Source organism: Ovis aries, chromosome 26, assembly GCF_016772045.2.
Source record: "Ovis aries strain OAR_USU_Benz2616 breed Rambouillet chromosome 26, ARS-UI_Ramb_v3.0, whole genome shotgun sequence".
Lineage (NCBI taxonomy): Eukaryota > Metazoa > Chordata > Mammalia > Artiodactyla > Bovidae > Ovis > Ovis aries.
The window spans coordinates 2,091,180-2,163,268 of record NC_056079.1 but is presented as its reverse complement, the minus strand read 5'-3'; positions in this window follow the sequence as shown (position 1 = coordinate 2,163,268).

The following is a 72,089-nucleotide window of genomic DNA, read 5'->3' as shown; positions in this document are numbered from 1 at the left end:
TTTCTCTTTTAAGAGCAAAGGAAATGCATGTTCTGGGCCATTGCCTATAGAACAGGTCTGCTGGTTATGCAGGATTGCTGTTCAGGCAGCTCCCACGGGGTTGCCTGGGGAGTTCCAGACTCTAAATGTGAGGGGACTGACTTTACAATGTTAGTCTGGCTGTTGCTATAATTCCTAAAAGGTTGGCAGAGTGATCTCCATCTTAGAGATGAGGAAAGAATGGCTTCTAGTAAAGAACTGTTCTAATGCTCGCTGGCAGAGAAGAAGTCCACGCTCAGTTCTCATTTGAGAAAGAGTCCACGGAAACACTCTTAGAAACCTGATGTTTCAGCCCTTAGGGATAGGCTGACGCATAATAAAAGCAAAAGAAAAAAGAAAAGAAAACAAAGATACAAGTATGCAGACTTCCTGGTCTTGGGGAGCTGAGAAACCAGCCTGTGGCAGCTGTTTTACTTCCTGTCCCTCTTAGTGACATCATTATCATTATCACTTCATAAGGCCCTGGAACTTCTAAGGTCTTCCTAAAGTCTACATTCTACTTGTAGGCATGGCCTAAAGAATTCTGGAGAAATGACACAAGGTTCCTTTGTAAGGAAAACCATTTTAAGGTTGATGCTTTGAATAGACAAAGCGTTTATTCAATAGTATTTCTAACAGATTTTTACTGTTGTATAGTATTAATTAAGGATGGATAAAATTTTAAAAACTCATCTGAGAACATAGGCATGCTTTTGTGCTAACTACTAATACTAGTATCTTCTTTTTATTTACAGATTATCCCCTATCATGTAACTTAAAACATAAGCTTTGTCTTGTGAAGAGTGCAGGCATAAAGTCTGGGTAGAAATTACACGGAAAAATAAAACTAACATTTTTAAAGAAGCCATTATTTTTCATTTGGAATTGTAAATTTGAAATCTTAGACTGAAAGCACCATTTTATTGAAGTTTCATAGAGAAGGAAAATGCCTATGTCATGTGGTGCTTGATGATTAGAAAGTTATTCAGAGTAAAGTGTTAGTTATGTGTTTACATTACATAACCACAATTTGTCAGAAAAGCATTTTCAATGAACAATACAATTATACTGTGGATGCAGGAATTTATATTTTTTTCTTCCTCAAAAGGTCTTTATTACTCAGGAAAAAAACGTCATTTCATAATGGACCACCAGGAAATAATGAAAATTTTGTAGGCTCATTTCATACATTTAGTACATTTTTAGTTTTATTAAAGATTGTCAAAACAACAGGTTGATTATGCCCAAAAGCATTTTTAAAAGAGTATTTACTATAATAAATACTATAATAGTTTATTTAGTATAGGGTATTTCAAATTTAAATTTGATATATGCAGTCTTGATAATTTGAATTGATTCATATGGTTTATTATACAGTATGTTTTATAAAGTCATATGGATAAAATCCAGAGTAAAATATTAACAGAAAAAAATTAAAAAAAACGTTTTTCCTTGCAAGGAAGAATTCTCAAAAAGCCTTCTTTCTGCTTCAAGATCACATGAAGAATACAAATGTGGTCTTGGATACAGAGCTGGTCATCACTAGCAGAGGTAACTATTCGCTTGGATCAGGACCAGTGTCAGACTCAGGCATACACAGTGTGACTCCAAACATTCTGTGGAATAAATACTGAACCACCTTCCTGACAAGATACAAATCACTGGGAGATGGGAATGAATTGATTGGTTTCAGGGAATGAGTTGGTTTAGCTCTAATGCTCTATTCTGGTACAGGTTTAAGCTCATCATGCCACTAATGACCTTGGCAACATTCTGAGGGCTTTGTTGTTTCACACAGAAATTCCAGAACTGAATCAAGACTTTGTGATGTTTGCTAAGGCTAATTTTGTCAAACACTAACTATTGACATATGTGGGGAAACAGAAAATTAAGTAAGTCTGCTGTTATAATGAACGATAGTATTTATGGAACCATCTCGTTACATACAGAGGATGTGTATTTAAAATGTCAATGCAAAGCAGAATGAATTAATTTTAATACTGAACCAAAATCAACTTGTCTTCTCAGGCATGTTTAACACTTAGGTACTTTGAAAAGAAGCTAAATTTATGATGGTAAAAAATGGAAATGGTCTTTGTATATCATTAATTTTTAATAATGGTCATTTTTGCTAGTACAATTTGTAATAAATGCTATTTCATTTTTAAAGTTTTTCAAAATTTTCTTAGAAATAAATGTTGTTAGCCAGTTTATGTTAACTATAACCATCCAGAAATAAAGCATAAAAAATTAGCAGGGTAATCTTGCAGTTTTAGACAAAATCTTTTCACCATCTGAAAAACGAGAAAGTAGACTAGGGTGGCCTAGTCAGCTAGGGGCCTGGTGTGGGCCCATAATTCTCATTCTGTTCAAATCACAGGGTATAAGTCTACACACCACTCACAGCTGTGACTATTGATAACTTCTGATTCATTATATATATGACTATTTTCCTAAATAATCTTAGATGACTTTTAGATACACTAAGAAAATGAAGTATTTTAATTACTTACAAGTGTAATTTTTCAGCCATACAAGGAGGATAAGAATCCTAAGCTGAATTCTTAAAATATGAAAATGTAATCAAAGTTTGTAAGGGCCCAAACCATGCTGTGGAATTGTAGATTTATCCTAGGCCATCACAGCTAGGGCTTCCCTGGTGCCTCAGACGGTAAAGCATCTGCCAGCAATGCAGGAGACACAGGTTCCAACCCTGGGTAGGGAAGATCCTCTGGAGGAGGAAATGGCTACTCACCCCAGTGTTCTTGGCTGGCTAGACAGCATGGGGCTTTCTTTTGCGTGTGTGTCTGACAAATGCAGAGTTAGATTTTGTTCTCTGTAATTCATATTGGTTACTATGGGGAAATATATAAAGTGGGAATTCATAAAACATGGGATTAAAAATAATATTTTGAACCAAGAGGGTCTATACAGAGAGTCACTGGCTTGTCGGTTTTTGCTCTGAAAAACAGTTGGTAGCTATTGATTCTGTCTGTCAAAACACAAGAAAATTGATTGTATGTTAAAAACAGTATTCTCTTCAGAAACCACAAGATTCTGAGTGACGACTCAACAGGAATCCTAATGAAGAGCTGTAATCCCACTGCTGTTTATTTCCATACAGTATGTCACATTGTAAAAGTGGTTTTGACTCATTATTTAATATCACAATAACTTTATTACTTGGATAGAACTCTAAAGTGCTTTCCAGACTTTTTTTTAATCAGTAGTACTACGGCTTGAATGTGGTTTCATACAGAAACTGACATCTGAGCTGACACATAAAAAGTGGGTCACTCTGGCACCCGGAGGGCCCGGTCCAGCATCATAACAGGACGAGTCAGCAGGGCGGTTCCCCTTTCAGGCCCCAGCAGGATGCCACCGTCAGAAGCAGAACAGTGCCCAAGCAGACCCCACCCCTGGCTTGAATCCAGAGGGGCACTTGGGCTGTGATCTTTATTTTGGTTTTTCTAGCCAGTGTCTTCTTGAGACCTTTTATTGATTCCTGCCAAAGACGATCACACTGTTCACAGGAGGAAATTTAATAAGAGAACTGTGGGAATAGAAGCCCACAACACATGCACGTGTTTCTGAACGTGCTGATGCCAGACCGCAAAGCCGTGAAATTTGGTATCTTCCAACCACATGACAAATCAGACCAAAGCTGCGCTTATAAAGATATATTTATGTGATGGTAGTATTCCAGAAAATGACAAGAGAATCCAGACTGCAGGTCAGGTCTACAACACAGGTACATCTTTCCTTATCCTATGAAGGAAGGAGCTGGAGAGGTGGTACCCAGGTGCAAATCAGGCTACTGGTGCCACAAGCTGCCTCTTAATTATGGCTGCACATGAGGCCTACCACTTCCAGGCCTCAATTTTAGAGCAGGCACGGGCAGTCCTCAAGGTAATTTAAATCAATTCACTAATATTTAAACCAGCATACCATGCTACCTCCCCACCCCAATGCCAGGGCTGCTGCTTCTTTCCAGCATTTCCTGAGTACGCAACTCCATGGCCGCACCTTTTCCTAAGGGAAGGATCGGTGCCGGTGGTGATGGGGGAGAAAATGAAGAAGGGCCATCTTTCCTCAGGACTTAGTTACCTTCCTCGTGTTTGAAAGAAAACCACCACCAGATGTCATATAACTGAAAAATTATGGACCAAACTGAATTTTCAGAAACACGAGCTTTACGTTTTACAAAATCCATCAGTTAAAATTCTCATATTGATTTCTCCTTTTCCCGTTTTCACAGCAGCTTGAAGAGCACATGGAGAGTGACAGAGGAAACATTTATTTTTTTATTACTTTCAACCTAAAAATAATGTGTATTTTTCTAAAACAAGGAACAGTATCTCATCCTGGGAATCATAGTTTACTGGGGACTCAAGGAAAACACTATTCTTTGGAAACAGAATGTATTCAAGTTAGCTCCTCTGAAATGATATTAGAAGCTATATTTCTCATACAATTGTGTATCTTCCTTGATATTAGCCCTGGGTTTAATAATTTCCTGACCTTAGCTACATATCATTACTAAGTTTACCTGTGGGCTTGTATTTCTGATTTTGCTACTAGTTTTTGCTTATAAAACTTGCAGTGAGAAGAACACTTTTTCTTTCTTTAAAAGAGTCATTTATACTTTTAATGTTTCTCCAGAAACATAGGAAGGAGGAAATAGCCAAACAATAAAATATTATTTTTGGAAGCACGCCTCTCCAGATTTATAGTTATAGTAGTTATATAGTGATAATCATCAAACAGTTTAATCTTGTCCTAAAATGGCTCCAAAAATAATTAAGAGAATATATTCATAGTAGGTCTCAAATCTCTTTTCTCTATTCATTTACTTCTATGAAACACTGGCCTTTTGAAAGAAATTATTGTTGGGGGTTAAAGAGCATATCATGTTGCTAGCATTTAACACAGTAAATATTTGACTTAAATAAAAGTAATTGAACCTAGGGTGATCTCCAATCATTATAAAATAATGTTTCTGGTTCCTCTTAACTTCAGGAGTGTTACTGACTTTCCTAAGGACAAACCATGGATGCAGGTGATACAGATTTGACCTATAAACATGGCCCCACATCAAGGAAAGATAAAGGCAAACAAGCCTCATGCTACTGAAACAACTTTCTAGTTCTGGGATAATATTTTATGAGCTTATATAATCAATTCTTTTTCCATAATTCTATTTTTCTTTTAACTAGATCCCTATTTAGACTACATCTACTTCTGCTTCATTGACTACTCTAAAGCCTTTGGCTATGTGGATCACAACAAACTGTGGAATATTCTTAGAGAGGTGGGAATACCAGATCACCTTACCTCCCTCCTGAGAAACCTGTATGCAAGTCAAGAAGCAACAGTTAGAATTGGACATGGAACAATGGACTGATTCAAAATTGGGAAAGGAATGTATCAAGGCTGTATATTGTCACCCTGCATATTTAACTTTTATGCAGAATACATCATACGAAATGCTGGGCTGGATGAAGCACAAGCTGGCATCAAGATTGCAAGGAGAAATATCAATAACCTCAGATATGCAGATAACACCACCCTTATGGCAGAACGTGAAGAGGAACTAAAGAGCCTCTTGATGAAAGTGAAAGAGGAGAGTTAAAAAGCTGGCTTAAAACTCAACATTCAAAAAATGAAGATCACGGCATCTGGCCACATCACTTCATGGCAAATAGATGGGGAAACAACCAAAACAGTGACAGACTTTATTTTTCTGGGCTCCAGACACGAAATTAAAAGATGCTTGCTCCCTGAAAGAAAAGCTGTGACAAACTTAGACAGCATATTCAAAAACAGAGACATCACTTTGCCCACAAAGGTCCATCTAGTTAAAGCTATGGTTTTCCCAGTGGCCACATACAGATGTGACAGTTGGACCATAAAGAAGGCTGCGCACTGAAGAATCGATGCTTTTGAACTGTGGTGTTGGAGAAGACTCTTGAGAGTCCCTTGGACTGCAAGGAGATCCAACCAGTCAATCTAAAGGAAATCAACCTTGAATATTCACTGGCAGGACGGATATTGAAGCTCCAATATATTGGCCACCTGATGCAAAGAGCCTACTCACTGGAAAAGACCATGATGCTGGGAAAGACTGAAGGCAGGAGGAGAAGGGGACAACAGAGGATAAGATGGTTGGATGGTATCACGCTTCAGCAGACATAAATTTGAGCACACTCCAGGAGATGGTGAAGGATAGGGAAAACTGACGTGATGCAGCCCATGGGGGTCACAAAAATCAAACATGACTGAGCAACTGAACAACTGTTTCAACTTAGACAAAGGGAGCAATCCAATTGCTTAATTATCAGCAATTAAACTAGTTTCTTAAAAAAAATCCTGGAAAAGTTTCATATGTTTTGAAATTATAAAAATATGCTTCTAAATATTCCAGTTATCAAACATACATAGTTGACTACAGAAAATATTTTCAACTGAAAGATGACAAATGGAATCTAACATCTTCCTAGGCTGAGGAGGACCTTCTGAGACTTCGATAGCAAATACCAGTGGCGACCGTCAGAACCAGCTCACCCGAAAGCGGTGATGGTGAGAAGGCCCACTGTCACCAGTTGTCCTCAAAACCAAGCTGCAGTTTCTGGCCAGTGCAGAGATGTGCTGCTGAGAGAGGGAGAAGAAGACCGTCGCCCTCAGGTTACGTGAGTGTGGAAAATGTAAGGAACGGAAACCAAGAGGACTTCATGCGGTGGCACAGTAGGACTCCCACGCATAACACAACAGTATGAAATCATGTGTGTTTAGGGTATAATGCTACAGCAAGCAGGCCGTGTATCAGACACACGGAATCCAGGAGGGCACCTCCAACCACTTCCTGTGTTTTCTGTGAAACACGCAAATGTCCATCCAGACTGGGGTTCAGGTAGACCACAAAGGACCCTGAGTTGATGATTTCAAATTCACCCCCACTTTAGTTACAATACCCATGTTTTCATACTTTCCTTTTAGGTTTCATAACCGAATCTCGAAACCGAAACCGATTCACAAACAGAATCTCTACTTGTATCGTGAGGTTACTGCAATCATATCCTGTGACCCTGCATTTCCCTCCTGGAGAAACTAGTACATGTGTGACTATACATGCGCGTATATGGTATGCATTTGAGGGCACCAGGTTACATGTGCAAGGATGTCTTTACCTGAATCATTTCTGAACACACTGGAAGGAATCAAAACGCCTGTCAACAGAAGAACGGACACGTTAACTGTGACACTGTCCCACAGCAGTGAGCTGAGGGACTGTAACAGTGTGTAACTAAGGAAGCAGCTGGACGTGTGTCACACCTCCTATCCCCTCCATCCACACATGCTCTCTTGGTAACGCCCTCGGACCCACAGTTTTGCACATGATCCGCTGATCACATCCAAAAGCGTATTTCTAGTGCGCACTTTTCAATTTCACATGGTCATGAGCCATTTTCTTAGAAAGAAAATGTAAGATTACACTTAAACTTGGCAGATTACATTGAAGTGACACAGTCACAGACAACCTATATTCAAATCTATTGTAGAAAATGTCTGTTTTCAAGTAGCTAAAACACCAGTAAACCACTTTCAGCTCTCATCTACTTCTCATTTGACAATTCTTTTGTGTGTTTCTATGCTTAAACTTTTATGTTATCTACTCCTTTATGCTGCAAAAAAATTTAAAAATGATAATGATATGTGTGATAATTTTAGTCAAAATAGCATTCTTAAAAAAAAGAGTGGATGTAAAATAACTGACCTTTGATACAGTGTTTTGCGAAAACACAATTTTTCAGCAGATGGGACTGAAGTTACAAATACGAAGAGAACATGAAGGAAACCAGTTGGAAAGGAACATAGACTTAAACCCTATGTAAATAAAGCATGGAATTTCACTGTGATGTAGAGAAAGGGAAAATGGTATCCCCATTGCTTTTGAAATACACACTGTAAACTAAGGAGATAAATACCAGTGGAACTGGAAGCTATGAAACACAGCAACATATACACCCTGCGGAAACGGACAGCACGTCCTGCCACCTACATTATCTCACAGGTAATGCAACACTGCTACAAATAACCATCAGTACACAGATGACTTCACGTACCTGAGAGTGTGGGCTGGGTCTCGTGACACCCTTTGGAAAGGTTTTCTGGGGCCATGCTGAGTTTCTTCTCTTGTCTTTATTTAGAAACATTACAACATTTGCTGAGGTTTTTCTTCCCTGTTATCTTAACATCAAAAACTAGGGTTTTCTATCCTTTTTAATTTATGTTTCTTAAAACTTCTATAGTGTCCTACAACCAGAGAGGTTATCAAGAAAAGCAACTGATACCTCAGAAGCATTTTAGTCGTTAAGGTCATTTAACCACTTCGAGCCTGATAATCCCTATCACCTCATCAGTAAGAGGAGTTAATACAAAACTGGAATACCATATTGGTGATGAATGTGACAATGTGCAAAAATATTTTGTGGGTTCTCAAATATCAGGCTTCCCTGGCAGCTCAGACGGTAAAGAACTTTCACTAAAAAGTGAAAGTGCTGGTCATTCAGTCATGTCCGACTTTTTGTGACCCCACGGACTGCAGCCGCCAGGCTCCTCTGTCCATGGAATTCCCCAAGCAAGAATACTGGCATGGGTTGCCATTCCCTTCTCCAAGAGATCTTGACCCAGAGATTGAATCCAGGTCTCCTGCATTGCAGGCAGGTTCTTTACTGTCTGAGCTGCCAGGGAAGCCTGATATTTGAGAACCCACAAAACATTTTTGCACATTGTCACATTCATCACCAATATGATGTTCCAGTTTTCTATTATTAACTCCTTTTACTGATGAGGTGATAGGGATTATCAGGCTCGAAGTGGTTAAGTGACCTTAACAACTAAAATTACATTAAAAATCAAAGATGATGCAGTCCAGGCCCATTTGCTTAAGGTCACTGAATACGTCCTCAAGTTTTGGTTTGATAAAAGAACGTCACTTCACCACTCTATTCATTTCAAATACACTTTACTGTTTATATTCTTCTAACATGACTTCTGTCTCTTACTTGCAAACTGGCACCTAATATGAGCATCTGACTCATCCTCTCCCACTACCTGTCCACCATCCCATAGTGGAGAGACATTTCACATAACAAATGGAAAAGGTAAATGCTGTTTCATTTGTTAAGAGAACACGGTGTCCTTCCAAGTTCTATTTAGAAGTGTATTCCCTTCAGAACTTTTTTATTGTTGTTCACTTCCATACACAAGTGAAGTAAGACAAGTCTTTCCATGAACCTGAAGAAATACAACTCGGGCAACTTACACTTTTCTCTAGAAGAGAATCCCCTGTCCATGTGGGATCTCCCACAAGCCACAGATCATCTGAAACAGGCACCTGAGGCAGCAGATTCAGGGGAAATGTACCTGGGAATTGATGAGCACTATCTCTCCTTCTGAAAATACTGCTCTGCACGATTCGTCGACAACTCAGGGCCACTAAAGTTATCTGAGCAGGAAGAGGAACTAAGTGTATTTCAGAGACGATGCATGGACCAGCGTCCACCCTGGCACTGAGCAGCATGCTGAGAGAGCCTGCCTCCTCCAGCTCAGCATCTGCCTGCCGGTTCCCCCAGCTTGGTAGGGGCTGCTCCTACTACCAAAACAGGGACACGCTGAGATTTGCCAGGTGTATTCTTCCTTCACACGGAAGAGCCTCACTTAAAACTCACTACCCTGCTCCATCACCAGCGCCCACGAGCCTCTTGTGACCTCTTTTCCAGCCCCATCTTGGGCAGTTGTTAATTCTGTGTTGCTCTCCTCTGGGCATAGACACTGACATCAGGTTCCGTCTTCCTGATGTCTCTAGATTCTTGATGCATCGTGGTAAACTCCATCCCGGCCTTGGCTTCACTTGAACAAAACCCCAGGTTCTCTTTCTGACCCCAGCCATCCATCTCATCTGGCCACATGGCACCACACTGTCCGTCTCAGTACACGCACAGCCCGTCCAAGCAGTCCTGTGCCCTGAGACCTTCTCACTCCCCGCTCTCCTCTGTGCTCTGCCTTCTTTCTGTCGCCTTCTTCAAGGACTGATCCTGGACAACACTGTCTTCTTCATGAAGCCATGTGGTAGAGAGCCACAGCCCCAGCGCGCGTTTGAGAAATGTAGAGCTAGTCTCTCAGTGCCAACAGAGGGGCTTGCGGCCCAGACTCGTGCCAGCGGGCATGCAACCGGCCTCCGGGGTGGGCCTGACCCTCCAGCTGCAGTTCTGAAGGCAGGGTCCCTGGCGGGGTGGGGCTGGGGGGGCGGCTGTTCTCCTGTTATCTCCCCTCCTAGCCTCCCCTCGACCTCCACCTGCCATACTGCCCTCTGCACCTTCAGTGCTATCACACCTGTCTCCATGGCAAACGCTGGCTCATCACAGAGGTCCCGGTGTCAAACAGGAAAACCAAGCCCATCTCCCTCACAGTCACATGGTACTTGGGAATTTCCTTTCTTTATTTTTTCCATTAAAATCCATTTAGCTCTTTCCAGGACTTCTAAACCTTTTGGTTTTTTTTTTTTTGTTTTTTTTTTTTTACAATTTCCATTCAGATTAGGAAGTATAAAATAAATCAGCTCAGAGAAAATAAATTTCAGCTTTTGCTGAGATGGTAGCTGTAGACCATGAAGAAGCTCTAAGCAGGCACAGCTCCCATATGGGTTGATATGAGGGCTTCACATCAACATAATCCCACTGGGGCAAACTAAATGGTTAGATTGAAGGTTTTATGTGAAAAGTCCCAAGTGGCATTTTCAATAGAGGCAACTATTATTTGAGAACACTGTTTTAATTCTTACTTTCAGTTTTTACTCGCTTTTTAAAAACTAGTTCAAATTTTTAGGCACATGGGTGCCTCACTGAGAGTTCTGTGGGGGAAGATGTGTGCACGCCCTAGGCCCACTCCTACCAGGGCAGCTCCTGCTCAAAGTTTGAAGGCACCATGGGAGACAGGAGGGGCCACGGCGTGCACATAGGGCAGGAGTGCTCAGGTTCTCTCTCACTGCCGGAGACCGCAGGACCAGCTCACCAGACCAGGCTCTGGCAGCACAAGCACATGATGATACTGAAATGCCTGCTGCTGAACTCGAGACAGGAGAGCACGTGCCTCCTCCATCCTGATTAGGCAAGACATGCGGTGTCAAGCGACCACCGCGGCCTGTCTATGTAATTATCACCAGTTATGATCAGAGAGGAGTTTTCCTTGATCCCAAGAGGCTTGTGTGAAATGCAAAAAAAAAAAAAAAAAAAATCTTACAAAAAGGTTGCTATATTCACTATTAGGAGGTTTCCTCCCAGTGCTGCTGCTGCTAAGTCGCTTCAGTCGTGTCCAACTCTGTGCGACCCCATAGACGGCAGCCCGCTAGGCTCCCCCGTCCCTGGGATTCTCCAGGCAAGAACACTGGAGTGGGTTGCCATTTCCTTCTCCAATGCATGAAAGTGAAAAGTGGAAGTGAAGTTGCTCAGTCGTGTTCGACCCTCAGCGACCCCATGGACTGCAGTCTTCTAGGCTCCTCCGTGAATGGGATTTTCCAGGCAAGAGTACTGGAGTGGGGTGCCATTGCCTTCTCCCAGTGCAGAACCACTCAAATTGCTAAACTCTCAGATGTAAAGGAGGTATCAAGGCAGGCTTTCAGCATTAAGAGGAAAGGGATTTATAGGCACATAGATAACAAGGTGTTTTTCTGAAAACATGGCCACTTGGAATTCTATCCCACTTCAATTGCTGTGCAACCTGAAAGGATCATTCAGAATTTTAAATTATTTTTCTACATGAAATACATTCAAACTGATGTGGCCCATTTTACTGCCTCAGAGTCATTAAAAAAATTTTTTTTTCATCTCTACTGCTATTTCCCTAAGTTTCTTTTGTAATAAATAGAATCATCTAATGTAATCATGACAAAAGGTTGCATAACTGGATATCAAAACACATTGAAACCAATGCCATTTGGAGCCAAACAGTCAAAATCCTAATAAGAATATTCACATTAGAAGCCACATACCCCAATATTTCACTGGGACATCTGCCCTCGGGATGCCATGCTCCACATTTCCTGAGTCAGAAGACTTTTCTCCTCTCCCCGACAGAGCTGTGAACCATGAAACTGCGCCTTTGACACTGGCTGAGAGGTCACAGCTCCCTTCTCTGTTCACTACTATGAAGTTTTATTCCATTTATGATTATTTGAACACCAGCAGATCAGGTACTGAGGTTAAAGTGAGATGAAATTCCATGTTCTAGATGCTTCCTCACGTCTCATCTGTCCTGTTAAAGGAAATTCTGTTCCATCTGGTGTCCACCATTTTCAAGGAAAATGGGATCACCACAACCCAGAATGGCAGCCCACTTCTGTTTCCACTTCGATTTCATTCCATTTTCTGACCATTTTCTAGTTGTAGAGACAACAGCCTCTGGGCCGAGAGAGAGGCTAATAGAGTAGTTTTACTTGCAGGGCCCTGACATCCATTTGAAAGAGATTGGTGCATGGAACTAAAGTAGACCTGGTTTCAGCCCTTTTCCATGGGGTTTTTGGGGAAAGTTCTATTCTGTATTTATGTTCCTCAATGTTATAGCTAGAACCAGCTCCCACAGAAACTCCTCTCTCTCTCTCTCTCGTGCATTATAAAATGTGGCTGGGAGTGGAATATCCCTAGATGTGGGAGGAATGCATGACAGTGCTGTGTGCGTCTAGAGATGGGACCTCTAGTTTTGCTATGGGTTGGGGGTAGGTTGGATAAAGCCACATGAAATGGTGTCAGGTAAAACAAGCGGTTTTGACTAATTTTATTTGAAGAATCACTGAATCATGTGAATCCTGGCAGAAGAAATCGTACCTTGACAGATCTCCAGGTTCCCTTAACAAGCTCGGCCAGATACAGTCATTCAGCACAAAGAGAAAGAGGAATTTATGTTTGTTGAGCATAAGGCACTTAAAAATTTCATACTCAACATGGATCAGGGTATCTGCATTATACAAACAACTAGGCTAGAGAAAGTCCCAGTCTTTTGCAACACCTTGAAATCCCAACAGTTTCCACACCCCTCCAGCAAGCCCTCTGCACTGTGCCATGCACTCAATTTCAGATTTTTGATGAGAAATAGCAATATAAATCGGAGAAGGCAATGGCACCCCACTCCAGTATTCTTGCCTGGAAAATCCCATGGATGGAGGAGCCTGGTAGACTGCAGTCCATGGGGTCACTATGAGTCGGACACGACTGAGCGACTTCACTTTCACTTTTCAGTTTCATGCATTGGAGAAGGAAATGGCAACCCACTCCAGTGTTGTTGCCTGGAGAATCCCAGGGATGGGGGAGCCTGGCAGGCTGCCGTCTATGGGATCGCATAGAGTCGGACACGACTGAAGTGACTTAGCAGCGGCAGCATCAATATAAATAAAATAAATGTGCCTTATTAATGAAAATATAACCTGCACTTAAAAATATAATCAGGTTTGAATATTAAAGCAGTTGTTTGGATTCTGTTTCATTTGCAAGCTGCTTGGTAAGAACTTGGATGAAAAATCCAGTGGGAAGAAAAATATTTAACTGCAAATATTTTTTTTTCTTTTTTTAATTTTTATTTTTGCTTTATTTTACAATACTGTATTGGTTTTGCCATACATTGACATGAATCCACCACGGGTGTGCATGCGTTCCCAAACATGAACCCCCTCCCACCTCCCTCCCCATAACATCTCTCTGGGTCATCGCCGTGCACCAGCCCCAAGCATGCTGTATCCTGTGTCGGACATAGACTGGCGATTATATTTTTCATTTCAAAATTAAGATAAACATGTTGTGGTTAAAAGGCAAACAGTAGGAATGGTTATAGGATGATAGGGAAGTGTATTCTTTGGGGCCGCTTGTCTCCACACTGAGAGACAGTGTTATCAACACCTGGACGAGTGAGTCACACGGAGCATCTCTAAACATGGGCCGCTTGGAGCCTCCTGCTAATCGCCACCTAAAAAACTGAATTAAGTATTTAAAACGCTGATGTCTTAACTAGGAAATATGATATAAAAAGCAAGTTTAAAATATACAAGCAGGATGTCAACAAATGTTAACAGAATGAGGGATAGTCTAAAAAAAAAAAGGCTGACTTGATGTCTTCAGCAAGTTTAGACATTAAGCACCAGTGCCTGTGTATGGGAGACACAGCCCCAAGCAAAATACGTGATCCTTGTTGGGAGCCTGACTTCAACCAACCAATAATTTTAAACTGTCTTTGCCAGAGACAGAAACAGGAGGGTGCATGCGTGAGTGTTCATCCACTCAGTCGTGTCTGACTCTGCGACACCAGGGACTGTAGCCCACCAGATTCTTCTGTCCATGGGATTCTCCAGGCAAGAATACTAGAGAGGACTGCCATGCCCTCCTCAAGGGCATCTTCCTGACCCAGGGATTGAACCTGAGTCTCCTACATTGCAGGCAGATTCTTTATTGCTGAGCCACTGAGGAAGCCCATTAATTGTAAATAAAATGAAAGAATTATTTTCCATTATCACCTAGAGATTCTGTTAAAATTTCCTCTAATTTAGCTTTTTATTTTAATGTCCTTTCTCATTAAAATTCTCAATAGCAAACTAGGTACAAGATGTAAATAAAAACAAACTCAGGAGAAAGTTTTTTGTGGAATTTTATACTGATTCTAGTAAACGATTTTGAAGGCTAAAAAGCAATTTGCTATAAAAAATGGTTGTGACTAAATGCGGATTTTTTCCTTCATTCAAATTCTGCATCATATAAATGTTTATTCATGAAAATCAGTTATAACAACATTTTGTAAGAAATAGCAATGAAATTTCCCTTTGTTTCATAGGTACAGAGCTCTTCATTACCTTAAAATATAAAACTGGTTAAAAAAAAAAAACCAGAAGTACTTTACATCTGAATGTGAAATTTTTAAGAATTTATTAAAATAAATTAACACTTTAAAATGATAATTTTACAGCTTAACCTAGTATAATGTGCACTTAAGCTTTACTCAATTTAATACGCACGACTCATTTTCATACTTATAGATGTAAAGTACTCCTGTTTAATTAGAAGCATTTTATTCTCCTAACAATTGGTACTTGCCTTATTGTGAAGGAGATTCATTTATTATGAAAGAAAATTCACATAAATTTTAATAGGACTATAGCTTTTGCATTATCTTAAGTCCAAATCTATTATTTAAAAATTTTTAAAAAGATTTTTCCTGTGTGGTATGTAGGAAAGTAACATAGTTCTATGTTTGGAATCCATTTTGCATAATGAAGACTCTGTGGGAATTATTTATCACAGGCAGATTTTTTTAAAATCAATGTATTTTGTTCAAAGTTCTTATTTATTTGTGAACCCAAATGAAATTCTTGCTTCTTTAGTATGAACCTAAATCTTCCATTTAAATTCTGCAGATTTATGTAGGAAAAGGAGTACATCAAGGCTGTATATTGTCACCCTGCTTATTTAACTTATATGCAGAGTACATCATGAGAAACGCTGGGCTAGAAGAAACACAAGCTGGAATCAAGATTGCCGAATAACCTCGGATATGCAGATGACACCACCCTTATGGCAGAACAAAATGAAGAGGAGCTAAAAGGCCTCTTGATGAAAGTGAAAGAAGAGAGCGAAAAAGTTGGCTTAAAGCTCAACATTTAGAAAACGAAGATCATGGCATCTGGTCCCATCACTTCATGGGAAATAGATGGGGAAACAGTGGAAACAGCGTCAGTTTATTTTTGGGGGCTCCAAAATCACTGCAGATGGTGACTGCAGCCATGAAATTAAAAGATGCTTACTCCTTGGAAGAAAAGTTATGAACAACCTAGATAGTATATTCAAAAGCAGAGATATTACTTTGCCGACTAAGGTCTGTCTAGTCAAGGCTATGGTTTTTCCTGTGGGCATGTATGGATGTGACAGTTGGACTGTGAAGAAGGCTGAGCACCGAAGAATTGATGCTTTTGAACTGTGGTGTTGGAGAAGACTCTTGAGAGTCCCTTGGACTGCAAGGAGATCCAACCAATCTATTCTGAAGGAGATCAGCCCTGGGATTTCTTTGGAAGGAATGATGCTAAAGCTGAAACTCAAGTACTTTGGACACCTCATTGAAGAGTTGACTCATTGGAAAAAACTCTGATGCTGGGAGGGATTGGGGGCAGGAGGAGAAGGGGACAACCGAGGATGAGATGGCTGGATGGCATCACGGACTCGATGGATGTGAGTCTGAGTGAAATCCGGGAGATGGTGATAAACAGGGAGGCCTGGCGTGCTGCAATTCATGGGGTCGCAAAGAGTCAGACACGACTGAGCGACTGAACTGAACTGAGGTAGTCAACAGCTACTAAATAGTTAGGGATTGCTGATGATAAAGAACTAAGCCATCTTGATTAACTGTCATATCAATCATTACCCCACTTTTATCAGATATTAAAAAAGTAACTGATTTCAAATTTCGGCATTAAAAAATGTATAGTTCACTTCAAGAAAAGGAAAGGTATGTATTTAACCATCTAGGCATTCATACACTAATTCTATATCTATTATTCACCCGTATTCCTATGATAAGATATACAAAAACAAACAAGCTTCCCTCTTTCCCTTATCTTCGGTCTTTAACTACTTTTTCTAAATTCCAGAGATAAAGTCAGTTCCTGTAGTCTTAGAAAAGTTGCAAACTCTTATATCTGTATTTTTGTTCTCACTGCTTTGGGTTTCTGTGTTTTTCAGTTAATGTTTTGTGAAGGTCTGTCTCTTATCCATCAAAGCTGGTATCTATGTCACTATTTTGAAGACTCACCCAATCTACTTTTTAAAATGGGTGTGTTTTGTCTCAAAATATTTAGAGGAATTTGGTCTGAAACATCCTGCTCACCAATGTATAGCTTGGTGTTAGAACCACTTATGCATGAGTTTCTTACCTTCTTGATAATAAATGACTAACAAGAGACTGTCTTACATATGCATTTGATGTCAAGTACATAGTTGCTTTTTAAAAAAGAGAAAATAGTGAAGAAATATGCTTCTCCATTATAAGTGGAGCCAACAGTATGACCGTCACATACTAAGAGACACTGAGATGTTTTCCAAATTATCAAATAATGATTCATGTGATTCTTCGTAGTTTTAACAAAATGAATGTTGTGGCATTATGCTTAAAAACCCATTAAGTTTTAAACTATTATAAGTAATAGTTTATAGAACTATTACTAAAAGTTAAATTTATTAAATTCCAATTATATTGATATGTCTTGTTAACATAGAAAATTTTTACTAAATGTGGTTAGAGCATTGCTTTTCATGAAAACTGTATTTTAAAGATCAAGTAATCTGTGTGGCAGGCGACTTTCGGGTAACCAGAGTTTACCTCACAAATGCACTCTGCTGTGTGAAAGCTAATGAACAAATACAGTGAGAAATGCTGGAACGCCGACCTGTCCAGATAGCTTGATTCCGTGTGAGAAGTCTGCACCAGTGTCCACTCCAAATCTGAGAAAACAGAGTAAGCGCTGCCTCCACCAGTCAGCCGGATTTCTGTCTCTATGGTAATGTGACACAAGCTTATTTTCTCAGTTGATGTGAAGTGACGGGCAATTAGCTCCCATCATTTATTCTGGGGATGGCAGGCTGTGATTCTAGAAGCAGTGGATGATGACTGAAGGGTTAACTTGTGCTCAACCAGGAACATAGCATTTTCATACTGTTCAGGGGGTTCTCAAGGAAGAACTCCAGGAGATGATGAAGTACAAGGAAGCCTGGCATACTGCGGTTCATGAGGTCACAAAGAGTTGGACGCAACTAAGCGACTGAACAACAACAAAGAACAGAGCATCACGTGGCATTAGGTTCCACAGACAGCAGCTGGCCTCATCAGCACGGGCTCTCATCACGCAGGCACCAGTGGGGCCCAGTGGGGACGGCACAGGCATGCATGGGCGTGCATGTCAGCCATAGCAGGTGCAGAGAATGTGGCATGTCTTGGTCTGGTTTTCAAGAGCAGTAAGTCCTAGAAAGAAACTGGCCTTTCTAAAGGGGACAACATCTCTCTTTTTGTTGAAAAATATAAAATATAAATTATAGTTTCTATAGCTACTCTGAGAATATTGATTAGGAAGCTCTTTTTCAAAAAATTACCTTTCACTATAAAACGGCAACAGTGACATCCAGTGTTTAGCAGAACTAACAGCAGGTTGTCCCCAAGGACAATGACAGATTCTAGCAATTTAACTTATATGAAGGTGCCTGCACTTCCTTTTCTATAGGAAAACGGGCACATGGGAACATGCTAACTGCTCACCATGGCTCCCCGGCCGGGCTGACGGTCACACCGCCCACAGGCAGGCATGCAGGTGGTGCTGGTCCAGTGGTGTTCTACCCTGAGAACGTGGGCTGTCATCCACTGATGATGGCGTCTGCTGAATCCAGGGCACATTCGTTTTCCCTGTTTCCCTTATTTCTGCATCCTATGTTTCATGACTCTGAGAACAAAGGAATCGCAGCAGAGAGAGCAGTCTTGTGGACTCCCATGGGGCTGACTGGCTGTGGTCCATTTCATTCCCTCCAGTTCTTCTTGGCTCCTCAGTGTCAAGATGGGTCACCCAGCACTTAGAGAACTCCTCTGCATGGAGAGGGAACATTAATTCTTATTCTATGTGGATGATTCCAGATCTCACTGCTCCTTGCTGCACCTGCTGAAGCTCTGTCACTCCCAGCCCTGACTCTGGGAGCAGAGGGGTGTCTCCTGACAGGGGTACCTCCTGCCTTGACACAGAACTACCATCACAGATGCACGCCAGCCCAGCTTTGCTTGGTGGAGAGCTCCCAGCTGGTGCATTCTCATCGGGTCGCACCCCAGGGTTTTAGATTGGTATGTTAGGTTTTCTAATATCTAATCCCAATTCATTTCTCCAGTTTTCAAATTTTGCATATGCACATGACTCTCTCCTGTTTCCACCATTTCTCCTAAAGGCCAACAATACGCACGGATGCTCTGAATAAATTATGCTCCAGCAAATCACCAGCATCCTATCCACCCCACTGCCTCCTGGCAGGGTCTCTTCACACTGTTTCCCTATCTCCTTCAATTCTCCATGCTTTAGTTTCACTTTTGTAAACTGGTGTAAGTAACTTATTACCAGACATTTTCCATGAAGTTGATATAAAGGAAAAGCCAGAAAATATCCAAATGAATTAACCATATTGCTGTTACTCAGTCACTAAGTCATTCCTGACTCTTTACAACCCCATGGACCACAGCATGTTAAGCTTCCCTGTCCTTCACTATCTCCCAGAATATGCCAAATACATGTCCATTGAGTCAGTGATGCCATCCAACCATCTCATCCTCTGTTGCCCCCCTCTCCTCCTCCCCTCCATCTTTCCTGGCACCAGAGTCTTTTCCAATGAGTCAGCTCTTTGCATCAGGTGGCCAAAGTACTGGAGCTCCAGCAACAATCCTTTCGTCATACAAGGATACAATCCTTGTATGGTCATACAATCCAATTAGTCATACAAGGGTCAAATTAAATGGATATTTAATAACACATGATTTGTTTTATCAAAGGTGCTACATTTTGGGGGTTGTGTAAAATCAGTTGGATAGCTGAAAGTGTTTTTTTTAAATATATTTTTAAAACAGTCCTTTAACTTTTTGTTTTGTTTTGTTTTTTGTTTTTTTATTTTTAAAATTTTAATATCTTTAATTCTTATATGCGTTCCCAAACATGAACCCCCTCCCACCTCCCTCCCCACAACATCTCTCTGGGTCATCCCCATGCACCAGCCCCAAGCATGCTGCATCCTGCGTCAGACATAGACTGGCGATTCAATTCTTACATGATAGTATACATGTTAGAATGTCATTCTCCCAAGTCATCCCACCCTCTCCCTCTCCCTCTGAGTCCAAAAGTCCGTTATACACATCTGTGTCTCTTTCCCTGTCTTGCATACAGGGTCGTCATTGCCATCTTCCTAAATTCCATATATATGTGTTAGTATACTGTATTGGTGTTTTTCTTTCTGGCTTACTTCACTCTGTATAATCGTCTCCAGTTTCATCCATCTCATCAGAACTGATTCAAATGAATTCTTTTAACGGCTGAGTAATACTCCATTGTGTATATGTACCGCAGCTTTCTTATCCATTCATCTGCTGATGGACATCTAGGTTGGTTCCATGTCCTGGCTATTATAAACAGTGCTGCGATGAACATTGGGGTACATGTGTCTCTTTCAATTCTGGTTTCCTTGGTGTGTATGCCCAGGAGTGGGATTGCTGGGTCATAAGGTAGTTCTATTTGCAATTTTTTAAGGAATCTCCACACTGTTCTCCATAGTGGCTGTACTAGTTTGCATTCCCACCAACAGTGTAGGAGGGTTCCCTTTTCTCCACACCCTCTCCAGCATTTATTGCTTGCAGACTTTTGGATCGCAGCCATTCTGACTGGTGTGAAGTGGTACCTCATTGTGGTTTTGATTTGCATTTCTCTAATAATAAGTGATGTTGAGCATCTTTTCATGTGTTTGTTAGCCATCTGTATGTCTTCTTTGGAGAAATGTCTATTTAGTTCTTTGGCCCATTTTTTGATTGGGTCGTTTATTTTTCTGGAATTGAGCTGCATAAGTTGCTTGTATATTTTTGAGATTAGTTGTTTGTCAGTTGCTTCATTTGCTATTATTTTCTCCCATTCTGAAGGCTGTCTTTTCACCTTGCTTATATTTTCCTTTGTTGTGCAGAAGCTTTTAATTTTAATTAGATCCCATTTGTTTATTTTTGCTTTTATTTCCAGAATGCTGGGAGGTGGATCATAGAGGATCCTGCTGTGATGTATGTCTGAGAGTGTTTTGCCTATGTTCTCCTCTAGGAGTTTTATAGTTTCTGATCTTACATTTAGATCTTTAATCCATTTTGAGTTTATTTTTGTGTGCGGTGTTAGGAAGTGATCTAGTTTCATTCTTTTACAAGTGGTTGACCAGTTTTCCCAGCACCAATTGTTAAAGAGATTGTCTTTACTCCATTGTATATTCTTGCCTCCTTTGTCAAAGATAAGGTGTCCACATATGGACACACATACAGTCCTTTAACTTTTTAACTTAGAAACAATTATAGATTCACAGGGAGTTTACAGACAGTGGAGTGTGGTGCTCTGCACACTCCAGCTGCTGTCCCTCCAGCAGTACATACGTTATCCACACTAGGGAGGCGACTGGGCACAACACATGTGCAGAGTTTCATGATTTCATCACATGTGTGAGCCACCAATGCACTCAATGTACAGAACTATTCCATGTTCACATGATTCCTCTCCTGTTGTCCCTTCAGGCCTTCTTCCTCAGCACCTCCAAATCCTAGAAACCACTCAGTTTTCTCCATCTCCATAATTTTGTTACTTCAAGAATGTGATTTGAATGACAGCATTGAGTGTGCGACCTTTCACTTTACACTAAGCTTAATGCCCTGAGATCCACCCAAATAGCACCTTGTAGCAGTTTGTTTATCGCCAAGTGGCATTCCATGGTGTGAACCTAAGACCGTCTCATTAATCATTCACCTATTTTTGACATTTTGGCTGTTAAAGCTGCTTTGAGATTTTCCTGTAGACAATGGTTTTCATTTCTCTGGGACACATACCAGAGACAGCAATGGCCTGGTCCCATGTGAAAGTGAAACTCACTCAGTCATGCCCAACTCTTTGTGACCCTGTAGACTATACAGGCCATGGAATTCTCCAGGCCAGAATACTGGACTGGGTAGCCTTTCCCTTCTCTAGGGCATCTTCCCGACCCAGGGATCGAACCCAGGTCTCCAGTATTGCAGGCAGATTCTTTACCAACTGAGCTATCAGGGAAGCCCCGCCCCATGGGAAGTGCATATTTATTATTTTTAAGAAACTGGACATGGATCTTCCATGGTGGCCCTACCATTTCACATCCGTGCCTGCGAAGCGGGGCAGATCTCATTTCCTGGCCTCCTCACCACACATGCTCTTGTGCTGGCTTTACCCTTCACGTGCCAGCAGGTGCACACTGACAGTCATCCTTGCCCTGGTCTGTGTGTTTCCGCAACAGCTGTTCACAGTGAGCGTCGTCTCAGGTGCGCATCTGCCGTGCGTCCATCCTCTTCAGTACAATGTGCTTGCTGCCACTTTTCTGTTTGGATTTTGCTTTTTCCCACTGAGCTTTTGAAGCATGTTTATACATTCAAGATGGGAGTCCTTTGTCTTGTATGTGGTTTGCAAATATTTCCTCTTAGTCTCTGCCTTGTCTTTATTCCCATCCTATTCAAAGTGCCTTTTGCAGAGCATTTTTGCATTTTCTTTAAATTTTGACTTCATTATCTCATGGGTTTGTTTTCTCTGTCTTATTTTCTGTTTTCTTATTCTTGCCTGCCTCTGGGTTTCTTGAATACATTTCTAGATTTCCATTTTCATTTGTCTGTGATGTATTTGACTCTATGTCCCTGTATAGCTTTTCAGTAGTCGCTCCAAGTGTTACATTATACACACAAAGCTTATCACAGTCTATCAGGTCACTTTCCACCAGTGTGAATAAAATATAGAGACATTATTTCTCTTTATTCCCTTTTACCTTTCCTCATTTTTAAAATTTAAATTTATTTATTTTAATTGGAGGCTAATTACTTTCCTAGATAGCATTTTGAAAAGCAGAGACATTACTTTGCCAACAAAGGTCCATCTAGTCAAGGCTATGGTTTTCCTGTGGTCATGTATGGATGTGAGAGTTGGACTGTGAAGAAGGCTGAGCGCTGAAGAATTGATGCTTTTGAACTGTGGTGTTGGAGAAGACTCTTGAGAGTCCCTTGGACTGCAAGGAGATCCAGCCAGTCCATTCTGAAGGAGATCAGTCATGGTACTTCTTTGGAAGGAATGATGCTAAAGCTGAAACTCCAGTACTTTGGCCACCTCATTGAAGAGTTGACTCATTGGAAAAAACTCTGATTCTGGGAGGGATTGGGGGCAGGAAGAGAAGGGGACGACAGAGGATGAGATGGCTGGATGGCATCACTGACTCGATGGACGTGAGTCTGAGTGAACTCCGGGATTTGGTGATGCACAGGGAGGCCTGGCGTGCTGCGATTCATGGGGTCGCAAAGAGTTGGACACGACTGAGTGACTGAACTGAACTGAACTGAATTACTTTCCAATATTGTATTGGTTTTGCCATACATGAACATGAATCCGCCACGGGTGTACACATGTTCCCCATCCTGAACCCCCCTCCATTCTCCCTCCCCATACCATCCCTCCAGGTCATCCCAGTGCACCAGCCCTGAGCATCCTGTATCATGCATAGAACCTGGACTGGCGATTTGTTTTCTATATGATATTATACATGTTTCAATGCCATTCTCCCAAATCTTCCCACCCTCTCCCTCTCCCACAGAGTCCAAAAGTCTGTTCTGTACATCTGTGTCTCTTCTGCTGTCTCGCCTACAGGGTTATCATTAACATCTTTCTAAATTCCATATATATGTGTTAGTATACTGTATTGGTGTTTTTCTTTCTGGTTTACTTCACTCTGTATAATTGGCTCCAGTTTCATCCACCTCATTAGAACTGATTCAAATGTATTCTTTTTAATGGCTGAGTAATACTCCATTGTGTATATGTACCACAGCTTTCTTATCCATTCATCTGCTGATGGACATCTAGGCTGCTTCCATGTCCTGGCTATTATATTTCCTCTATATACATTAAGAATCACATAGTCAGTACTATTATTTTTGCTTCAAATATTAAAAATAATTTAGGAAGCTCCAGATGTGAATGGAAGACTCTTATTTATACTTACTTTCTGCTTATTCTTTCAGTTGCTCTCTCTTCTTTTAGGGTAAGTCTGCTGTCGAAAAATGCTGAGTCCTCCTCCATCTGGGAATGTCTTCGTTTCTCTTCATTTCTGAAGAATATTTTCACAGGACAGACTTCTGAATCAGAATCTTTTTTTAAGTATATGAAAAATGTTATGCTGCTTCCTATGGCCTCCGTGGTCCTGACAGAAAATCTGCAGTCATACCCACAGTTTTCCCTGGTGGGTAAGATGCCACTTCTCTCTCATTGTTTTCAAGATCTCTCCTCGGTCTTTATTTTCCATAAGTTTGACCATGATGCGTATTGCTAAGGACATATTAAGTTTTATTGGTTTGGGTTCACTCAGCTTCTTGAATCTGTAGATTTGCTTCTTTTACAAAATTTCAAACATGTTAATCCACTGTTTCTTCAAATCTTTCTTCTTCCCCATGCTCCTCCCTCTCCTGGAATGCCAAAGACATGAATGGTACACATCCTCTGTGATTGCCCACACGTCCTTGAGCCTCTGTTCAATTTATTTTCTATTTTCAATCTATTTTCTGTCTGGCTCAGATTGGGAGGAACACTGCTGACAAGTGCCTTTGTTCTTAGCAGAGTTGTTCAGAAAAGTCATGTCTCTATCTCAGACATAAGAGGAGAAAAAAGGCAGATTTAACCCCCTGAGCCTGGGCCCACCTGCCGTACTAAACACAGGAGGCTGCTCACTGCAGAAGGACTCTGCTCCCCACCCGCCCGCTCCCACCACCACTCTGCAGCTTCGGCTGGAGGGTAACAGTCAGGAGACCTCAGAGAGCAAAAAATCAACCGAGAGATAAAAGGTACCAACAGAAGGCGGGAGTAGAAAAGCAGAGAAGTGGAGAAGGGATGGGACAAACAGAAAGCCTGTGAAGATGAACTTTCAGCATTATCACAGATGCAATCAGCAGAGAAGAGAGAACGGTCCTGTTGAAAGGCAGTGCTGTCAGACTGGATGAAAGAGCCAAACACATGTATGAGTTGTTTATGAGAAACACACTTTGAAGAGATACAGATGTATGGTGTGGCATTAGACTTAACAATACTGGCAGTGCATATAATAACTATTAATAAAAGTTACATTTATATTTATCAGAATGTCAATTATATTGGTGTGTCTTGCTAACATGGACTACTGGCACTAAATCCGGTTAGAAATTCACTTTTCATGAAGACTACATTTTAAGAGACCTCCCTAGTGGCTCAGATGGTAAAGCAGCTGCCTACAATGTGGGAGACCAGGGTTCAATTCCTGGGTTGGGAAGATCTCCTGGAGAAGGAAATGGCAACCTGCTCCAGTAGTCTTGCCTGGAGAATCCCATGAATGGAGGAGCCTGGTGGGCTACAGTCCCCAGGGTGGCAGAGAGTTGGACATTTTCAGAATCAAATAGTCTATCATCTCACAGGTGATTATCAGGTTATCATAGGGTTAAAAGTCCTAAATACATATGCACCTAAAATGGTGCTTCAAATAAATACAAATTTATAAAACTAGAAAGAAAACAGAATAAATTCACAAAAATAGTTGGAGAGTTAAAAAAACTTCTGTTCCAGTAACTGATAGAAGGGGTAAATAAAAAATGACAATATTTTCAACCAACTTGGTCTTTTTGAACTTTACAGAACACTACAAACAACTGTACAATGAATTTTTATTTCAAGGGTTCATGGAATATTAACTTTATAGTAAGTCATTTAACAACTCAATGAATTTTGAAATGTGGAATTCGCAAAGAATAATCTCTTATCATGGTGAATTACTTTAGAAATAAATTACAATGTTTTATTAAGAAATGAAGCAATAAACTTTAGAATAACCCACCAACCAAAGAAGAATTCATAAGGATATATAAAATATTTTGATCCCAACAATAAATACAATCTATGAAAATGCTGGGATGCAGGTAAAGTAGGTTTAGAAGGAAAAAAAAAAAAAACAGAGCTTTAAATGCTTCCTTAAGAAGAGGGATGTAAAATGAACAAACTAAGCTTCCAACTGAAGAACCTAAAAAAATAACCAAATTAAGTCCAAAAGACAGGAGGAGAAGGGGATGACAGGATGATATGGTGGTATGGCATCACCGAATCAACAGACATTAGTTTGAGCAAGTTTCAGGAGTTGATGCTGGACAGAGAAGCCTGGCAAGCTGCAGTTCACAGGGTCGCAAACAGTTGGACACAATTCAGTTCAGTTGAGACTGAACTGAAGTCCAAAAACACAGGAGGAAAAAAGTACCATAAAATCAGAAATCAATACAATGGGAAAAAGAAATTTTTAAAAATAGTTTAGAATACATTAAGTACTGAAAATATGTAAACTTGATTAAGTCCCAGGAAGCCTGATCAAGACAAGTAGAAAATGCAAATTATAAACATCAGAAAATAAAAAAGCAGATTTCCAGAAATCACATAGCTTTAAACAACAACAGGATGACACCATAAAAATTATGACAAAAAATCAGGAAAATTTAGATGAAATGGGTAATGTCCTCAAAAACAATAATTTATCAAAAGTGATTCAAGAAGGAATAGAAAAATATGAATATCTCTACCTATTAAAGAAACTGAAATCATAGTCACAAAACTTGTTCACAATAGTCTAAATTCAAATGGCTTCCTTGGTAGGTTCTATCAAAAATATACATATTAGAAATAATACCAAATGTTGTCAAATGCTTCAGAAAAAAACAGCACTCCCCAACTAGTTGTATGAGACTAGAATAATCCTGATATCAAAACTGACATGGGTATTACAAGAAATAATTCACAAATACATGAGCAATAATTCGTATAAAGCTACTAGCACATTGAATGTAGTTCTGTGTAAAAGGGTAACACATCACCCGCAGGTGAGTTTTGACCAAGAAACAAAGTTTGTACAGCACTGAAAATTATCAACAAAATTCACAGGACAGGATCTGGTCATTAAGTTGGATGCCTTTTACTGTGCTTTTTAAACTCACTATCTTATTGTCAAGTCTTATGCATAGTTAGAACAGCCTTTACAGGAAGAAACTCTTGAGTGCTAATAATTAGTTGGAGAAACACTCCTCAAAGGAGAATTTGCATACAAGTGGGATTAAACTGTTCCCCAAATTCATTATGGAACGTGGATGTATCTTGTAACTTTTTTACTTAATTATTGGAGTTTCCAGGACCACTCTCCCCTTTGGATGGTCCCCAGGCCCCAAATCAGGCCTCCCCATCAGCGTCCTGTCAAGAACGGATCTCATCAACCTGCGGGTGCGATTCCTCATTTGGCCACCAGGTGGCACTGCCTAAATGGGCAACCTTGTTCAGGGTTTTGCCCAATTTCTTGAGTCCAGATTCTTAACTGTGGCTATGAACTGAATCTTCAAGACAGGTGATCCCACTCCCGTAATGGTAAGCTTTGCCGAGCAACCACCCCATCTAGGATCCAAAATGTAAAGATCCTCTAGGATGAGCTCTTTAATTTCACAAGCCAGCGCGGAGGGGATCTGGTCCAGCCTTATCCTTTCTTTCATCTGATGGTCACTCTAGTTCATATGACAACCCGAGGCTGACTGTACCCACTGGGACAGTCAACGACACCCAAGGGGGGGCAGCTCTTCTCATAACCGTCACAATGAGACCCCGTTGACTAAGGTCAGGATCAGGTTGCGCTGCCCCAGGACCTGCACCAGGGATGTGCGTGCTCGGAGGAGGCACCCCCAGCCCACCAGCGTTAAACCAGAAGTCAGCGGCGGCGCCCCAAGGTGAGGCTCCCCCTTCACAGCCAGGAGATGCTCCGCCAGCTGCTTTCCTGACAGGACACACCCGCTGCTGGGTCCTGCCCCTGTGAGGTGCTCATTTACAGCATGGAGTTCCATAGCACTCATGTTTCTATGGAAACAGATCAGGACTTCGTGCCACTGGAGACACCCTTGTGGAGGTGTTGATATAAAGCCAGAAGATGTGAGGTGACCCATCTGTGTTATGGGATTAAAACAAGACCTGACAAAGACAGCAGGCAAAGGCCCTTTACCCAGAGGCTGCGGGGCTGTGGCAACACCACAGCAGAGACGGGTGGGAACATGTTCCCAGTGTGGCAGAGCAGGGCTCCCGGGGTCTGTGGGGCCCCACTGGAGGTGGAGGAAGGTAAGGCTACTGGTATCTGAGGGCCTCAATGGAAGCTGGTAGCAGGCAGAGGCAGTGGGCTGATAGAAGGACCTCCTCAGAACGGAGGTCTGGCTGGTCCTCAGGGGAAGGGGCACAGATTCAGGCCAGCAGTCAGTATGATCCAGTCCTGGCCACTGGGTCCACTGTCATGGGGTTGAAGTTTAGCTTGAAGGATTTTTAGCATTACTTTGCTAGCATGCAAATAGAGTGCAATTGTGTGGTAGTTTGAACACTCTTTGGCACTGCCCTTCTTTGGGATTGGAATGAAAACTGACCTTTTCCAGTTCTGTGGCTGAGTTTTCCAAATTTGCTGGCATATTGAGTGCAGCACTTTCATAGCATCATCTTTTAGGATTTGAGATAACTCAGCTGGAATTCCATTACCTCCACTAGCTTTATTTGTAGTGAGGCTTCCTAAGGCCAACTTGACTTCACATTCCATGATGTCTGACCCTAGGTAAGTGATCACACCATCGTGGTTATCTGGATCATTCTTTTTTGTATAGTTCTTCTGTGTATTCTTGCCACCTCTTCTTTTTTTAAATTTATTTTAATTGGAGGTTAATTACTTTACAATATTGTATTGGTTTTGCCATACATCAACATGTATCCGCCACAGGTATACACGTGTTCCCCATCCTGAACCCCCCTCCCTCCTCCCTCCCCATAGCATCCCTCTTCTTAATTTCTTCTTCTGTTAGGTCCACATTGTTTCTGTCCTTTATTATGCCTATCTTTGCATGCGTGATATGTTCCCTTGGTATCTCTAATTTTCTTGAAGAAATTTCTAGTCTTTCCCATTCTATTGTTTTCCTCTATTTCTTTGCATTGTTCACTTACAAAGGTTTAAAATCACTTAAATAAGGCTTGCAAAAGGAAGCTATTCAGTCAGGTGTCTCTATTAGGAATGTTAGGGCTGAGGTTAACTCTCTTTAAGACCATTAGTCCCCAAAATGCCATTTATTTGATATCTATGCTGTCTCCAGAAGCCACAGGAATTGAGTTCACCACATCTTTCTGTTACATGTACAGGTACCATCAAGATGAAGCCAAATGACATGCGGATATAACAAGGAAGGAGCAGCTGGTGGGACAGTCTTTGCATATCATGGACAGCGCCCACTGACCGCCCCCCATCCCCCAACACAACCACATTTCCTAACGTCCTGACTTTTACTATTGATATTTTTATTCACAGGTGACTTTTGTCGATATTTTTGGCACATATTAGCTATCCTTTCTTTGTTCCTTGATTCATGTGTTTTCATTTTTGGTTATGAGTTTATGGTTTGTGGCTCATAGCTGTGACAGCTTGGTAAGCCTTTTGAGGTCAAACACTAAGTCATGTGCCCCCCAGTTGCCTTTACGGCTCCCCTAGCAGTGATGTCTTCTCTCACAGGAAGTGTTCTGCAAACATCCTCTGCTTGATTAGCACCGAAGACAACAACTCTCTCAGGATCCATATAAAACTCTCTTGATCAGTCAGTAATTTCCACTGTCTTATGCAAGCACTAACTTAGCAATATTGATGCAAAATACCTTCTCCTTCTAAACAAGAGAACACTAAAATGAAAATGTTTCTGCAAAGGAGTTGTGCTTCAAAGACCTGATGGAGATGCTTTTAGGAACGCCTGTAACAGATAAGTAAATGATTTGATCATTGACTTTGGCGACTAGAAGAGAACTGATAATGGAATGTTTGCTTTTCTTGTGATTTTAACACTCAGTTTCAACTCTTATGGCATGAATTTAAAATTAAATATGTGAGTGATCCGTCACATCTTTATGAGAAGCAATTGCAATCTGACTGGAAATGGAAGGGGACAGAGTAAGACAGGCAGGTTGTCAAAGACAGGCTCTTGCATCCGGTCCTGACTGAGCGCCGTGACAGGTGGAGTTCTAAAGTGGCAAGCAGACAAATCTGTTAGGAGATTTTGAAAAAATCCTGTCTAGAGAAAAAAATTGTTCAATGACATGAGACTGCTCTTCAAGGAGCCTCTCAAAGCACAATAGATAGGCCATCAACACTTACTCAAGGTGGGATTTTGGAAACAGTCAGAAAATCACTTGGGAAGATTTGATATTCACATCTCTTCAGAAAATAGTCTCAATGAGGTGTCAACATAGTGAAGTTCCTAACACATGCTTTTTTAGTTGGAGTCTAACTGCTTTACCATGTTGTGTTTCTGCAGTACAATGAAACGACCCAGCTATAGGTGCACATATCCCCCTCCCTCTTGGATCTCTCACCTACCCCTGCATTCCACTCCTTTAGGTCATCACCAACTTGAACTGCCTGTACTCTATAATACGTTCCCGCGAGCCATCTGTTTTACACATGATAGTGTATACATGTCCATCCTAAAACCCCTATCAACAAAGTCAACCAATCCAATAAAAAAATGGGCAGAAGACCTAATCAGACATTCATCCAAAGAAGAAATACAGATGGCCAAGAGACACAGGAAAAGATGCTCAACATCACTAATTACTAGAGAAATGCAAATCAAAACTGCAATAAGGTATCACCTCACACTGATCAGAATGGCCATCATCAAAAAAATATGCAAACAATAAATGCTGGAGGGGGTGTGGAGAGAAGGGAGCCCTCTTACATGTTGGTGGGAATATAAATTGATACAGCCACTGTGAAGAATGGCATGGAGATTCTCTAAAAAACTAAAAATAAAGCTGTCACATGACCCAGTAGCCCCACTCCTGCGCGTACACCCATGACACAGTACCCTAGTGGCCACAGCTGCCCCATTTACAACAGCAAGGACACGGAATCACCCTAAATGCCCAGCAACAGACAGGTGAGTAACTAAGATGCAGCACAGACCCCAAAGCAATATTACAGGGCCATAAAAAGGAAGGAAACTGTCATTTGTAGATATGTGGACGGACCAAGAGTCTGCCATACAGAATGAAGTAAGTCAGAAAGAGAAAAACAGATACCCCACACTAACACATGTATGTGGAATCTACAAGAATGGTATAGATGGCCTATGTGCAGGGGAAGAATAGAGACGCGCACACACACACATACTTGATTCAATCTTTCTCACAACTTCAAATGTGCTCTTTTTTTCCACTTAATTCTGCCCTCAGAATTGTAACTCAGCTGTTTCAGTTGGAACAGACATTATTTTCTATCAAGACTCCTCTTTGTACAAACATAAAAACAGGGTATGGACACGTATCAGTAAAGCCAAGATGGTGTGCGGTGAGGCAGATGATGCACCTACGGGTGGAACCTGAATTGGCCTCTCAGTCTTTCTGAAACTCACAAGCCCGTCCACCTCCCCAGCATCCCATACAGCCTGCCACCCAAGTGGTATTCTGCTGCCAGCACTCCATAAATGCTGAGTTCATTATAAGGGGGGTAGGGAATTTTACACAGGCATACCATACCATGGAAAATTTTATTCAAGATCCTCACAATAAAGCGAGTCAAGTGAATTTTTGGTTTCCCAGTGCATAAAAAGTTATGTTTATACTATAGTCTAGTAAGTGTACAATAACATCATGTCTAACCAATGCATATGCCCTACTTAAAAGTATTTTATTAATAAAAAGGTTAACCATCTTCTTACAACACAGAGTTGCCACAAAACTTAAATTTGTACAAAACATAAATATCTGCAAAGACCATTATAATAAGGTGTACCTGCATTTACCTGCCTGCTCTGTGCGTGCCATTCTGCATTGATACCTAATTTGGTATCAGGAGCAACAAAAAAGTGTACACAACTGAACCTCAGCAGAGGTGAATCCACGTCTCCTTTAGAGACCACAGATCAAGCACAGACAGGCCCTCTGCCAAACCCCAAAACACATGCCCCAGCAGGCTGCACACCCTGGAGGACACCTCAGGACACTTTACTGTAACAGAAGGGCTGCCCACGGGCACACTGTTCCAGAGCCACAGTGCCCACGCATCCTGGTCCCAGGGCCTCTCACAGAAGTAAACATCACTGAGGATCCAAAGATCTTTGTATTATGTGTGTTAAGCCCACTGAGTTTTACCATATTCGGAATTAAAAAGGAGAGCTTTTAGAATACTCCTTAAAAAAATAACTATGATAAATCGATTGTAAACATAAATAATCCATCTTTATGAAAATAGCAGCCTTGCAAAGCACAGACAGACGGTGTGCAATGGCGACCAGAGGGAAGGATCACTCTGTCCCAAAGGTGTCTTCTGTTCCCGCCGTTATGACAGGAGGACGCAGCTGTGCCGCTAGGCCCACCGGGTTCCCTTGCAGAAAGCGACTGAAGCCTGTCTGAACCGTCCTTCCTGCAGCTGCCAGTGCAGCCCGTGGGCTCGGCACCCTCTCCCTGTGTGACCCAACATCAACCTGTGGGCAGTGGCGAAAGCGACAGCAGATACTGAACAACAAACAAAGCTTCACAAGCACTGTCCCAAGGGCTCCCTCATACGTTCACTTCTTTTGCTCCACAAAATTCTGTGACTTATACTGTGATGATCTGAACCCTCACGGGGAGGAGGCAGTGCACGTGGGCTAAACAACTCACCTCTGGTCCCACAGGAAGGCAGTGGTGGATCGTGGGTTTGAACAAGGAAATCTGTCTCCTAATTCTTTGTTCTAAAATCTGCACCGGGAGGAAACATGCAGGAAGCCAATGTCCAGTCTTCATTCGTAACTTGTTCCTCATATTTATTACAAATCAGATCTGGAAATTCATTCCAAGAAGAAAAAGAGTCGTTATTTGTACAAAATAATAACACGCTATAAAATACATTTCACTCCAATAAAGACGATATTGAAAAAGAAACAGTATCTTTTGGTAAACATTAAAACCCCTTCCAATACTTCTTTCAGGAAAAATATACAACAAAAATGACAAAGAAAGAAGATATTACAAAACACTATAATTCTTAGCAAAAACTTGTTTTATTATTTTAGTGATCACAAACAGAAAATCTGCAAGTTATGATATGACCTATTATATCACAATAAAATAGCAAGAACAACATTCCTTGAAGTGGGTTTCTGAGATTTGCTATCAACATAATATTTTATACATGTTTTTATGAGCCAACAACCATAAAACTTTCCTAACATCTTTATCCTCTCTCTTTTCTTAAATTTTTTGTTTGTTAAAATTATGATGAAATAGTTTCAGATATTTTTTTCCTTTACACATTTGAATTGGTTTGAAATGTGGAAACTGAGGAATACATATTTGGGTTTATTTTGATTTCCAAATATGACCAGAAAGAAATGTAATAGGCTTACTCTATCATTTCCTTCAGCAATTCTTTTCTGCTTTAAGCCAACATTTAAATAGTGGAACACATATTCATCTAACTATTAAGGACCTTCACATTAGTGTCCAATCTCTTTTGATAAATATGTATTTAAATTGCATATTTTCGCAGATGAAAAATCTCATCACCATCCCCATGTAAATAGGGTCATCTTTTCCCCAGTGGCCCCCGCAGCAAAACCCATCCTGCACCACAGGCATTCTGCAGTCCAGGGATGCCCCAGGGGGAAGCCAGTCTCGCAGGGGCAGGTGCGCCCGGCAGCCCCGCAGTGCGGGGTTGCACACGCACTGTGACGGGTGTGGCAGGCACCCCGTGGGCTGACTTGCAGACACGTGTGAAGACCAAGCTGTCAGAGTCATGTTTTCTTGGCGTCATCACTATTCCCCGTGTGCATGTGTGCTGAAGTCACTTCAGTCATATCCAACTCTTTGCAACTCCATGGACTGCAGCCCGCCAGGCTCCTCTGTCCATGGGATTTCTCAGGCAAGAATGCTACAGTGGGTTGCCCTACCCTCCTCCATGGGATCTTCCCAACCCAGGGATTGAACCTGCCTCTCCTACATCTCCTGTACTGGCATGCAGGTTCTTTACTGGAATTTCTGCCGAAAAGTCATAACCTTCAGAATATTCAGGCCAAAAGGACCGAATGCTTGATCTTAGGGTACCAACAAAGCATGAAAACCATCTATCATTCCCAATGTACATTTCAGAAAAGCACCCAGTGGTCAACATGGACAAAGTCAGACTCAGGCTGAGCATAGTGAGCACAGATTTAGGTGAAATGGCAAAAACGGAAAGAGCGAGTGGACTGGAACTGAGAAGGGCCATGATATGTTCAGTGCTCACTTCTGTCTTAGTTCAGTCTTATGCAGTGACCAGGGTATTTGGTCATAGTATCGATTTTCCAATAACAGTAACTCACAGATCTTATGGCAAGAATTCAGAGATTGTCACTTTTATCACTTTGGTAATTAACATTTAATTTTGATCCCTTCCCTCATGGAAAGTGGTGTTGTTAGGACATCTACCAAGCACCTGATACGTTATTATTGGAGTCAAACATTAAAGTTGAAGGAAAAATTGACAGCCACAAAACACATCCACTCATTCTGTATCCTCATGCACAATGCCATATTTATGTACTCAGTGATTCACGGTTGCTTTGAGTTTATGGGCTTCTCTCATGGCTGAGAGGGCAAAGCGTCTTCCCAAGTCAGGAAGATTTGCTGGAGAAGGAAATGGCAACCCACTCCAGTACTCTTGCCTGGAAAATTCCATAAATGGAGGAGCCTGGTAGGCTACAGTCCACGGGATCGCAGAGTCACACACAACTGAACTTTTTCACTTTTGAGTTTATAGTTATAATGTATATGAGGGTTTTTTTTTTGTGTATTATACATGTATATAATGTATGTGTCTGTTCAGTGAAAGAAAAACAAGGAGAGAGCCACATTCTGAACCGAAAATTTGGAATGCATCCTGATGTAACACAACTGCACACATGCACGCACACAATCACACAGACACAGAGCTCTGGCTTATGGTGAATAACACGCCTGCTGAGAGCAAACAGAAAGTCCAGAGAGTCTACAAAAACAAAACCTTGGAAAGCAGTGATATCTCTTAGGGCAACCAGGTCTCGAGTGCCCAAGTCATAGATGAGAACTATACAGATGCGAGCTTCCTGTGAGACACGCCGTTCTCATCAGCCTCTCGCCAAGTCGAGGCTCTGCAAAGAGAGGCTTCTGAGAATAAACACATCTGCAGAGCCTTGGGAAATATCCTGGGCTGGAGAGGTAAGGCTGGAGTTGGGAGTCCCTGGGCAGCAAGGACTCTGAGGCCCTGTCCAGGTGAGGAAGGAGGGCTGAGTTGTGGCTCTGTGCCCCGCGGGGCAGTCTCAGGCAAATGCCTAATACTTAAGCTGAACTGAGCGGGTCCAAGGGGAGCTGATTCCACCAGAAAGCTGGGAGCTCTATGTCTGAGAGCAGGTGTGGGCGGGTGGGTGAGTGAGGGCTCCTAACCCTGCGGCTCTGAGGGAGAATCCCAGTGTGTATCCCACGTGTGGATGAAGACAGAGCAGGAAACTATGATTGACTATTGAGTCCAAAGTAATGTCAGCCTTATGTTTTAAGGATTTAAATAAATATCCATAATATATTGCACATCACTAATGAGCTAATTAAAGGAAAAGTGGAAATTAATAAACTAATGCAAAAGGAAAGAAAAATTTAAATGTGGATAAATAGACAAAATTAAAATCATAACTAGAAATCAAGTATTCCAGTAACTATACTAAATGCAAATGGTTCAACTATCCAGTTAAAAGACAAAGATTATCAAGTTGAATAGAACACAGAAGTCAATACATGCTACTAACAAGCAGAGGAACCAGAGATCAAATTGCCAACATCCGCTGGATCATGGAAAAAGCAAAAGAGTTCCAGAAAAACATATATTTCTGCTTTACTGACTATGCCAAAGCCTTTGACTGTGTGGATCACAATCAACTGTGGAAAATTCTGAAAGAGATGGGAATACAGACCACCTGACCTGCCTCTTGAGAAATCTGTATGCAGGTCAGGAAGCAACAGTTAGAACTGGACATGGAACAACAGACTGGTTCCAAATAGGAAAAGGAGTACGCCAAGGCTGTATATTGTCACCCTGCTTATTTAACTTATATGCAGAGGACATCATGAGAAATGCCGGGCTGGAAGAAACACAAGTTGGAATCAAGATTGCCAGGAGAAATATCAATAACCTCAGATATGCAGATGACACCACCCTTATGGCAGAAAGTGAAGAGGAGCTAAAAAGCCTCTTGATGACAGTGAAAGAGGAGAGTGAAAAAGTTGGCTTAAAGCTCAACATTCAGAAAACGAAGATCATGGCATCTGGTCCCATCACTTCATGGGAAATAGACGGGAAACAGTGGAAACAGTGTCAGACTTTATTTTTCTGGGCTCCAAAATCATTGCAGATGGTGATTGCAGCCATGAAATTAAAAGATGCTTACTCCTTGGAAGAAAAGTTATGACCAACCTAGATAGTATACTCAAAAGCAGAGACATTACTTTGCCAACTAAGGTCCGTCTAGTCAAGGCTATGGTTTTTCCAGTGGTCATGTATGGATGTGACAGTTGGACTGTGAAGAAGGCTGAGCGCCGAAGAATTGATGCTTTTGAACTGTGGTGTTGGAGAAGACTCTTGAGAGTCCCTTGGACTGCAAGGAGATCCAACCAGTCCATTCTGAAGGAGATCAGCCCTGGGATTTCTTTGGAAGGAATGATGCTAAAGCTGAAGCTCCAGTACTTTGGCCACCTCATGCGAAGAGTTGACTCATTGGAAAAGACTCTGATGCTGGGAGGGATTGGGGGCAGGAAGAGAAGGGGACGACCGAGGATGAGATGGCTGGACGGCATCACGGACTCAATGGACGTGAGTCTGAGTGAACTCCAGGAGTTGGTGATGGACAGGGAGGCCTGGTGTGCTGCGATTCATGGGGTTGCAAAGAGTCGGACACAACTGAGCAACTGAACTGAACTGAACAAGCAACATGCCTTAAATATGAGGAGACAGCATGCTGAAAATAAAAGTATGAAAAAGATAGACCTAAAAAGAACCCTAAATAAAACAAAGCAAGGGTATGTTAGTAATATCAGACTGGAAGGCAAGAAATGCTTCTGAAGATTAAGAGGGCATTTCAAGACAAGATCAGCCCACCAGGAAGACATCACAATTTAAAATGTATATACATATTGTACCATAACTTCAATATATGTGAAGCAAAGTTGAAAGACTAAAAGAGAAGAAAAAAAAAAGGCAACCTACACAACTCTGTCAACAACTAATAAAACAAGCAAATTTTTAATACAGATAATCTGAAAACTATTAAGTTTTTGACCTAATTGATATTTTGTGTGTTCATATACATACACACTGGGCCCGACAGCATCTGCTGAGCCCGAGCAGCAGGTTCCTGCCTCTGTGCCACCAGCCTCCCGCCTCTGCCAGCACCCCCAAAACTCTGCTACGGTGACTGCTCAGCAGGGGAAGGTCTCAGGTCCCTCATATATTTTGACAAGGATATGACTGACAGTGGATAACAAGGTATTACAAAACCTGAGTTCAAGAACTGAAATAAATTGAAAAAGTTGTTCCAAAAGTATAACTCTTAGCTGCAATATGGTCACTGGCTCCCCGGTGCTGCTCTGCTCCACCCAATGGGTCAGACACATTCCTGAGGCTCCCCCGCACACAGCGCATCCCATTGGCACTGGACTCTGCCATGTGACTTGCTTTGGTCAGTGGAAGTGGACAGAAGCTATGTACTCGAGTTTCCCACTAAGGCCTTAAGAGGTGCTGTGTATTTTTCTTACCTCTCCTGTTCTTCAGATCCCTCTGTTAAAAAGGCAGGTAGCTGTTGGTCACCTAAATGAATCTGCCTTGACTTCTGGAGCCAGGATTTGCCAATCAAGGTGAGTCCAGGAGTTATGTGTGACCTGAAGGTCCAACTAATAAACACTTGTTGCTGTAAGTCATTGACACTTTAAAGATATTCTGGAAGTAGCAGCAAACACTTTATAATACAGCATTTCTATGCTCATAAAATTCAATGGGCTTCCTCTAGCCTGAAGGATGAAGATCATAGAGTTATGTTCAGTGTTCTCTATAATTCTACCCTAGCTATCTACTCACTCACATCTTCAAATTCTTCCATTAACCTAGGCTTTTTACCAAGACTGCTCTATAGTCCATGAGCGATTACCACCTACAGTATCTTTACATGGCCAAGTCCGAGGTGCACTTCCTTATAGCACACTCCACAGGAATCCATCTATTCCAGCAGACTATCTCCTTGATAGAGCTTTTTATTAAGAATTACTTTGTTCTAATCAAAATTCATATCTTTAAATCTACCAATACAAGGTTTTAATACCACTATCTACCTCATAAAAGGCTGTCTTGAAAAATGCCTTTAAATTCACTGGTGACAGAAATTATACTCCTCTCAAGCTGCAATATTTGATAGTACATCACCACAGTGTTTTACACAGTGTGGCAAGTTCATTGAATTGGACTGAATTACTGTGGGAAAATACTACGTAAAATATTTTGCAAAAATAAATAGATAGGAGCAAAAATAGAGATGGTTACATAAAAAATTAACCCTCCATAAATGAGATTTGTGGTAATTTTTCTCAGAACTAGTCATGAAGGCCAGATGGAAGATGACCAGAACACAGCGATCCTCTGCTGTAATTGACAAAGTCCAAATCTGGAGCTGAGGAAGATGCAGAAGCAAGAAAACACATTCATACTGAATCATTCCAGATCACTGACATGTAAAAACTGAGCGTTCAGGTATAGCTGTTAACCACACACTTAATATCTGATTCCAAGGTGCAGACGCTGGTGCCACAAAAAACTCCCCAGCCCTCACCAACATGAAAAACACTTTTTTAAAAAAAATTTTTGCCCCATTCACAGGATCTTAACATTCCTATAACGTAACCCATTTTTGCTTTGTTTTTCAGCCTAGAGGTGGGAGGCTGCATCTGAGAGAGACTATTCTTTTCTTTCCTTGGGTAATTAGATTGTCAGGTATTCACAAGATCAATTACTTCCACCATGAGTGCCGGAAGCCAGGAAAGCTCTGGTCAGGAGAGACCAGTGAAGACAAATGGAACTGCGTGGAGCCAGGCTCCTGTGGGCACAGCATCACAGCAGCCGCCGGCGTCCCCAGGACAAGTCTGGAGGCTCACTATAGCCTCCTCTTTCCCTGAAGCTCCTGCCGGTTAAGCTTTTCATGACCTTCAAGCCAAAAAGTCCAACATTTTCAAAGGCATGGAAATGACATATTTTCAGAGCTGGTGGTTCTTTCCATATATTTAAGCAATTATTTTGCGAATTAGAAGCAATGTAGGCAGAGATCATTCTGCCAAAAAACATTTCTTCCCTCCTCCAAGGGATCTTTCAAACCTATGGATGGAGTCTTACTGTCTCCTGCATTGGCAGGCAGCTTCTTGGTGACCACTAGGGCCACCTGGGAAGCCTGTCAACCATTACCAAAAATATTATAAATGATTATATTTTTCTAAACCATATTTAAACAGTTTTTTCACAGGGATGCTTTCTTATCCCGGATTATGCTGTGTTTCAGGTGACACAGGAAGTAATTCCAGCTATCCAAGTTGCGCTTCTGTATCTACATTTATTTCAGGCAGCCATAATTACAGCTAAGTACATCGATGCTTTATTGTGACCTCCACGGGATTTACTGTTGTCGGCTAAACTGCTTACATCTGTTTATGCCTACGCCACTATAAATCAATCCAAACAAACCTCATTCTGCTAATACTCCCATCTGCCAACTCCCACTCACTGTTTACCAATAGTAAAGGCTCCCCATCAGTCTAACAATAAGTGAATGAAACATTTTGTTTCTTCTCTCAGGCAGCAGGAAGCCATTCACCATGCTTGCTAGATTCTATTTAGCAAATAAATGTTTGGTGAAGGATTAACGGACTGACTGGTCTCTAAATTCTGCAACTGAACAAATTTAATCAGCACTCCTACATTTTTGTTTTACTAATATTGTGCAATGCATTCAATATAAAAACTTCTTAATTGACTGACCAGGGACAAATCAATCAGGTTCTCATTTTGTTTTGCCATCTCTGGCAGATGGCTGAATGCAAAGACAGAGAGTCAAGCCTCAGGTCATATCACACACAGAGCTGGAAGAAAGCATTAGCAAAGATCCCTGGGCGGCAATCACCTTGGGAAGGAAACTGGCTTGAGTATATAAACAAGGGCAGATCAATTAAGAATATAAGGGCCTGTGGTCATTGTGTAAGATGCTGAGGTCATTAGATACCCTGATCACACTGAACCCTAAGTTCCCAATGAGCTATCAGCAGTGTAGCACTAATGGCCAAAACCAAGCATTGATGTATGTTGAAAAAGTAGAAATGTTGCCAAAATAATGAATATACCTCCAAGGCTGAATTACAGAGGCTTAGTTTTTTCAAAGATTAATACAAAATACATATAATATCTGGTTGGAGTCTTGGAAGTACATGGAAACATCGAAGCATATTTGAAGCTGTAGATTCTTACACTACTTTCCAAGTTGCTCTAATACTATCTAATCACTTTCATGTTACAAAGTAACCCTCAAATTATGATTACTATATACATTTAAAGACCCTCTGCTATCTATAGAGAACGTCTTAACTTCACTAAATTCTACAACTACTGGCAAAGAAAAAAGATAAATTGTAACTGACCTTGGAGCATAAGAAAATACTACTGTCAATCAACACTTAAGAGGCAAAGAACGACTTACCACTTGAACAGCATTCTAAAATTATGTTGCCATGGTTTATCATTGAATAATAGCTGTTAGGATATACTATATTATGAGAGATGCTACAGCAAATTACACATTAATAATGCTGACCCATGTGAAGAAATTTTCATTATCTCCAAATTTAATTGAAAATATCCTTTTAAGGATTCTTCAAATGTGTGAGTCATTTTAATACAAAATTACAAGTAATCAAAATGCATTAATTATTTGCATGCATGTCCCATATGGTTACATTTAGAAATTAGCTTCTGACCCACATATATGCAATACAAAATTTCATGTTGCTATTATTTATTAAGATAATTGGTGATAGTTATCTGAGCAATCTAAGCATTCTTGTAATGACAGGCAAGAACTGATTAAAATAAGAAAGTGAGGTGAAGAGACAGGTTAATTCAATGCTAAATAAGCTCCTGAGTGTTCTACCCATGGCAGTCCCTAACCTTAAGGACCCTCCACCCAGCGTCCTTTTGTTTCAGGTAGAAGCAAACTTAAATACTTCTTTGAGAATGATAATGTTTTCTCATGCCTTAAATTAGCCCTAAAACTTTCACATACAATGAACAGCATGCAACCAAAAATTAACCAGGCATATAAGGAATTATACAACATTGAAACTCAAAAAATAACATGGTGGACAATAGCAATAAACAATAGATCCATATCTTGAAGTGATCAGACTTCATTACACCCATGCTTAATATATTTAAACAAATATTGAAACTTTCAGAAATGAACTGAAAACAAACCAAAAAAGGAGAAGCAAATAGAAATCTAGGACAGAAAAACAATAACTTAAAATAAGGTCTCAGTGAGATGTTCAATAATAGATTGAAAAAGTGAAAGTGAAGTCACTCAGGCATGTCCGACTCTTTGCGACCCCATGGACCGTAGCCTATAAGGCTCCTCCGTCCATGGGATTTTCCAGGCAAGAGTGCTGCAGCAGATTGCCATTTCCTTCTCCAGGGTATCTTCCCGACCCAGGAATCGAACCCGGGTCTCCCGCATTGCAGGCAGACGCTTTACCGTCTTAGCCACCAAGAGAAATACTGAATTAGAGGTTGGTCAGCAGAAAATCTGAGCATCAAACATGGAAAGACAGAAAACACACTAAAGTGAGGAGGAGACACAGGGTGGAGGTGTGCTGCTGTTGTCTGAAGCGAAAAGCGAAACTCTTAGTTGCTCAGGGGTGTCCAATTCCTTGCATCCCCATGGACTGTAACCTGCCAGGCTCCTCTGTCCGTGGGATTTTCCAGGCAAGAACACTGGAGTGGGTGAGTACTTCCTACTCCAGGGGATCTTTCCAACCCAGGGATCAAACCCACATCTCTTGTGTCTCCTGTACTGGCAGGTGGGTTCTTTACCACCAGTACCACCTGGGAAATCAGGATGTTTCTGTAGGGTATTTCTACTTATTAACATTTAAATGAGTAGATTTTGAGTACAGCAGAATGCCTTCCATAATGTGGGTGGGACTCAAAACTGGTTGAGGACTTCAGTGAAGAAAGGCTGAGCTTTAGCCAGAAGAAATTTTGCCAGCAGACTGCCTTTAGAGTTGAACTATAACTCTTCATTGGGTCTCCAGAATGACTCTGGATGTTGACCTCACAATCACAAGAGCAATTCCTTAAAACAAATCTCTCTAGATAAACACACCTCCTGCCACTTCTCTCCCATCACCTCTGTGTCTCTGGAGAACCCCGACTAGTTCAAACAGCACAGAGAGGATAGCTTGTCCCTCCGACGTTTGGGCTGGGGCTCCTGCCACGTCTCCACTGAGATGCCCTCCCATCTCCTCTCAGTCCAGGCAATCTCTGGCCCATTGATGATCAGTCCAGTCACTTCAAAGGTGGAAGATAACAGCACTATACAAGTTTCATGACACAACTACATATGTTCATTATATCTAAGGACATTTTTGCTTACTAATACAGTATTTATTGGAGCTTCCCCAGTGGCTCAGGGGTAAAGAATCCACCAGCATTGCAGGAGCCTCAGGAGACATGGGTTCGATTCCTGGGTTGGAAAAATCCCCTGGAGGAGGGCATGGCTACCCTCCAATATTCCTGACTGGAGAATCCTACAGACAGAGGAGCCTGGGGAGCTACAGTTCATAGGGTCGCAAAGAGTCGGACAAGACTGAACTGAAATAGCACGCACAGTACTACAGAAAAGTTGATAAAGTATCTATAAGCACCTCCACTTCTTCCTCCCATTAAATCCTAAAACTCACACACACACACACACACACACACACACACACACACACACACAAATAATGCCTAGGAAAATAAAACACTCCCATGATCCCATTTCTAGTATGATAACCACTTTAACTCAATATATTCATTCTAAAAATTTCAAATTCTATTTTTTCCTGTGAGCTTGTGTATATTTATAATAATGCATGTATATTATAATTTAGTATGTCATACTGTGAATGCCAGTAATAAGACCACCTTGAATATTACTGGCAAGGTGCACTTCAGAAGGAAATCTACCCAAAAATATGATGGGCAACTTAAATATACAGGCAAGCGAAAGTGTTGGTTGCTTAGTTGCATCTGACTCTTTGTGACCCCATAGACTGTAGCCCTACAGGCTCCTCTGTCCACGGGATTCTCCAGGCAATAATACTGGGTGGGTAGCCATTACCTCCTCTAGGGGATCTTTCCAACACAGGAATCTAACCTAGGTCTCCTACATTGCAGACAGATTTTTTTTACCCACTGAGCCACTAGGGAAGCCCTAAAGCCCCTATATAAATATATAGATATATATTTACATGTATATGTAACAGAAATCATGTCTACTTATATTATTCAATATTTAATTTAGTTACCCATACACAATTTGTCACATTATATAGAACAAATAATTTATAAATATTAAATATTTCCACCCTTAGGTTTCATGAAACATTTTATTCAAAATCCCCACATGTATTTTTGATATTCATGCATTCATCACTTTGACAACTAGTTTCTGAATCACCTAACACTGTCTTCTAGCATACATCACCTTTGCATCCATCTAAAATCTTAAAGCTCTAACACTTTTTGAATGCCTAGGATACTGTCACTGGAAAATGTGTGTCAACTCAGAAGGTTCTATTCATATAACATCAGCACATGCTTCCTCTCACACCACTGCAGATGTGCACGGTCTCCAGATCTCCACACTGCAGTCATCCATCTTCCTTTAGGAGATCATCAGAAGCCCAGTTTACAATGCATTAAGTTCTATTTAACCCGCGGTCTTACAACCATATAGTCAAAGCTATGGTTTTTTCAGTAGTCATGTAGGGATGTGAGAGTCAGACCATAAAGAAGGCTTTAGAAGGCTAGAGAATTGATGCTTTAGAACTGTGGTGTTGGAGAAGACTCTTGAGAGTCCCTTGGACTGCAAGATCAATCCAGTCAATCCTAAAGGAAATCAACCCTGAATATTCACTGGAAGGATTGATGCTGAAGCTGAAGCTCCAATACTTTGGCCACCTGATGCAAAGAGCCAACTTCACTGGAAAAGACCCTGATACTGGGAAAGACTGAAGGCAGGAGGAGAAGCGGCCAACAGAGGATGAGATGGTTGGATTGCATCACCAACTCAATGGACATGAATTTGAGCAAACTCTGAGAGATGGTGAAGAACAGGAAGCCTCGCATGCTGCAGTCCATGAGGTCACAGAGAGTTGGACATGACTGAGCGACTGGACAACATACAACCAGAAATATCTACCAAATCTATGTTACTCTGTGTGTGTGCATATGTGCATATTTTGTGCACATGTGTTTCTCTCCCCTAACTTCCAGAAGCATTTAAATTTTCAACGTTCATTATAACATGTCTTACCCATGGGTGCTTCAAAATATGACGTGATTCACAGAGCAACATACACGTGAGAAGTTTTTAAGTGGAACTGGTAAACAACTCTTTGAAAGGTAATTTTAGGATACAATACACATCTGATATTTGGGTACAAACTGTTTTATTTTTAAACCTATGTTTTATTCAATATGTTACAAATAACTTTATATTTTATTAAATACTTTCTACAACAAAAGTTTAATGATTAAACAGTATTTTGTTGTATAGATTTGGCAAGTTTTGTTTAACCAGTTCCTTTCTGTTTGGCCTTTGTTTTGCTTTCTGATACTTCCCTAATGGAAAAACACAATGATGAACCCCTTATGATTATAAACTTGGAAATCCCTGTTTCTTTCCTTAGCATAAATTCTTAGATATGCAAATGATGCACCTTTTATTTAAGGCTTTTTGTGTACTTCCAAAGTAAAGAGGCACGTCCCACTGGGCAGGGCCATTTTAGTCTTTACTTTTGTGACATGCATTATCATCGTAAAGGCCAATGCAAGCCACAGAGTCAATGTGGGATGGGGTACTCAAGGGTGTGAGTACAGGGAGGTATCAGTAGATTTTTGCAACAATCTGCAGAAAGCCTTGTTGTGGTGCTTAGATCTATGACATTGGCATCAATCCAGGTTCAAGTCCTGGTTCTGAAGCTTAAAGTATGTATGATTACGGACAAGTTACTGAAACCTTCTGAGCTTCACTCTGATGTCTGAATTATGCCTAATCATAGCAGCTAGAGTGTAAGAGGGAGAATTAAATAAAACAGTGTACATAAAGTACTTAACATGAAGCATAATAAGGGCTCAAAACATTTCAGTTACTTTTATTGAGTCACATTCTTAGGTTCTGAATGTTCTGTGATAAATTCTTTCCATTCATTGTGGAAACATGTCAGTGGTGCCCACTCCTCTGAGGCTACATGGGTGGACAGGCCTGAATGCAAGGCTGGACACAGCTCAGCTCTGAGTGAGCTCAGGACTGCACGCTCATCCTCTGTGAGCAGTGCTTTTCCCCACTGGCCCGCTGAGGAATTCCTAATGCAGAGAAATCCATCACCCAGCCTAGTTAGCAAATAGTAATGTGCTGGCTTCACCGTGGGGAGATGATTCAGATTTCCTTCATTGTAAAAATGACAAAGACAATTCTTCAGTATCACCATCTTTCATTAATAGGTTGCAAGAGGCAATATGTATGCAATCTGTTATCCTGCACTTAGCCTGTTTAAGAGCTCTGCCTGCCAAAATATTACTTCTCATATGATTTTATCAAAAACATTCCCAATTTTGCACATTTCCCCTACTAACTTTTCTCTAGTAGTTGGATTCACCACTGTAATAACTCTATGACTGATTTTCTTTCCACCACCCTCCACACTATACACAGAGTGACATTCAAAGCACAACTCTGGTTGCCTACTGATGGATACACACCTGCCCCCCTGAGTTGCAGGGCCGCCCTCCTCTGATCTGCTGAAGCGTGAACTCTGCACACCACACTCCAGGAGGCGTCCTTGGGCAGAGAGAGGGGGGAAGGGCTGCTCTTCCCCACATCCGGGTTTCTCCAGAATCACCCCGGCAGAAGCCAATGGCTCCAAGAGTAGCTACAGTAACTGAACTCAGTACAGAGGCTCAGGACTTGGCAGGGGCACAGGGAGCCCTGGCCCTGCCGCACCTGGACACCTGAGTGCAATGGCGCGGGTTCCCCCTCCCTCCTTGGAGCTCCTGAAGTTGCCGGAAGACTCGACTCCATCCCCCGCAGGAGGCGGTGCCTCATCTGAAGAAGGCTTTCCTATCTGAGGCCTCCTTGGTCCCAACTCTTCCCGAAACCACAGAGAAGCGTCTTCCTGCATTTAACTATTTTGGGTTACCTTCAGTTCAGTTCAGTTCAGTCTCAGTCATGTCCGACTCTTTGCGACCCCATGAATCGCAGCATGCCAGGCCTCCCTGTCCACCACCAACTCCCGGAGTTCACTCAGACTCACGTCCATCGAGTCCGTGATGCCATCCAGCCATCTCATCCTCGGTTGTCCCCTTCTCCTCCTGCCCCCAATCCCTCCCAGCATCACTCTTTTCCAATAAGTCAACTCTTTGCATCAGGTGGCCAAAGTATTGGAGTATCAGCTTCAACATCAGTCCTTCCAATGAACACCCAGGACTGATCTCCTTTAGGGTGGACTGGTTGGATCTCCTTGCAGTCTGAGGGAATCTCAAGAGTCTTCTCCAACACCACAGTTCAAAAGCATCAATTCTTCAGCGTTCAGCTTTCTTCACAGTCCAACTCTCACATCCATACATGACCACTGGAAAACCATAGCCTTGACTAGATGGACTTTAGTCGGCAAAGTAATGTCTCTGCTTTTCAATATGCTATCTAGGTTGGTCCTAACTTTCCTTCCAAGGAGTAAGCATCTTTTAATTTCATGGCTGCAGTCACCATCTGCAGTGATTTTGGAGCCCCACAAAATAAAGTCTGACACTGTTTCCACTGTTTTCCCAACTATTTCCCATGAAGTGATGGGACTGGATGCCATGATCTTAGTTTTTTGAATGTTGAGCTTTAAGCCAAATTTTTCACTCTCCTCTTTCAGTTTCATCAAGAGCCTCTTTAGTTCTTCTTATTTTCTGCCATAAGGGTGGTGCCATCTGCATATCTGAGGTATTGATATTTCTCCCGGCAATCTTGATTCCAGCTTGTGCTTCATTCAGCCCAGCGTTTCTCATGATGTACTCTGCATAAAAGTTATGGGTTACCTTAGCGACATTCTTCAGGTTTTCAAGCGTTAAAACACCTCTGGAAAACAACCGTTGTGTTTAGTCCTTCTGCTTGAAATTCCTAGTGTGTTGTCTGTTTTCCTAACTGAACCCTGACTGAGGCAGCGTGGGCAACAGGAGTTGTCCGAGGAAAAGACACAGACTAGAAGATGGGATGGTGGGGTCCCTCTGGTTATGTTCTTGGCCTCATGTGTCTCAGAGCCCCTTCCTGCTGCGAGATGGCACAGGTCATCCCCAGCTTGTCACGGTATCACAAGGATGCACACCCATGTCGGACCTGGATAAAATGTGCCTTTATGCCTGCTGGGACTGCCGAGGTCCACAGACCGGGGGCCAACCTTCATTTGTCTCTGCCTCTGTTATCCCCAAATTTGACTTTGCATGGCCAAGAATCAATCAACCTGTTTCAAATATTTAACATCCCTAAAAGGCCCAGGCATTTTCCCCCAGGTGTACAAGTTCCCTAGTAACTGGATATACATTTGTTCCAGGAAAACTTGGAGGAAGTGTTCATGATGTTGCTCTAGGTTTCCAAAGTCAAACACAGGAAAAGAGTGATCATAAGACACCTGAGAGTCTGGTCCAAATCCAAGCAGCGATGAAGACCTTCTGTGTGGAAGGGTCACAATTCTGGCCTGGTAGTTAGGTGTACCCAGCAGGTAGCAGCGTCCACCCACTGGCCCCAGGGCCCCAGAGCCCCAGAGTAATGACAGCTGGAGGGAAGGGAAGGTGAAGCGAAGGGGACAGCAGTCCTGGGAGGCACTGCACCCTCCAGAGGTGGCACAGATGTGGGCAGCAAGGCTGATGCGAAGGCTGTCATAGCTCGGGCAGGGGATTGTTGCCGCTGCAGAGTCGGCCCCACGTGTGATGACTCTGCTGAAGCCAGTCAACGCTGCTCCTGGCACTGGCTGGCATTACCCAACTCCCCAAGGACTGTCAGACACTTTCCCTCCACTCAGCAGAGGCCACAGGCTCCTTCAAGTTCTGCCTGGGAAGTGCAGACTCTTCCGCTCTCCATCACAGGCTAAACTCAGGACCAGAAAACCTGCTCTTAGGGGTCAGATTCCGAGTATTTTAGGGCCACATTCCCTATATGTGTGACTGCATGGCGGAGGGTGAAGCCACATCCGAATGAAACTGAGTTCACGGACACAGCAGCCACACTGACTCCATATGCAAACCTGAGCAGTGTGTTATCTGAACACCCTACAGGAAATCCTGTTCACACTATAGTTGAGGACCCTCAAAGTGACCTGACAAGCAATAACTAGCATGTTTTTTTTAAAGACGACTTAGAAAGGTTTGTTTACAAATTCTTGTCAACAAGAGTTATCTCTTGGGAGACAAACTTGAAAAGATTTATGGACTTGCCAGTTGGCAATGTTAAAGGGAAACCTAACTTTAAGCTAAGCATGCTGGAATATGCCTCCAATGTGAATGACATTTTGTTGGACTTCATGTTAACGAGATGATTGAGCGGCATCATGGACTCAATGGACATGAGTTTGAGCAAACTCTGGGAGATAGTAAAGGACTGGGAAGCTTGGCATGCTGCAGTCCATGGGTCACAAAGAGTCTGACATGATTGAGCGACTGAACAACAATGAGAACTTCTGCTAACAATATACACCATGTTTGAAAGGCAGCTAGTTAATCAATAAAGGTTGCCAGTTTCTCATCAGGTCGAGGATGAGAAATTACTCTGTATGTGTCCTGTGGGAAACTCGGCAAGAGAAACAGAACTGATCCCTAGGATCTGGGAACAGCCTCTGCTCTATGTGTTTGAAAATATCTGGTCTATGATCATTGGTAGAGAGCGTCTAATAGTTTCCTTAGATAAAGTGTGATGATCATATTTTAAACAATTCTTCAATATTGGATCTGAGTATAGTCCCCTTGGTCTATCACCTGATGAGAGAAGTATGTATGTGTCAAAATACTGTAGATGATAGATTAAAAAGAATGAGTCCACTGATAACCATCAGTCTCATCGCCATGAATAAATACTTCTTCACTCCATAAGAGAATGCTCTGCACTGCTTCATGTATGCTGTGTTTCTTTAGCCCTGGCAGTGAAAGGTTTAGTATCTTCCAAACAGGTTTCTAAATTTCAATTTAATGTTATGAAATTAAGTCTTTCTTCTAGTTCTCAAATTATATTTATATGTTCTTTTTATTTTAATCCATTTGAGAAATACCTTTAAAATATTGTGGTTTTGATATTAAAAACATTGAGCTCCATAGAGAAAAGAGACATTTACCACTGACATTTATGAATAATTGAAGCAAGTATTAAAACCTTATTAAAACTCTGATCTTGGCTGAAGTATTATAGTCATATAATCACATACTTCATCACCATGATATATTATAAGAAAAACCATGTGGAATTCAGTTAGATTCAGTTTCTTCATTTGTATATCATCCATGACTTTTTTGTGTATTTCTGATATGGTCTTCAGTCTACTGCCAGAAATAGAGGACTTTATTTCCAGTTTCCATTTTTTCCCATGTGTTAATGCTAAGAAAATATTGTGTTAGGGACCACTTTTTCAATAGTTTCCTCTTTTTTCTGCCTAATGTTCACCTTTTCACTCTTTCTTGATGGTAAAATGTAACAACATAAATTAAGTTTTTCTACATATAAATTAGTATAATATTTGATTGATTTTCAGCATAACATCAGTAATCAAAAAGCATCTAATGCATTAAATGGAGTACTTTCTATCTATTCAATGTTTAGTACTAGTCTGTGTGCAGGAAAGCATAATGGCTCATCTACACCCTCTGCACACATTTTCTGGATGCTCTCATAAACGTACGTACTCGTTAACGCTTCTAATCAAGATTTGCACTTATGAGAGTGTCCCTGTGGGTCCAGTGGTTAGGACTCTGCACTCCCAATGTTCAGGCCCGGGTTCAGTCTCTGGTTAGGGAGCTAGATTCTGCACAGCCAAATAAATAAAAGTAAAAAAAAAAATTAACAGATATGCACCTACTGTATCAGGTTTCACAAACAGATTACATTAAAGGAGCACTAATATACTTAGAGAATTCGTAGTTAAACTACTAAACTTCCACAATGAGTCTGGAGTCATCTAGTCATTTTAATGGATAGTTATCTATCCATTTATCATCTACCTTTCTGCCTGTCTGTCTATAGACAGAGGATAAAGACAAGAAGATTAAGTATTTCTCGAAGTTATGTACTCAATTCAATTCTTTTGTATGGGTAGCACAGAGTCTGTACCTAGCAAAGTGCATGCAATTATTTTGTTTTAAATAAATACTTTAGATCCTACTGCACGATGGTTTAAGATCTGAAGAAAAGATCAACTATAATTTTTTTGCTAATATATCTCACATCTCTTCATGGATCTTGCTTCTATTAAAGATCACTAAATTGAAATGGTACTTGACCATGGATACACTGTGTGCCTGCAATACTAGTAGTTAATGGTGTCAGCCTGCCTCTGTGACAGCTCACTGACACAGCACAGGTAGTGCAAGTGCCAGCATTCAGTGCTTGTATTAGTTAAGGTTCTCTGGTTAAATAGAACCAGTAGGGATATATATGAAGAGATTTAATAAAAATGAGTTGAGTCCCACTATTGTGGAAGCTGAGGACTCCCACAGTCTGCTCTCTGGAAGCTGGAGCCCCATGAAGGCAGAGGTGGGATTCAGTCCAGAGGGGAGGCGTGAGAACTGGAGGCAAGTTGTATATGAGGAATTCAGTGTCCTCACTCAAGAAATCGGGCAGGAAAGGCTGAGTTCTCTTCCTTTTCCTGTCTTTCTGTTGTATTTAGACATTTCCTGGATTAGAGGATGCTCCCCAAACTAGGGGCTCCAAAATCGCTGCAGATGTTGACTGCAGCCATGAAATTAAAAGACACTTTCTCCTTGGAAGAAAAGCTATGACAAACCTAGACAGTATATTAAAAAGCAGAGATACTGCTTTGCCGACAAAGGTCCATATAGTCAAAGTTACAGTTTTTCCAGTAGTCATGTATGGATGTGAGAGTTGGACTATAAAGAAAGCTGAGCACCGAAGAATTGATGCTTCTGAACTGTGGTGTTGCAGAAGACTCTTGAGAATCCCTTGGACTGCAAGGAAATCAAACCAGTCAATCCTTCCTAAAGGAAATCAGAAGGACTGATGCTGAAACTGAAACTCCAAAACCTTGGCCACCTGATGCGAAGAGCTGACTCATTAGAAAAGACCCTGTTGCTGGGACAGATTGAAGGCAGGAGGGGAAGGGGACAACAGAAGATGAGATGGTTGGATGGCATCACCAACTCGACAGACATGAGTTTGAGTAAGCTCTGGGCGTTGCTGATGGACAGGGAAGCCTGGCGTGCTGCAGTTCATGGGGTCACAAAAAGTCAGATAAGACTGAGCAACTGAACTGAACTGAATCCACACCAGGGAGGCAAGGTGCTTTATGATCCATAGATCAAACACTAATTTCATCTGGAAACACCCTCAACAGACACTCCCAGAAACAACGTTTATCCAAATATCTAGTCACCCTGGGATCCAGTCAAATTGACATATAAAATTAACCATCACAATTATAGAGAAAAAAAGCCCTGAAACAATAATCTAAGCTTCCACATTGTCACACCAGATAGGAAAGCCAAAAAGGGCAAAATTCAATGAGACAGAAAAACAACAGAGAAAACAAAACCAACAGTGAGTGAGTCTAGTAGAGAAAAAAGATGGGAGCTACAAACTACCAGCATCAGCCTAAAGATAAGCCAAGAGTACACTCCCTACATACATAGAATGACAGTACCATGGAAAAGTGAGCAAATTACTCTACATATACAATCTTCACAATCTTCAAATTACTCTACAGATACAATAAATAACTCAAAATACCCTTTATTCAGTGAATAAATGAAGTTTTAGTGAAAAACCTTCTTTTAAAGCAAACTCCAGTGCCAGGTAGCTTAGCTGCTGATTCTACCTACTACTTTACAGGCAAATAATACCTATTTTATTTAAATTCTTCCAGAAAATGGAAGAGAACAGAGTATCTCTCAACTAATTTATGAGACCAGAATTACCCTTATATCAAAACCAGACAAAGATTCTACAAAAAAAGGAAAACTTCGATAATTTCATTCATAATCATATATGTAAATGTCCTTAACAAAATATTAGCAAATCAAATCCAGCCATATATATACTAAATATTATATCATGACCAATTAGGGGTTTAGCCCATAAAGCTGAGCTTTTTTCAACACTGATATTTTTCATTCTATTAGCAAATTCAATATAAATTAATTCTTGTATATAAGAAAATAAAATCACCTCAACAAATGCTGAAAAGTCTCTTAATAAAATCAACATCCATTCATATAAAAAAATCTTAGGAAAGTCATCCAATTTTGTAAATGTATCCACACAAAATCAATAGTAAATATCATAATTAATAGTGAATAACTGAAAGCTTTCCCCCAAAACTGGGAATCTTAATGTTTTCCACTCTCATCACTTCTATTCAAAATTGTACCAGATTTTCCAGCCAGTAGATAAGGAGAAAACAGACTAACACTGTTTAAATTATAAAATAGACTTTTTCAGAAATAACTTATTTTTTAACATAGAAAATCTCAAGGAATATGCAAAATATCTCCTAAAACTATAACAATCACTGAATTTATCAAGGTTGCAGAGTCAAAGAGAAAAAAGCACCACTGTTCTATCTTCACTAACAACAAATACTTTGATATTGAATATAAGAAATAATGACACAATATAATAAAAAACATGAAATGCATAGGGATAAATCTAAGTAAATATATGAGTTTCATATGATGAAAATTATTAATGAGATAAATTAGATAAGCCAAATTCAGAGATACATTATGTTTATGGATCTGAAGATTCTATTTTAATATGTCTGTTATCCTTAAGTTAGTCTATACTTCCCATATCTCCTAGTCAAACATTCAGCAGAAATTTTGAGCAAATGAAAAACAAATGATATAATTTACATGGAAAAATAAACATCCTGAAAGAGCCAACATAGCTTATTTTAAGACTGTACTATAACAATAACACTACACTAACCAAGTAGAGTATTGGTGTTGGATAGACATGAATGGAATAGAATCAAAATTACAGAAATATGCAAACTCTTATTCAGTTCATTTTTGTCAATGTTACCAATGCAATTCATTAGAGAAAGGACAGTCTTTGCAATAAGTGATGTTGGTATAAAATATAAAATAATCAAATTTGAAAACAGCCTTTTCTCTGAAGCTCCAGCAGTTTGGCCACCTGATACAAAGAGCTGACTCACTGGAAAAGATCTTCATGTTGGGAAAGATTGAGGGCAGGAGAAGGGGGCGGCAGAGTATGCGATGGTTGGATGGCATCACCAATTCAATGGACATGAATTTGAGCAAACTCTGGGAGATAGTGGAGGCTTCCCTGTGCTGGTGTGTTGCAGTCTATGGGGTTTCAAAAGTCAACATGACTTAGTGGCTGAACAACAAACAACAACCCTTTCCTCACAGCTTATACAAGACTAGCTTGAACTAATCATCTTATGGATCATAAACACCTAAAAGTTTAAAAATCTCTGTCAAAACAGAGGGGCATTTCTTTGCAATCTTGAATTACATACATGTTTTTTAAACAGTACACAAAAAACACATTATAAAATATCATAAAAGAAAAAATGGGGGCGGTCCTAAGATGGTGGAGGAATAGGACGGGGAGACCACTTTCTCCCTTACAAATTCATCAAAAGAACATTTCAGCACTGAGTAAATTCCACAAAACAACTTCTGTATGCTGGCAGAAGACATTAGGCACCCAGAAAAGCAGATCATTGTCTTCAAAAACAGGTAGGAAAAAATATAAAAGACTAAAAAAGAGACAAAAGAGGTAGGGAGGGAGCTCCATCCCAGGAAAGGAGTCTTAAAAAGAGAGAAGTTTCCAAACACCAGGAAACACTTTCGCTGCCGAGTCTGTGGCGAGCCTTGGAAGCACAGAGGGCAACGTAACAGGGAAGAAAAATAAATAAATAATTAAAACCAACAGATTACGAGCCCAGCGGTAACTCCCCCAGTGGAGAAGCAGTGCAGATGCCTACATCTGCCACTTGCAAGCTGGGGCTGGGCAGGGAGGTGTGAGCTGCAGTGCTTTTTAAGAATCAGGCCAGAATGACCCGAGCATAACCAGAGCGAACTAACTTGGGCTAGCAAACCAGACTGTGGGATAGCTACCACGCAAAAAGCTCTAACATAAGACACCGCCAGGCCCGCACACAGAACAAAGGATGGAACAGAATTAGCCGGCTGCAGACCATCCCCCTCCGCTGACAGGCAGCCAGGGCCAGAAGGGCTGGAAGGGGGCAATCACAGCCCCAGAGAGACATTAACTACCAAACTTCAAGCAAGCTTCTTTGCTAACTAAGACTTCTTGGGGTTCTGGGCAGTCACCATCCACCAGAGAAGGGGTGCCAGCTGTACTCCCAGAAAATTGAGCAGCAGGGACAGGAAATGCGATAAGTCGCAGCGACCACACTCGCCAAACACCTGAGCTACTTGGACCTGGGAAGGGCACAAAACACAGGCCCAACTAAGTCTGCACCTCTGAGGACTACCTGAGTGACTGAGCCTGAGCGGCTTAGACCGGGGAGGTGCATGCAACCCAGGGCCAGCCTCAGACAGTTCCCGGCAGAGCAACCTAGAGCCTGAGCGGTGTGCACCATGAATGGGGGCAGGCCCAGCGTGCCTGAGACACTGCGAGCAACGCCAGTGTTATTTGTTTGCAGCATCCCTCCCTCCCCACAGCGCGACTGAACAAGTAAGCCTAAAAAAATAAAAAAAAAAGTGCCCCCCTTGTGTCAGGGTATAAATCAGACACTGGAAACACCAGCAAACAAAGAAGCTAAAACAGAGGCAACCGCCTTGGAAGTGACAGGTGCAATAGATTAAAACCCTGTCGTTAGTACCGACTACATAGGAAGGGGCCTGTAGATCTTGAGAAATATAAGCCGGACCAAGGAACTATCCAAAAATGAACTGAGCCCACATTGCCCACAACACCACCAGAGAAAGTCCCAGACATATCTTTACTATTTTTACAATCATTCTTTTTGTTTGTTTGTTTTCTTCTTTTTTTTCTTCTTTTTAACATTTTTTAATTTTAAGACCTCTATTTCTCCTTTAATTTTTATTTTTATAACCTACTATTACTTTTCAAAAAAAGACCCTATTTTTAAAGTAAATGCCATAGATATTTTTTTGTGGTTGTTGTTGTTGTTGTTTTAATAATTCTCGTGATTTTGTTTTTTCTTTTTTCTTCTTCTTCTTCTTCTTTTCTTTAATATTCCACTTTTGAAAATCCAACCTCTTCTCTAGATTTTTAATCTTTGCTTTTTGGTATTTGTTATCAATTGTGTACCTTTAAAAACCCATTCTTCAGTACCCATTTTGACTTGAGAGAGAGATTACTGGCCTGACCACTCTCTCCTCATTTGGACTCTCTTTTTTCTCCACCAGGTTGCCTCTGTCTCCTCCCTCCCCCTTCTCTTCTCTACCCAACTCTGTGAATCTCTGTGTGTTCCAGACAGTGGAGAACACTTAGGGAAATGGTTACTGGCTGGATCTGCCTCTCTGCTTTTCATTTCCCTCTTTTATCCTCCTGGCCACCTCTGTCTCCTTCCTCCCTCTCCTCTTCTCTGTATAACTCCATGAACATCTCTGAGTAGGCCAGACTGTGGAGCGCACATAAGGAAGTGATTACTGGCTAGCTCGCTCTCTCCTCTTTTGATCCCACCTCATCTCATTCCAATCACCTCCAAATCCCCCCTCCCTCTTCTCTTCTCCATGTAACTCAGTGAACCTCTCTGGGTGTCCCTCAATGTGGAGAAACTTTTCATCTTTAACCTAGATATGTTATCATCAGTGCTGCATAGATGGAGAAGTCTTGAGGCTACTGTAAAAATAAAATTGAAAACCAGAAGCAGGAGGCTTAAGTCCAAATCCAGAGAACTCCTGACTCCAGGGAACATTAATCCAGAGGAGCTCATCAAACGCCTCCATACCTACACTGAAACCAAGCACCACCTGAGGGCCAACAAGTTCCAGAGCAAGTCATATCACGCAAATTCTCCAGCAACACAGGAACACACCCCTGAGCTTCAATATACAGGCAGCTCAAAGTTACTCCAAAACCACAGACATCTCATAACTCATTACGGGACACTTCATTGCACTCCATAGAGAAGAAATCCAGCTCCACCCACCAGAACTCTGACACAAGCTTCCCTAACCAAGAAGCCTTGACAAGCCACTGATACAACCCCACCCAAAGCGAGGAAACTCCATAATAGAGAACTCCACAAACTACCAGAATATTAAAAGGCCACCCCAAATGCAGCAATATAACCCAGATGAAGAGACAGAGGAATACCCAGCAGGTAAAGGAACAGATAAATGTCCACCAAACCAAACAAAAGAGGAAGAGATAGGGAATCTACCTGAGAAAGAATTCCAAATATTGATAGTGAAAATGATCCAAGATCTTGAAATCAAAATGGAATCACAGATAAATAGCCTGGAGACAAAGACTGAGAAGATGCAAGAAAGCTTTAACAAGGACCTAGAAGAAATAAGAAAGAGACAGTATATAATGAATAATGCAATAAATGAGATCAGAAACACTCTGGAGGCAACAAATAGTAGAATAATGGAGGCAGAAGATAGGATTAGTGAAATAGAAGATAGAATGGTAGAAATAAATGAATCAGAGAGGAAAAGAGAAAAACGAATTAAAAGAAATGAGGACAATCTCAGAGACCTCCAGGACAATATGAAATGCTCAAACATTCGAATTATAGGAGTCCCAGAAGAAGAAGACAAAAAGAAAGACCATGAAAAAATACTTGAGGAGATAATAGTTGAAAACTTCCCTAAAATGGGGAAGGAAATAATCACCCAAGTCCAAGAAACACAGAGAGTCCCAAACAGGATAAACCCAAAGTGAAACACCCCAAGACACATATTAATCAAATTAACAAAGATCAAACACAAAGAACAAATATTAAAAGCAGCAAGGGAAGAACAACAAATAACACCCAAGGGGATTCCCATAAGGATAATAGCTGATCTTTCAATAGAAACGCTTCAGGCCAGGAGGGAATGGCAAGACATACTTAAAGTGATGAAAGACAATAACTTACAGACCAGATTACTGTAACCAGCAAGGATCTCATTCAAATATGAAGGAGAATTCAAAAGCTTTACAGAAAAGCAAAAGCTGAGAGAATTCAGCACCACCTAACCAGCTCTCCAACAAATGCTAAAGGACATTCTCTAGACAGGAAACACAAAAAGGGTGTATAAACCAAACCCAAAACAATAAAGTAAACGGCAACGGGATCATACATATTAATAATTACCTTAAACGTAAATGGGTTGAATGCCCCAACCAAAAGACAAAGACTAGCTGAATGGATACAAAAACAAGACCCCTATATATGTTGTCTACAAAAGACCCACCTCAAAACAAGGGACACATACAGACTGAAAGTGAAGGGCTGGAAAAGATATTCCATGCAAATAGAGACCAAAAGAAAGGAGTAGCAATACTCATATCAAATAAAATAGACTTTAAAACAAAGGCTGTGAAAAGACAAAAAGGCCACTACATAATGATCAAAGGATCATTCCAAAAAGAAGATAGAACAATTATAAATATATATGCACCCAACATAGGAGCACAATATGTAAGACAAATGCTAACAAGTATGAAAGGGGAAATTAACAATAACACAATAGTAATGGGAGATTATAATATCCCACACACACCTATGGACAGATCAACTAAACAGAAAATTAACAAAGAAACACAAACTTTAAATGATACAATAGATCAGTCAGACCTAATTGATATCTATAGGACATTTCACCCCAAAACAATGAATTTCACCTTTTTCTCAAGTGCTCACAGAACCTTCTCAAGGATAGATCACATCCTGGGCCATAAATCTAGCTTTGATAAATTAAAAAAAAAATGAAATCATTCCAAGCATCTTTTCTGACCATAATGCAGTAAGATTAGATCTCAATTACAGGAGAAAAAATATTAAAAGCTCCACCATATGGAGGCTGAACAGCACACTTCTGAATAACCAACAAATCACAGAAGAAATCAAAAAAGAAAAATATGCACAGAAACAAATGAAAATGAAAACACAACAACCCCAAACCTGTGGGACACTATAAAAGCAATACTAAGGGGAAAGTTTATAGCACTACAGGCATACCTCAAGAAATAAGAAAAAAGTCAAATAAATAACCTAACTCTACACCTAAAGCAACTAGAAAAGGAAGATATGGAGAACCCCAGGGTTAGTAGAAGGAAATAAATCTTAAAAATTAGGGCAGGAATAAATGCAAAAGAAACAAAAGAGACCATAGCAAAAATCAACAAAGCCAAAAGCTGGTTCTTTGAAAGGATAAATAAAATTGACAAACCATTAGCCAGACTCATCAAGAAGTAAAGGGAGAAAAATCAAATCAATAAAATTAGAAATGAAAATGGAGAGATCACAACAGACAACACAGAAATATAAAGGCTCATAAGAGACTACTATCACCAATTATATGCCAATAAAATGGACAACATGGAAGAAATGGACAAATTCTTAGAAAAGTACAACTTTCCAAAACTGAACCAGGAAGAAATGGAAAATCGTAACAGACCCATCGCAAGCATGGAAATTGAAACTGTAATCAGAAATCTTCCAGCAAACAAAAGCCGAGGTCCAGACGGCTTCACAGCTGAATTCTACCAAAAATTTAGAGAAGAGGTAACACCTATCCTACTCAAACTCTTTCAGAAATTGCAGAGGAAGGTAAACTTCCAAACTCATTCTATGAGGCCACCACTACCCTAATACCAAAACCTGACAAAGATGTCAGAGAAAAAGAAAATTACAGGCCAACATCATTATTGAACATAGATGCAAAAATCCTCAACAAAATTCTAGCAATCAGAATCCAACAACACATTAAAAAGATCATATACCATGACCAAGTGGGCTTAATCCCAGGGATGCAAGGATTCTTCAATATCCACAAATCAATCAATGTAATTCACTACATTAAAAATTGATAAATAAAAGCCATATGATTATCTCAGGAGATGCAGAGAAAGCCTCTGACAAAATTCAACATCCATTTATGATAAAAACTCTCCAGAAAGCAGGACTAGAAGGAATATACCTCAACATAACAAAAGCAATATATGACAAACCCACAGCAAACATCATCCTCAATGGTGAAAAATTGAAAGCATTTCCCCTAAAGTCAGAAACAAGACAAGGGTGCCCACTTTCACCACTACTATTCAACATAGTTCTGGAAGTTTTGGCCATAGTAATCAGAGCAGAGAAAGAAATAAAAGGAATCCAGATTTGAAAAGAAGTAAAACTCTCTCCGTTTGCAGATGACATGATCCTCTACATAGAAAACCCTAAAGACTCCACCAGAAAATTACTAGAGCTAATCAATGAATATAGTAAAGTTTCAGGATATAAAATCAACACTCAGAAATCCCTTGCATTCCTATACACTAGTAATGAGAAAGTAGAAAAAGAAATTAAGGAAACAATTCCATTCACCATTGCAACGAAAAGAATAGAATACTTAGGAATATATCTACCTAAAGAAACTAAAGACCTATATATGGAAAACTATAAAACACTGGTGAAAGAAATCAAAGAGGACACTAATAGATGGAGAAATATACCATGTTCATGGATTGGAAGAATCAACATAATGAAAATGAGTATACTACCCAAAGCAATCTACAGATTCAATGCAATCCCTATCAAGCTACCAATGGTATTTTTCACAGAGCTAGAACAAATAATTTCACAATTTGTATGGAAATACAAAAAACCTTGAATAGTCAAAGCAATCTTGAGAAAGAAGAATGGAACTGGAGGAATCACCCTGCCTGACTTCAGGCTCTACTACAAAGCCACAGGCATCAAGACAGTATGGTACTGGCACAAAGATAGAAATATACATCAATGGAACAAAATAGAAAGCCCAGAGATAAATCCACGCACCTATGGACACCTTATCGTCGACAAAGGAGGCAAGAATATACAATGGAAAAAAGACAATCTCTTTAACAAGTGGTGCTGGGAAAACTGGTCAACCACTTGTAAAAGAATGAAACTAGCATACTTTCTAACACCATACACAAACATAAACTCAAACTGGATTAAAGATCTATACATAAGACCAGAAACCATAAAACTCCTAGAGGAGAACATAGGCAAAACACTCTCCGACATAAATCACAGCAGGATCCTCTATGATCCACCTCCCAGAATACTGGAAATAAAAGCAAAAATAAACAAATGGGATCTAATTAACATTAAAAGCTTCTGCACAACAAAGGAAAATATAAGCAAGGTGAAAAGACAGCCTTCGGAATGGGAGAAAATAATAGGAAATGAAGCAACTGACAAACAACTAATCTCAAAAGTATACAAGCAACTCCTACAGATCAATTCCAGAAAAATAAACGACCCAATCAAAAAATGGGCCAAAGAACTAAATAGACATTTCTCCAAAGACGACATACAGATGGCTAACAAACACATGAAGTGATGCTCAACATCACTCATTATCAGAGAAATGCAAATCAAAACCACAATGACATACCATTTCACACCAGTCAGAATGGCTGGGATCCAAAAGTCTACAAGCAATAAATGCTGGAGAGGAGGCGGAGAAAAGGGAACCCTCTTACACTGTTGGTGGGATGTAAACTAGTACAGCCACTATGGAGAACAGTGTGGAGATGCCTCAAAAAACTGCAAATAGAACTGCCTTATGACCCAGCAATCTCACTGCTGGGCATACACACTAAGGAAACCAGAATTGAAAAGGAAAAGTGTACCCCAATATTCATTGCAGCACTGTTTATAATAGCCAGGACATGGAAACAACAGAGATGTCCATCAGCAGACGAACGGCTAAGAAAGCTGTGTTACATATACACAATGGAGTATTACTCAGCCATTAAAAACAATACATTTGAATCTGTTCTAATGAGGTGCATGAAACTGGAGCTAATTATACAGAGTAAGTTCAGTTCAGTTCACTCACTCAGTCGTGTCCAACTCTTTGTGACCCCATGAATCGCAGCACGCCAGGCCTCCCTGTCCATCACCATCTTCCGGAGTTCACTCAGACTCACGTCCATCGAGTCCGTGATGCCATCCAGTCATCTCATCCTCGGTCGTCCCCTTCTCCTCCTGCCCCCTATCCCTCCTAGCATCAGAGTCTTTTCCAATGAGTCAACTCTTCGCATGAGGTGGCCAAAGTACTGGAGCTTCAGCTTTAGCATCATTCCTTCCAAAGAAATCCCAGGGTTGATCTCCTTCAGAATGGACTGGTTGGATCTCCTTGCAGTCCAAGGGACTCTCAAGAGTCTTCTCCAACACCACAGTTCAAAAGCATCAATTCTTCAGTGCTAAGCCTTCTTCACAGTCCAACTCTCACATCCATACATGACCACAGGGAAAACCATAGCCTTGACTAGACGGACCTTAGTCGGCAAAGTAATGTCTCTGCTTTTGAATATACTATCTAGGTTGGTCATAACTTTTCTTCCAAGGAGTAAGCGTCTTTTAATTTCATGGCTGCAATCACCATCTGCAGTGATTTTGGAGCCCAAAAAAATAAAGTCTGACAGTGTTTCTACTGTTTCCCATCTATTTCCCAAGAAGTGATGGGATGCCATGATCTTCCTTTTCTGAACGTTGAGCTTTAAGCCAACTTTTTCACTCTCCTCTTTCACTTTCATCAAGAGAATTTTTAGCTCCTCTTCACTTTTTTGCCATAAGGGTGGTGTCATCTGCATATCTGAGGTTATTGATATTTCTTCCGGCTATCTTGATTCCAGCTTGTGTTTCTTCCAGTTCAGCGTTTCTCATGATGTCCTCTGCATATAAGTTAAATAAGCAGGGTGACAATATACAGCCTTGACATACTCCTTTTCCTATTTGGAACCAGTCTGTTGTTCCATGTCCAGTTGTAACTGTTGCTTCCTGACCTGCATACAGATTTCTCAAGAGGCAGGTTAGGTGGTCTGGTATTCCCATCTCTTTCAGAATTTTCCACAGTTGATTGCGATCCACACAGTCAAAGGCTTTGGCATAGTCAATAAAGCAGAAAGAGATGTTTTTCTGGAACTCTCTTGCTTTTTCTATGATCCAGCGGATGTTGGGAATTTGATCTCTGGTTCCTCTGCCTTTTCTAAAACCAGCTTGAACATCAGGGAGTTCACAGTTCACGTATTGCTGAAGCCTGGCTTGGAGAATTTTGAGCATTACTTTACTAGCATGTGAGATGAGTGCAATTGTGTGGTAGTTTGAGCATTCTTTGGCATTGCCTTTCTTTGGAATTGGAATGAAAACTGACTTTTTCCAGTCCTGTGGCCACTGCTGAGTTTTCCAAACTTGCTGGCATATTGAGTGCAGCACTTTCACAGCATCATCTTTCAGGTTTTGAAATAGCTCAACTGGAATTCCTTCACCTCCACTAGCTTTGTTCGTAGTGATGCTTTCTAAGGCCCACTTGACTTCACATTCCAAGATGTCTGGCTCTAGATTAGTGATCACATCATCATGATTATCTGGGTCGTGAATATTTTTTTGTACAGTTCTTCCGTGTATTCTTGCCACCTCTGCTTAATATCTTCTGCTTCTGTTAGGTCCAGACCATTTCTGTCTTTTATCGAGCCCATCTTTGAATGAAATATTCCCTTGGTATCTCTAATTTTCTTGAAGAGATCTCTAGTCTTTCCCATTCTGTTCTTTTCCTCTTTTTCTTTGCATTGATCGCTGAAGAAGGCTTTCTTATCTCTTCTTGCTATTCAGATGCTTATATCTTTCCTTTTCTCCTTTGCTTTTGGCTTCTCTTCTTTTCACAGCTATTTGTAAGGCCTCCCCAGACAGCCATTTTGCTTTTTTGCATTTCTTTTCCATGGGGATGGTCTTGATCCCTGTCTCCTGTACAATGTCATATCAGGCACTCTATCTATCAGATCTAAGCCCTTAAATCTATTTCTCACTTCCACTGTATAATCATAAGGGATTTGATTTAGGTCATACCTGAATGGTCTAGCGGTTTTCCCTACTTTCTTCAATTTAAGTCTGAATTTGCCAATAAGGAGTTCATGATCTGAGCCACAGTCAGCTCCGGTCTTGTTTTTGTTGACTGTATAGAGCTTCTCCATCTTTGGCTGCAAAGAATATAATCAATCTGATTTTGGTGTTGACCATCTGGTGATGTCCATGTGTAGAGTCTTCTCTTGTGTTGTTGGAAGAGGGTGTTTGCTATGACCAGTGTATTTTCTTGGCAAAACTCTATTAGTCTTTGCCCTGCTTCATTACGCATTCCAAGGCCAAATTTGCCTTTACTCCAGGTGTTTCTTGACTTCCTACTTTTGCATTCCATTACCCTATAATGAAAAGGACACCTTTTTTGGGTGTTAGTTCTAAAAGGTCTTGTAGGTCTTCATAAAACCATTCAACTTCAGTTTCTTCAGTGTTACTGGTTGGGGCATAGACTTGGATTACCATGATATTGAATGGTTTGCCCTGGAAATGAACAGAGATCATTCTGTCATTTTTGAGATTGCATCCAAGTACTGCATTTCAGACTCTTTTGTTGACCATGATGGCTACTCCATTTCTTCTGAGGGATTCCTGCCCGCAGTAGTAGATGTAATGGTCATCTGAGTTAAATTCACCCATTCCAGTCCATTTTAGTTCGCTGATTCCTAGAATGTCGACATTCACTCTTGCCATCTCGTTTGACCACTTCCTATTTGCCTTGATTCATGGACCTGACATTCCAGGTTCCTATGCAATATTGCTCTTTACAGCATCGGATCTTGCTTCTATCGCCAGTCACATCCGCAACTGGGTATTGTTTTTGCTTTGGCTCCATCCCTTCATTCTTTCTGGAGTTATTTCTCCACTGATCTCCAGTAGCATATTGGGCACCTAATAACCTGAGGAGTTCCTCTTTTGGTATCGTATCATTTTGCCTTTCCATACTGTTCATGGGGTTCTCAAGGCAAGAATACTGAAGTGGCTTGCCATTCCCTTCTCCAGTGGACCACATTTTGTCAGGCCTCTCCACCATGACCCGCCCGTCTTGGGTTGCCCCACAGGCATGGCTTGGTTTCATTGAGTTACCCCTCGCCAAGGTAACAGAAACCCAATAAGATGATAAGTGTTGCAAGAGGGCATCAGAGGGCAGACACACTGAAACCATACTCACAGAAAACTAGTCAATCTAATCACACTAGGACCACAGCCTTGTCTAACTCAATACAGAGTGAAGTAAGCTCAAAACAAAAACACCAATACAGTATACTAACACATATATATGGAACTTCGAAAGATGGTAATGATAACCCTGTATGCAAGACAGCAAAAGAGACACAGATGTATAGAACAGACTTTTGGACTCTGTGAGAGAGGGAAAGGGTGGGATGATTCGGGAGAATGGCATTGAAACATGTATACTATCATGTAAGAAACGAATTGCCAGTCTAGGTTTGATACAGGATACAGGATGCTTGGGGCTGGTGCACTGGGATGACCCAGAGAGATGATATGGGGAGAGAGGTGGGAGGGGGGTTCAGGATTGAGAACTCATGTACACCCATGGCAGATTCATGTCAGTGTATGGCAAAACCAATACAGTATTGTAAAGTAAAATTAAAAAATTAAAAATAAAAAGGATAGAAAAAATGAGACTTAAAATTATAGTGTCTGCCTTTGAAAGACCCTGTTCAGAAAATAGACAAATATGCTCTGGGAGAAATTATTTTAAAACCAATATCAAATAAAATATCAATTCAAAAATACTAACTGAATAATCAGAATCCAATAAAAAAAAGAAAACCAAAATAGCTAAAGAAGCACACAAAAAGATGCTCCACGTCTTTATCCAACAGGGAAATTCCAACTAAAACCACAAATGAAATACTACTTCATACCTGCTAGAAGAGCCAAGAACAACAACAACAAAAAGTGAACAGAACAATGCGGATACTAATAACACCAAGTGCTGGTACAGATGTGCAGCAACCAGAGCTCTATCCTTCCCTGTTAAGTCATACAAATGCTTTACCACCCTCAAAAACAGCTTGACGGCTTCTTATTAAATTATCAGCCCTACTCCTGAATACCTACCCAAGGGAAATAAAAACACTGTTTACAGATGGTTTGCAAAGGCTCATATAGCTTTTTACTCATAGGGGTCAAATATTGAGGGAGGAAATGTAACGTCCAAACTACTGAGCAAATTATCAGATTGTGGCCTACAGTCAACAGTGAAAAGGAACAGAGTTATGTGAAGGATTACAACAAGGACTGATGGAGGGGGTCAGACACAGTCTGTCTGAGCCCATTTACAACATCTAGGAACAACAAAACCAGTGACCAGATTAGTAGTTATGAAGGCCCAGGGTGCAGAGAGAGGTTAATTACAAAAAAGCATTAAGAAGACTCCCCGGAGGGACAGAAATATTCTGCATCTTGATTAAAGTATCAGTTATACCTCTATATACATATGTCAAGGTCCCTCTAAGTACAAATAAAAGAAGTAAATAATACCGATAAGAACCCAGCTTATTAAAAAATGTAAGGAAACAGATGCAAAAAATTAAAAACCATGTCTTACCTTGCTAATCTTCCATAATTACTTCCTCCATACCCAAAATAAGTGGGGTCTAATTTGTAAATTCTTTGGAAGATCATGGCATTATTTTTTTTATTCACTGCAGCAAGAAATAATTTGTACTTTGTTGGGTTGCTCTATTATTAGGTGAAATTCAGTATTCTTGTCTGGCAAATCCTATGGACAGAGGAGCCTGGTGGGCTGCAGTCCATGGGGTTGCTAGGAGTCAGACACGACTGAGTGACTTCACTTTCACTTTTCACTTTCATGCATTGGAGAAGGAAGTGGCAACCCACTCCAGTGTTCTTGCCTGGAGAATCCCAGGGACAGGGGAGCCTGGTGGGCTGCCGTCTCTGGGGTCACACAGAGTCGGACATGACTGAAGCGACTTAGCAGCAGTAGCAGCAGCAGAGATCAGTACACTGACTACTGGGCTTCGAGAGAGACTTTATTTTGACATTTAATGCCTGATGGATAGACTCAAATATAATTTTTCTAGTTGCCTACTTGAATTTTTGTGCTCAGTTCATATTGGTTACTTGTGTAGTCAACCATATTCTTATTTCTGTGTTTTTACCGGTCCAAAATTTTGGAATTCATTCCTGCAAAATGCCAAGCTGAATGAAGCACAAGCAGGAATCAAGAGTGTCTGGAGATATACCAATAACCTCAGATATGCAGATGACAGCACCCTTATGGTATAAAGCGAAGAGGAACTAACAAGCCTCTTGATGAAGGTGAAAGAGGAGAATGAAAAAGCGGCTTAAAACTCAACATTCAAAAAGTGAAGATCATGGCATCCAGACCCATTTAGTTCAGTTCAGTTCAGTCGCTCAGCCGTGTCCAACTCTTTGCGACCCCATGAATCGCAGCATGCCAGGCCTCCCTGTCCATCACCATCTCCCGGAGTCCACTCAGACTCACGTCCATCGAGTCCATGATGCCATCCAGCTATCTCATCCTGGGTCGTCCCCTTCTCCTCCTGCCCTCAACTCTCCCAGCATCAGAGTCTTTTCCAATGAGTCAACTCTTCTCATGAGGTGGCCAAAGTACTGGAGCTTCAGCTTTAGCATCATTCCTTCCAAAGAAATCCCAGGGTTGATCTCCTTCAGAATGGACTGGTTGGATCTCCTTGCAGTCCAAGGGACTCTCAAGAGGCTTCTCCAACACCACAGTTCAAACGCATCAATTCTTCGGCGCTCAGCCTTCTTCACAGTCCAACTCTCACATCCATACATGACCACAGGGAAAACCATAGCCTTGACTAGATGGACCTTAGTCGGCAAAGTAATGTCTCTGCTTTTGAATATACTATCTAGGTTGGTCATAACTTTTCTTCCAAGGAGTAAGCGTCTTTTAATTTCATGGCTGCAGTCACCATCTGCAGTGATTTTGGAGCCCCAAAAAATAAAGTCTGACAGTGTTTCTACTGTTTCCCATCTATTTCCCAAGAAGTGATGGGACCAGATGCCATGATCTTTGTTTTCTGAATGTTGAGCTTTAAGCCAACTTTTTCACTCTCCTCTTTCACTTTCATCAAGAGAATTTTTAGCTCCTCTTCACTTTTTGCCATAAGGGTGGTGTCATCTGCATATCTGAGGTTATTGATATTTCTCCCGGCTATCTTGATTCCAGCTTATGTTTCTTCCAGTCCAGCGTTTCTCATGATGTCCTCTGCATATAAGTTAAATAAGCAGGGTGACAATATACAGCCTTGACATACTCCTTTTCCTATTTGGAACCAGTCTGTTGTTCCATGTCCAGATATATACCTAATTTTGCCCACATTACTCTCTGATGCGTCAAGAAAAGTATCAGGAGCAAAGATAAACAACATGACCTCAATAAACCAACAGTCCTGAGGCAGACTCGGAACCCAAGGCACAAGGCCATGATTCCAAACAGATCTGAACACAGTGTCATGCAAGTAAGAAGGAAAGAAGGATAATGGTCAGAAAATTATATGATAAACTTGGTGTGATAAACTTGACGGGACATGGAGGGCCGGGACAAATGAAATTAGCTCCTCATATGAAAGAGGAAATACAACTGGCGACATAAATGAAGATGCCAGAGTGCAAACACCAGTTTATTAAATTTTATCCTGTATTTTTACTTCCTGTTCTGATGGGAATAAAACACAGGGGAAAACAGAGAGCAGGAGGAGGTGTTAGAGAGCAAGCCTTGCCACGGGGGCTGAGAGGTGGTCACGGATCAAGTTATTACCTAACTGAACTCTTAACTCCTAATAAGGTCTTGGTGGCCAGAACAGCCAGGAACATGGGAATTTCCAGCCTCCCCAAATGTGGAGAAGGCAGTGGCACCCCACTCCAGTACTCTTGCCTGGAAAATCCCATGAACAGAGGAGCCTGGAAGGCTGCAGTCCATGGGGTCGCTGAGGGTCGGACACAACTGAGCAACTTCACTTTCACTTTTCACTTTCCTGCATTGGAGAAGGAAATGGCAACCCACTCCAGTGTTCTTGCCTGGAGAATCCCAGGGACGGGGGAGCCTGGTGGGCTGCCGTCTATGGGGTCGCACAGAGTCGGACACGACTGAAGTGACTTAGCAGCAACTTAGCAGCAAAGCTATACACCTTTAATGGTGGGACTGGGTGGGGGGAGGGAGTATCTTTAATTCCCAGAGGAATTTTCTTTAGTCACAGTCTAAATATCTGTTTTGTTAGGGAATAAAAATCACATAATGCTTGAGTAATTCACACCTCCAGCCAAGCTCTCCCAACCTTTGTTGACTCTGCCTGAGGGAAATCCACCACCACCACCACCACCACCACCACCACTACCACCTCCCAGGCATTTAAGCAAAGTACAATCACACAAGAAGACAACAAGGGATTTTAGTCCAAACAAGCCAAGCACAGTGACAGGTTAGCTATAAAACCCTCCTCAGCCTCGCCTCACAATGTGCCCACTCTGTCCATATGCGAGGGGCCTGTTCCCTCGCCACCGGCAGCACCGCCCTTCTTCCTAGAGTCCCCCATGTCTGAAAGGAAAGCGTGCCCTGGAAGCACACCGGGGTTGTCAGGAACTGCTTCTCCTTCAGCAGCCTTCCTGTCTGCCTGGGTTGGGCCTGTTTTCTAACCCAGGAGATCCAGCCTGTTTTCAAGTCAGGAGATGCAGCTGCAGGCCCCGTGCTGTGTGTGTGGAAAGGGCCTCTGTAGGGGTGGGGGCTCCCACAGTGGAAGCCACGGCCATTGCAGGAGGGGATAGTACAGGTGCGCTCATTTCCTCCAGTTCCCTTCCCAAGGCTGTCTTTTACCCTTGAGCAAAGGTCGAAGATTTTCACAGTAAAAAATAACAGCGATATGCAACTAAGGAACTGGCCCACAAATGAGAGTGGGAGAAAAATTTCCCAAGGACACTGGCGAGCCACCAGCTCTTATGAAATGGATATCTTTTAAATAGCACCAGAAAGAAGAGCTCCCATTACCTGGAAACAGAACAGCTCTGCAAATTAAACTCCTGTCATGCTTTACTGGACATAGTAAGTGTGCAAATACAAGGGTGACACAGCTCTGCTAAATTCATACTAGAGAGTGCAGTGGTTGTGGTGTTGAGAACTGGAGAACTGCACACACATCTGCCCCCTTGAAAAGTCAAAGAAACTCCACTTTGACCAAATGAGGGGAAAAGCGAAAATGTGTCCTCATTTTCTTCCCCCTTTTTAGACATACTCATCTGTGTGCATTCCTCAAACCACAGCTTACAAAAGAACTGGCTGAGCAGACCTAGCGGGATATTGCAGTGGAACAGCAAATCGGGCAGGCAGATTCATTTCCTCTGCCATGGACGGCATCGCTAGCCTGCTATGCCTCCAGCCTCAGGTCAGAAAGCTTGTCTGTGTGCCTGTGTACTGGGCGGAGGTCAGCCACTTGCCCGGCAGGCTCTGTGTAATTAGTCAGAGTCATGTAAGACTCAGCTCCCCATGCTGGAACTGTCTGAAGAGTATTTCTTCGATTCTTTACGATCTAAAGTTAGGCATTTTGCCAGAGAAGACAGAAAAAGGCTCACTAAAACCAAGAAGCCGGCTGATTTATGCAGGAGAAAGTGTGCATGGTCAGCAAGTGACTTTCTTGATTCCTGAAAGGACTGTTAGGACTTCAATAGGATCGGACAGGTGCCCTACGAGTTTGTGCTTTGTTGAGTCTGTTGAATCCGGGGTACCCACGGAGCAGGTCAGAGCAGAGTCAGGGCCTGATGACCTGGACGCAGGGCCCGCACCGATGTGATGATTTTAGATGTTTAATGTATATATTACATGATCTTAAAGCTGACATAATGACTTTATGTTAGCAATTTTCTGAAAATCCTTATAAATGAACACTAAATTTACAGTAAACATAAAGCAACTGTTTAAGACATAAACTAACATTTATGTGTAACCTCCAAACCAAACTTTGAGAACTTAGCTGGCCTTTGGGTTCATTTGCACATGTGCACACCAGTCTGAAAACCGGAGCTGCCCCCCACAACCGTCCCGGTTGAGGTCAGAGAAAGGGGCACACTGCCTGTTACTGTCCCGCTAAGACCCTCTGTAAAAACGATCTACTCTGTTCAATGTGCATTTGGTCATCTTTAAAATGGATCTAGAAACTAAAAAAGGCATATTAAAGCAATATAATTAAAATGATCAAAAGGAATAACATCTTAGTAAAAACAGATTATTAAATTCTTCTTTCCTCTATTATTCAATTTCTTATATGCAAAATGCACATTGCATAGTAACCCATGAATAACACAAGGAACCACTTTACCAGAACATTAAAAGCATAAATTTTATACCTAGAAATTGTTTATAATTCTTGCCAGGTCTACTTAAAGATGATAATTATAAAGATATAGTTCACCTTACACAGTTAAAACCCAACTTCAAAAGTTAATCTAATTAAACCCAGTTATTTAAAAATGAGTGTCTCTATTGACTGTTAAAATATGTTAGCATTTTAGCTAGTGTATTTACAAAGGGTTCAATAGTTTACAACCCATATTGACTAGTGATTAACCTCCTTTGGAAGGTTATCTTCATATTTCCAAGGTTTTAGTTATATAATGTCCAGAATATTTTGTAGCAGACCCATGACATTAGGGAGTAAGTCTGTGACATTTTCTTATAGAAGAATCAGTGGGATTCTGTAACAATAACTCTTTCTTCTCCCAACATGTTATTGACCTGAGAAGAAAAAAAAAATCTCCAAAAGTATACTGTCATGCGCACGTTAAAGATAGAAAGTGTTTCTCTCTTTTTGGAGAGAAACTGAATGGTGGATAATAATTTCATCTATGTTCATTGCACAGGTGAAACAAAATGTTTGTGTAGGTACTAACTGGATCTATGCAAAGCTCCAGTTGAAAACAAATGTTCAAAGGGATGTATTCAGTTCAGAGTTTCTACTTGCTTTTAATGCCCTGGAGCTAGAATCATGGAAAGCAGATGAAGTCGTGTGATTGCAGCAGCTCATCAACTCTTTGCTGGATAAAGAACTGTGGTCCATAGGTGAACAGCCCTGACCATCTGGCAAATAGAAAGTGTTGTAGGAAGTTCATTTTGATCAGTTGGGAGAGAAGGAGTTATATGGGAGAAGTTGTACAGAACAGAATCAAACAAAATAGAATTTTGAACGTCTGAGAATGCTAGATTTTGTAGGAAACTATGCTGAAATGTCAATATGAAACATAAAAGATAAAATAAGAGTATGCAATTTGTTCAGTTATTAGAAAACTGTAACAGACAAATAAAGAACAAATTATTCCATGAAATAAACAACAGAAAGAGTCTGATTTGTCTTTGAAATTGTACCACAGTTCCAAGTAAAAATCATTCATGTCTACATGCTGTTTCCCTGCAGTTCTGCATTTTAACTAAGTGGCCACTGGGTGTCACTACTTCACATTAACCTGTCATACACCTAACTTATAGAGGATGTTTAAAGAATTCTTGGATTTGTCAACTCTCTGAAACATCGCCTTC